This window comes from Coturnix japonica, chromosome 35 (assembly GCF_054131305.1).
Source record: "Coturnix japonica strain WE chromosome 35, WE-NBRP24, whole genome shotgun sequence".
NCBI lineage: Eukaryota > Metazoa > Chordata > Aves > Galliformes > Phasianidae > Coturnix > Coturnix japonica.
The window spans coordinates 3,559,609-3,631,425 of NC_140697.1; the positions used below are offsets into that span (position 1 = coordinate 3,559,609).

Genomic DNA, 71,817 nt, shown 5'->3' on the forward strand with positions numbered 1-71,817 from the left:
GGAATGGAATAGATGCAAGAGACTTTCCTCTTCTTCCAATTGTCCTCATCCTTTCTTCTCTTCCACCCCTGCTTTTCAGATTACCATTTACAAATCACCAGGAAGTTGGAGGACAAGACAGCTTTGGAACGTCATTCTGTCATCCTGTCCTGTGACTTCAGGCCTTCTCCCAAGGTTGTGAAATGGTTCAAGGGCCACACACCCATCGAGCCCTCTGAGAAGTACAAGATCAAGAGGGATAAGCATTCAGCAGAGCTCAAGATTCTGAAGCTGAAGCCCGATGATGCTGGTGTGTACAAGTGCAAGGCAGAAATTGCAGAGACTTAGGCCACGCTGACAGCTGAAGGTATGAGCATGGAGGGTGGCCTCTTCCATGTCCTATTTCACCTCAGATTTCTCTTCTTAAGGTTCTTATTTTTGTAACAGTTCACCTTGTTTCCCCACAGCTCGCAATGTAGAAGTGACGAAGCACCTGCATGATGTGGAAACTGAAGAAGAGAGCTCTGCTGTCTTCTCCTGCGAGCTGTCCCATGATGACGAGGACGTGGGATGGTTCCTGAATGGCAACCTCCTTTACACCAACAATTACAATGACATCAAGAACGTTGGCAGTTGCTGCACACTGACAATGAGTAAGGTTAAGCCTGAAGATGCTGGCCCAGTGACAGTGAAGTCAGACAAGGTGTCAGAAAGCGCGCGCCTGAAGGTGATAGGTGGGTCTGGTCACAACCCTCCTGGATGTAAGAGATGCTAAGGAGCTCCAGTTCATTCTATTGTGAAGCAATCCTGCTTCTAAAGCTCACCTCTCTGGGGTGACAAGTTATCAGGGGCTTTCTTCCAGTGGAAGGTTCCATTGCAGCAGATATCAAGGAAGGAGGATGGTTTTGGTGTCCTGCCAAAGCATTCCATTGCTTTTTATCATCATTTTACTTAACACAAGAAGAGTTACAGGAGCAATTTTTTTACTGCTTCAGTGCCATGCAGTGTCAATGCTGTTGTCTCCAAGGATTTATGACTGCAGGGAGAGATCAGCTTATCCTCTTAATCCTGTGGCCTGCTGTATGAGCTCTGCTCCATGTGAGGGCAATGCCAGCTCTCCAGCTTTAGAAGAGCTGCATCCCAATAACTTCATATGATATCAGTCCCACCCACAGCAATGCAGGCTGTCCCTCCTGTTCCCTGTATTCTCCTACTGATTAGTTCAGAATTCCTTAAAGCGCATTCTGTCAAGAGACATGAAACCGCTTTAGGTTCTATATTGGTGTTGTCAGTACTGGTAAAGATTTATTGATCTCTCCTTAAAAAGCTGAAAGCAACTGGAAATGTCTCAACTTCTGTATCACGTTGTTCTGTTTTGGCTGTTTAATTGCAGAGAAGCCTGCTGTCTTCATGAAGTCCTTGGATGATGTTTTTGGTGAGGAGCGGGGTGTGATTAAATTGGAATGTGAAGTCTCTAAAGAGAAGGTCAAACCAGTGAGGAAAAAGGACGGAGATGTGCTCACTTCTGGCAACAAGTATGAGCTGGTACAGTCTGGGAAGACCCTATGTCTCCTTCTCCATGACCTCGAGAAGCCAGATGCAGGTTTCTATACCTGTGATATTGGCACTGATGTTGCCAAGTCAAATGTCGGCGTTCAGGGTAAGTACTGTGGAAAGTGAAGGAGTGCTAAAAGCACATTCAGTGTGGTCACTATGTCTTACACCTATTCCCCCACGAGCCTTAATAGTTTCTACAATAGAACTGTATTTCTGCAATTTAGCGTAGTGATGTCTGGAAACTTCCCATTGCTTTTGAAGTAAATGTATCTCCTTTTGCCATGAAAATCACAAAAAACGTCAAGAATGTCCTGGAAATGTTTCCTTTCTAAACATCCCTAAAATGGAGAAATGGTTTGAACACCAGTAGGGGTAGGATGGTAACAAATTAGCTAATAGAAACATTTAATGTCTTGTCGTAGGCAAAACCCTTTTTCTCACGCAGCATCCTAGAGTTGTCCTCTCTGTTAGGTTTTTCCCTCTGTAGCTCATTGAATCTTCATTGTGCTCCATGGACTGAGCTGCTCTCCTTGTAGTTCTTCCAGAGCAAAGCCAAGAGATTCACGTCTCTTTTTTTTTTATAGCTTTCTGGTAATTCTGAGAGGAGAAAGTCTTAGAGAATACATCAGTGAGGAATGCAGCCATGATCTGCAAATCCTGAGTTCAAACACCAGTACTGCTACTCACATTGGTCACGAATGCCTTTTCTCCATCTAAACCTCATACTAACCTATCTCTTATCTTCCAGAGCTGAATATTGGCATTAGCAAACGGCTGAAAAACAATGAAATCCAGGAGGTAGAAGATTGCACTTTTGAATGCATTCTGTCCCATGAAAGCATTGATGAGTTCAAGTGGACACTGAATGGAAGCAGAGTGGAAAGTGGTGGGCGAATTAAAGCTTCTAACGTGGGTTGGTAAGAGACTCTCCTTATCAAAAGTGTGACTCCTACTGACTCTGGGGAAGTCGTTTTTATTGCCCGTGGTCTAACCTCCAAAGCCTCTCTGTCTGTGAAAGGTAATGAGATGGGAGAGATTCTGGGGTCTGATTCCTTCAACTGTCTTCTGATAAGATTGTCATGAGAGCTAACTCATAATATGGTTAAAGTGAATAGCAACCTTCTACTTGAACCTTGAAGCACTGAGAATTTCTCTTAAAAATAAGTAAAAGGAGGAACCATTTGACACAAATGTGAGAACTACCCAAAGCACTGGGGTAGTGTTGGAAATGGGCATCTCACTACAGCTTGTTCCATTAACAGTAAATCAGGAATGATCTGTTGAGGGAACTGTGGGAGCAATATCCTCTAAGTATAAGCTGAAGGGATGGCCTTCACATCATCTAGCTGTACAACAAATTCCTATCTAGAACATGTGCATCTGAGAGCATCATCTGAGGCTCCCAGTGTGATCAGTGGAGAGAAGGAAGAGGCAGTTTTCAGACATGGTTCATCATCCTCAATGGGGTAGATTTAAGAGAGAATTAATGGTGCCTGGAATTCTATTGTCTGTACTTTACAGATTACTGCTGGCTGTAGGATGGCCTCTGTTGCAAGTGCCTCTCTAACTTATCTCCAGCATGTAGATGCGTGTATTTTGAGAGAGGCATCCTACCCTAAGTGTATGTTACTCAAAAAGCATGTTTTCTTTCAGAAAAACCTACTGAGGTAACAAAACAGCTGGAGGATAAGACAGCAGCAGCAGGGCAGGACATCAGCCTGAGCCGTGAGCTGTCGAAACCAGATGTGAACATCAGGTGGTACAAGGATGGCAAAGCAATCAGAAAAAGCCAGAAGTACGACTTGCAGCAGGAGGGAACTGGGGCCATTCTGATCATCCATGACTCTACCGCCAAGGACAGCGGGGAGTACACCTGTGAGACAGAGGACTCTGAAACAAAAGCCAGGGTCACTGTGCAAGGTGAGTTGAAAAGCACACTGGGGATGGCATGTAGAGAAGTCGAGGTAAATATCTGCAGCCTGTGGGTGATGTTTTTCTCTTCTGTTTCCTTGAGCGGGATCAATTCTTAGTTTTCAGAAAATATGGTGGATTAAAATATTTTAGTTAAAATAATCTCTAAACTGAATGATAAATGGCATGAGAAAGCAAAGCTGAGAACTAAGCTCCAGAAGAGAAAACAAAGTCCAATAGGGCATATTTAGAGACAGGTGAAGAACCCTTGAGCGCACTGAGGAGTACTAGCATACTCTGGAATGTCTCTTGGGCTCCCTACAGCACACATACTTGCTCTGGGGCATGTCTGGATGTCTGTAGAGCTAATTGCAGGGCCCTGAGAAACCTCTGGGGCACATTAGGGGGCACTGGCTTCCATGTGAGTGTTCCCAGGTTCCCAGAAGTCAACAGGGAAGCCTTTGGAGACCCCTTGGGAAGACTCAGTGGGGCCCTAGAGTGATGTAGCAGCTTGTGTTGGTTGCATCTGCTTGGCAGGGAAGCGAGTTCCCTGGTGGGAGCTGACTGACTGGGAGGTGATTCCCTTGGTTTAATTAATTTAATTACCTGGATTATAATTAAATAACACTGTTCAGCATTCAATCAAGATTATATTTTTCCAAAGTACTGCAGTCATGCATCTGTAGCAGCTTTCCTAAAATATATCGAGTTTATTCAAAATTCCAGTGATGCTCCTAAAGCACTTGAAGTGCATTTGAGGTGGCGAGTGACAAAACAGCTCTGAGAGAATCACCATCAAATCAGAACATTGGAACGGTAACTAATAGCAGAGATTCTGATAAGAATATTTAAATTTTCAAATTACCTTTTTCTAAAGTTGTATTTCACCAAGTTTCATCAATATGCACACTGAAGAGCTGACTTGCTATGTTTCTTTTTATAAAAAATCATGTGTTACAATTGAGAAAAGAAGGTATAGCATGTAACATCCTCCAAGTAAAGTGCAAAAAACATTTTTTCACAGTTCCAATTAATGTCTTAGGTTTTGTTCAGACTCACTAAATGATGTATTTCAGGGTACATCACATGGGAATATAAGAAGACTATTCAGAACAGGAGCTGCAGAGCAAGATGAACAGCATGTGAAGGTAAGGCCGGGAACCAAGGACACAGCTTTTGTGTCACTCAGCCACCTGTGGCAGAGGTCAGGATTTCAGCAGGGATTTCTGCAGACGTTCCTTGAACACCCCCAGGGTGGGTGACTCCACCACCTCCCTGGGCAGTCCATTCCAGTGCCTGGCCACCCTTTCTGAGAAGTAATATTTCCTAATGTCCAGCCTGAACCTCTCCTGCCGCAGCTTGAAAACATTCCTTCTAGTTCTATCAGTAATGACACGAGAGAAGAGGCCGACCCCCAGCTCACTGCAACCTCCCTTCAGGAAGTTATAGAGAGCAATGAGGTTTCCCCTGAGCCACCTCTTCTCCAGGCTGGACATTCCCATCTCCTGCAGCCTCTCCTCATATGGCCCCATTGTGCTCCAGACCCCTCACCAGCTTTGTTGCCCTTCTTTGAACACGTTCCAATGCCTCAGTGTCTTTTTCTCAGTGAGGGGCCACAAACTGGACGCAGAATTAGAGTTGTGGCCTCACCAGTGCTGAGTACAGGGGGACAGTCACCTCTCTGCTCCTGCTGGCGTCACTGTTTCTGATGCAAAATGTATGTAAGTGTCACATGTGTGACATCCTTCTTGATGGAGTTCTGTGACTGGAGTTCAATGGATTTGAGAGCTGACTTGAAGCCTGTGGGCATCACCCAGGAGTTGGGGTGAGAGGATGAGGCGTAGGAACAGGAACCTCTTTGGTTGTTATTAACTCCCAACTTTTTGGTCAGGAATCTCTGTGTGTTTCTTTATCATGTAAAGAACAGAGTCATTGTGCAGCTTGTGAATGAATTGATTCACGCCTGCTGATTGGTGCTGTTCTCTACAGGGAGCTGCAATGGAAATGGACACCTGTGGTCCACTGTCCAGCCCCCTCCCGTGTTGGATTTTCTGGGCTTTGAGACACGTCTTCCAGATGCACTTTGTGTTATTTCTGATGTGTTGACCTGTTGAGCTCCAGCCCCAAAGGAGGATTCAAGTACTACCATTGGGAATGTAGTATTTCTTGCTAAACAGAATTCGTGTGCACCCTTGTCTTTCGTCTGCACAAAGGATCTTGTAATCATCTCTGTCTGTGTTTCTTTTAGACCCAGAGATGGAGCAGAGAGGAACACAGACTTGGGTGAATCTTCATTCAGGAGCAGGGACACGTCATGCTCATCTGAGGTGTCTGGCTGACAGCAAGAGCAGAGAGGTAAGTTTCATAGGGTCGCGTGCCCATTTTATTTTATTTTTCATTCATGATGCATAGAGGCGTTCCCCAGACAAAGTGAGCATTTCTCAACTGGACTTTCTAGAAATGAGCTAGGCAGTGAAAATGGGTTTGAAGCATTCCTAAGAGCCCCGCAAGAGAATGCTGAGAGTTAATCTGGCACCCTCCTTTGGAAACGTCCGTTGTCTGTCAGCTCTTCAGCTGTGCCCTAACACCTCCCATTGCGCTGCAACACCAGGATAGAATTCCAAGCCCACACTGAGTCCTGGAATGTTGTGGTGCCGTGTTGGAATCAGATGTGACCACGTGGTCTTGGCTCCCCGCCTTGTGGGGGGTCATGGTGGACCAGGCTGTTGGCCGTTGGTGATGTCATAAGCGGCTGGAATGAGGGGAGGAGCGGTGCGTTCTGTGTTCCTTTGTGGGTGAGCTAGTGGTCGGAGTGGTTGGTTGTCTTGTTGTTCTTGTGCCTTTTGTGCCGTTAGTTAGTTAGTTTTGTTAGTTAGTGTTGTTAGTTAGCGTTGTTAGTTAGTTACTGTTATTAGTTAGTTACTGTTGTTAGTTAGTGCCGTTAGTTAGTTAGTTCCGTTAGTTAGTTAGTGCCTTTAGTTAGTTAGTGCCGTTAGTTAGTTAGTGCCTTTAGTTAGTGGCTTTAGTTAGTATCTTTAGTGCTTTTTCTTCTCACCGTCGTGTGCAGCAGCTTGTAGGTAAGCTGAGCTGATGTGGGATGGATGGGTGGGCAGTGAGGTGTTGAGAACTGCTGGCTGTTTGAGCTCACAGCACCGTATTGCTTACTCTTGACCATCAGACGTAATTTTCCCCGGTACACACGTTCCAAAGGGGGTATCAGTAAAGTTGGCACCTGTCCCGTGCTTCTTCCATTGTCTTTGCTCAGTAGTGGAAGCATTGTAAAGTTGCTGGGCGGACAGGCATCACGTAGCCTGAGACTCAGCATGTCTTGCAGCAAGTGGGTGGGACAGTTGTGCTGTGTGTGTTATTCCATGACTGTCTTAGCCCTGCTCACTGACCTGCTCTTTCTCTCTCCTCTCCTCACCCTCCGCCCACTGCCTCGGTGCAGCTTTTGCTCTCATTTCATCCGAGCAAAGCGACAAGGAACTGCTGCAGATAGCTTGAGGTGATCTCACTGCCAGGTACGTGCCATGTTTTGTCCCCCCGCATGGTTTTGCCGCAGGGTATGCGCGGGTAGCTCTGAAGAAGTCTGTCCATACTGTGCTGTGTGAATAGAGAAAACAGAAGTGTGTTTCTGCTCTGTTCCAGCTGTTCACACTTGCTGTGATGGGTGCTGCGTGCAGTGGGATCAGCCGTGAGCCTGAGTTGGTGGCGACGGAGGTACAGTATGAAGCTCTGGCCGGTCTTTTTTCCCTGTGTTGAGCCATTAGAAGGAGCTGCAGGTGTACTCTCCTGCAGGAAAGAATGGGCCAAAAAGGGCCTGGCCACCTGTCTGTTCCAGTGCCATTGCTGATTAGTCTGGGTAGAGAGAGATGCATCTTTGTTTGCATGGCCTGGCAATGCACGCCAGAAAGGGAAATAACTGTGATGAGACGTGCAGCTCCTTCTGAAGTGCTCCTGATAAGGACGGAGCGCATTTGCTGCAGCTTTCTTTGCAGATGTGCTCCTCACCTTGAAATCCTCCTGGTTTGTCCTCATCTCCTGACCACGGCCTGTGCTCTGTTTTGCAGGCTGATAACATGCGGGAGCCGCAGCTGGTGCGTGCTATGTCATCTTTAAACGTACCAGCGATTGCGGCAGCCCATGTTATTAGGAGCCACGTCGCCCAGGGGCCGGATGAGCTCTCTCTGGAGGTAAGCAGTTCCAGGCGTTCCTTCTTGTTGTGCACAGAATTAGTATAGAGTGTGAACTCCTCGGGAATACTCTCATATTTTGTGTCGTAGAAGAAGGCTTTTGTTTTAGCTGTGCTGAAGCTGGGATTGATGTTTCAATGTTTTGCAGGTTGGAGACATCGTGTGCATTGTTGATATGCCACCAAAGGAGATGAGCCCCTTCTGGAGAGGCAAGCGTGGCTTTGAGGTAGGCACACATTTTTGACTAGAGAGCACAGCTTCAGTAGAGTCGGGAATCTCCGGTTGGAGCTGCTCTGCCTGCACAGGATGGCTTCTGGATGCAAACAGTTGCCCTGTGTCGGTGTCAGAGGACCTTCCCTTTGGCTCTGGGCTTGGGCTAATGCCCACCTGTCTTTTTGTTCTTATTACAGGTTGGTTTTTTCCCTGGTGAGTGCGTGGAACTCATCAGGGGAAAACTGCCCGAGTCCATCCTACATTCGTTGCCAAAGCCAGGTGCGTATTTTACATTTGACAATGCGGGTTAGTAAAATGGGGTCTGAACGTGGCTTTCAGGGGGTTCATTAATGCCCGAGTTGAGCAAGCTTAGAAAGAGAACTGCATTAAGCTCCTTGGGCACCTCCAGGGATGGGGAAAATCCGTTCTTGCGTGTCTTTGTTGGGAACATGCTTTCTGTTGTTACGTGTTCTGTTGAATGTGTTGCACTCGGTCTCGTCCAACCGAGCCAGGGCTGAAATGAACTTGTTTTTTTGTTTTGTTGCGCAGAGCCAAAGAAACAGGGCAAGTTCATCTCCTGCCTTCGTTCCCTGTTGAAGGCCTGCCCCAGGAGAGCGAAGCAGCCTGAGCCTCCAACATTCTCGGGATCCATGTCCCTGCTTGACATCGTTGAGAGGTATTTAGCCAACAGGACTTGAGGGCTGAGCTGTAGGAATAGAAGCATCCTCTGCTGTTTGAAACAGAGCGCTTTTCTAAGCTGTGTTTCAGCAGAAACCAGGCATTGCCCGGAACAGGCAACTATTGGCAAGGGTTCGGTGCAGCTCTTCCCTCACCCTGCACCACGACTGACAGCATGCTCTGTTTTCTCTGCAGAATGAGTTCTCCCAGTAAGAGGGCAGAGTCAGCAGCTTGCAGTTGGCGTTCCTGCTTCTGCCTGGGCAAACCATCCCCTGTGGCCAAACGCCAACTGCAGAGCAGTGCCAGGGAGCCCTCTGAAGCTGAAGTCTTGGTCCTGGCAGGTAAGCATGCAAATCCAGCTTTCAAATCACTGCTTGTCAGCAACACAGGTAGAATTCATGCTTTCAGTGGGCTTGTACATCCTTCTGGCATTCAAGCCTGTGCCTGACATCTTCAGTTGACCCCTGTCTTTCCCAAATGAGTCTCTTGTCAACACAAGAGCTGGACCTGCACGAGGATCACTTTCAAGACAGTGACACTGTTGCTAGAAGCCTATTTGCTTCTGCCCACCATCACTGCATAGCCAAATGTCAAGAACCTGTTTCATGATTCATCTTGTGAAACTTTGACACTAACTGCTGTGCGTCTACTCCTTCCTAGGTGACCCGAGCCCTTGTATATCTCCAAGACGCCAGGCATGTTACGATGCAGCATCCTGTGATTCCATCAATGAAGAACTGTTACTAAGCACAGGATGCTGCAGTTCAGATGAAAGCCTTCCGTATAACATCAGTTATAAAGAGAAGAATGCCATCATCGTTGAAGCTCTCGTTCATCCCATACCTGTTGAAGCTGCTGACCTGAGCCTGCCAGACTCCTCAGGCACCAGCCTGAACCGAGTGCCTTTCGAGGACAGCCCAGCCCAAGCACAGCACAAGTGCCCCGACAGCAGCACAACCATGCAGGCTCAGGTCAGCATTACAGAGGAGAAGCCAAACATCTTGGAGGGGGAGGTAGAATCAGGCCAAGAGTCCCAGGCTCCGGGCAACAGCACGACTTCTGAGACACTCTCGTCAGACAACAGAGAATGAGTCCCATCTTTCCTCCAGACCTCACACCCCCTCCTTTTTCCTATTGAATAAAGGCACGCTCGTGCTCAATCAACGCCTTGACTGAATTCTGAGTTTTCATTCGCAGAGATTGGGATGAGTACAAGAAACAGCAAGACAGCTCAGCTTGCAACGCTCTGGCTGTGGGGTGCGTGCAGGGACACTGTAACCATACAGGGAAAGGCTTCCACTGCTTCCTCAAGCTGTAGTCCAGCCCTGCTACTGCTCTGTGGCACAAAGCCCTGAGGGATGTTCCATATTGTTAACCTAAGTGAAGCCAGCTTCATGCACTGTGTTTTGTTGTTGCTGGGTGAGAGGGGGATGCACGTTGGTGAGAAGATGAGCATTGCTGGATCTGCCACGAGTGTCCCTTCTGCCTCTAAGAATATGTCCTAAGTAGGATGTGAACACTGCTGGCACTTCTTCATTGCACGTGCTTGGAGGATCTTCAGTTCTTGCACATTCAGGATGTCTGTCAGTGACTACGAGGAAATTCTCAAGTACTAGGAATTCCATGAAACAGTTGGAACGGGTAAGTGTCATCTTTGTACAGAAACAGCACGCCTAACAGTCTGTCTCACCACTCTAGAATTAATCTGAGAATAGATTAACAGCTCTTGTCAGTTCTCTAAGTCAGGTTTCATTTGTATAAATTTGAAATTCTTTTTTTAAACCAGTTGGAAATTGTAATGTTATATTAGAGAAGAATTCACACTCAACTTTAAGCATCTGTGTTTTGATTTGTAGGTGGTTTTGCCAAGGTAAAACTCGGGCGGCATCTTCTGTCTGGTGAAAAATTTGCACTAAAAATCATGGAGACAGTTACTGTAGGGGTAAGCCAAAAGGCATTTAAATATGAGAATATCTTCTGTTGGAGTTGCGGAGTTCTCAAGAACACGGGGGCAGGTGGGATGGTACATACGAATGCAGCCTACTGGTCCCATTGCCTTTTGAAAGATGCTGTAGAGCTGGAAAAAGTTTAACAGAGCACCACAAATCTTGTTGCTGGTTGTTCAGAGGGCAGAATTCTCTGGCTTTAAAATGGAGGAAGTTATTACATCATTACATTACATTACATTATTGTTACATTATTACAGCAACTTTACCAAAATGCCAATGAAAATGCTGAATGTTTTACTTTTCATTTTTCACAGCTCTGTTTCAGAATTTCTATGGGAGTGATGTCAGTCATTGCTGAGTTGATGTTGAATTGTGTACTGTCCCATATGTGCTTGTTCTGTTCCACAGCAGTCAGATGTGGTACCTGGTATGTCACAGTAGTTAGCGATTTCATCGCTTGCTTTTATGGTCTCTTAAGGATGACTTGCCTCATGCTAAAACAGAAATTGATGCCATGAAGAACTGAAGTCATCAACATGTTTGCCCATTGGATCACGTAAGAGAGACATCAAAGAAATATTTATAGTCATAGAGGTAAGAAATAGTTTCTGCTTTCTGTGCTGTCTTTCTTACTTATCTTTCTCTGATACTCTCTAAATGCATTTTCAGATAACCTTATCTTACAGGGAAGCTGTTTGATTGCATTGTTTCTAAGGACCGCCTTTTGGAAGAGGAAGCTCCAGTCTTTTTTTGACAGACTGTTTCAGCAATTGCTTCTGTTCACAGTCAGGGTTATGCCCAGAGACCTCAAACCAGTGAGCCTGAACTGCAGTCAGTCTTCCATAAATAATAATGAATGTGTTTTTATTTTTCTGTTGGCAGAGAGAGTTACAGTACTCCACTCCATTCCAGTGGATTGCAGGAGAGAACTGAAGGGGGGAGAAGTAACACAAAGTAGAACTCATGGGTTGAGATAGAATTATGTACTGAGATAGAGAAAAGGATAATAGTTATGATGAATGCAAAAGCAATTGCTCACCACCTACCAATCAGTGTCCAGTTAGCCTCCTAGTAGTGGAAGAGATTGACATGAAGTTCTACCCCCTTCAAAACTCCTTCCACAATATGTCATATAGTATGGAATATCCTTTGGCCAGTTTAAGTCAGCTGTCCTAGTTCTGTTCCTTCTCACTTCCTTGGGCTCTCAGCTGAGATTGACTGTGGCTCTGTACAACACTGCCTGGCAGCAACTGTAAGCATCACTGCGCTATCTCCATTGTTTCTCTAGAATGAAAACGTAGTATTATATCAGACACTGAAGAAGATAATTCAGTCCCAGCTGAAACTCAGACAATAACTTGTGCTTAGGATTCTTTCCCTACAGGAAATGTTAGATAATTATTGCTATGTGGTACTATGTTCTGTAGCTGAGTTGGATTTTGTTATCCTTGAAGAAGTATCTTCCTCTGGAAGGGGAGTAAGACATGATGCTCCTAATGAGCGGAGCAGAGACACAGATCTGATCTGAGTGTTGGTTTCACATTTTTGTGATGCTCTTTGCTGCAGTTTGTATCTCGAGAGAAGCCCTTGTGGTGTCAGTCTGTTGTGTAACCTGCTCTAGTTTTGTGCCTCAAGGAAGAGTGATCCTTTAAACAAATGGTGGCTGTACAGAGGGTATGGGGTGAGATGCATTCCTCTGGCCCCATCCAATGGATTTTCTGTCACAAAGATCATTCTCCCCAGCTTCTCTTCTCTGAGTGGGAGCTTCAGCCCCCTGCACAGGCTGGAGGTCATCCATAGAACTTGCTTCAGAGTTTGTTTCAGGTTGTTATCCTTCCTGGCCAAAAACCAGATACAGTACTGTAGATGTGGTCCAGTGAGTGTTGAAGCAGGAATGACTTGTCCTGGTCTGGTTGTGCTGCTTTTTAATGCAGCTGATGATCTTGTTGTACTTCTTTTCTGTCAGAGCACACTGCTGGCTTGCATTCAGCCTGTGGTCTCTCACCACTTGTCCTCCTAGTCCCCAGGTCCTTTCCAACAGATACAAGCTAGTATTTCCCACCTGGGATATTGGAAGATGGGAACTTGCCAGCAGTCACTGAAGATCTCTGAGACAGCGAGAGCGAGCGAGCTTTGAGTAGACTGGGAACCACTGTCCACAGCAGGAAATAAGAGAAGAGAAAAGATGTTTCCTTGGGCATTTGGGTGGAAATCATTCCTGACTGCTTTCTCATCCACCGGGAAAATCTGCTGATTGACAATTTGAAGCTGATAGACTTTGGACTCTGTGCAAAGCCAAAGGTAAGAGTATCTGTTAAATCAAATACAATGTGCCCCCAAGTAATGCATGTTTGACCACCGTATGCAACAGGGGCTTGTCCAAACAAACTCCTTAAAATCAAGCTGTTTCTGTGGCTGACATGTCATTGCATCTTGTTTGGATTGGCCTGAACTGTATGAGAGTGGTTAACAGATTGCTCAGAAGCACAGGTAGATAATTTTCTCTAGCTAGACTCCCTGTTTTTGTAGTCTAAGCTGTAGATAATCTTGTAGGTATATCACCTGTCTTATGCAAGGGTCTGTAATAGGAGCATGGGGTTGGTGTGCCTAAGGAACCCTCTAAGGAACTGCATGTAGGATGAGATTGTGGATAGAATAAAATGACTTTTGCAGGTGACGTACAAATCCTGTGATTGCATATGCTTGAACTGAATTGTTTCTTGATCTTCAAACTGATTTCCAGAATCCTTTATTAACATGTAAGATGGGTGCTGGTAAGAAAGAATGGGAAGACTGCCTTACTGATTCCAAGAGAATTACTTGTCCTCAAATGATTTTTCCTGGCCAAAGTTAGAGCCTCTCACAGGTAATCGAGACCAACAGGCTGTTGTTGCACAATCAACAGGCACAATCTAGATGATCAGCTGAGGAAAATAAAGCATCATGCCAAGGGTACTAGATAAGTGAGCAGCTTGAGATCTGCACATTTATGTGATACTCATGGTCTTAGACAATATTTGTTTAGTGAGGTCACATTGAATGAAAACAAAATCTAAGATTAATGAAAATATACAAAGGAGAAGAAGCCTCTGAGGCTTCTGAAGTGTTATGACCAGAAGACATAAACTCTGTTTTTGAAAGAGCAATTTGCTCTGTTAATTATCCATCATTTCTGTGCAGTCTGTTTTGTCAGACTTGTCTTTAGCTTCCAAGTTGTATGTGAAGACTTGTTTGCACTGTAATGCACAATGTATGAAAAATTGAGAGATGAAAATGTGAAGAGTTTTTCTATCTTTGATTTCATGTCTGGAATTTTGGAACCCACTACTTGCAGTTGTTAATCTGTCCAAACTGGTCTGGTTTGCAATGCCCTCATACTTCTTGAAAAGCTCTGCTGTTAAAGGCAGAACAATTCCTACAAGTGCCATGGCCCCACTGTTGTTCTAATTCTTGTTTCTTTGTTTTCCACACGCTGCTTTTCAAGCCTCCTTTTTCTTTACAGTCCAAGTGAGAATTGCACTGTGAGGTGTCTGAACCTTGTTGTGCCTCTACATAAAGAGAACAGCAGCAAAGCCTGACAGGTGACTGTGCTGACAGCTCTCGTAGCCAGTAACACGTAACTGTGCTAAATCCCTTGTGATCGCTTTGATTTAATTTTTGCCAGTGAAATCCTTGTAAAAGGAACTGCAGCAGTGTGATGAGCTAAGGTGAAGATGCTGGTTTTAGTAGTGCTCTAAGCTGAGTGGAAGGGCAATTGAATGAGGGTTATATGCTTTCTGTGGACAATAAGGTTGTGGTGCTGTTGGGGTGGGTCCAGAGGAGGGGCCACTGTGATGATCAGAGGGTTGGAGCAGCTCTCCTATGAGGAAAGGCTGGATTGTGGCTCTGGGCAGCCTGGTCTGGTGGTTGGCGACCCTGCACATAGCAGGGGGTTGGAACTGGATGATCTTTGAGATCCTTTTCAACCCAGGCCATTCTATGGCTGTACAGTTCCATACTGGAACAAATATAAAATGCTAACTATGTAAAACATGGAGTCAAACCTGTGTGATTTGTCCACACCAGGAGGTGATTAGAAAACAATTTTTTAAGCTACAAAGCTGCTTGCATGAAAGGAAAATAAAACTACAAGAAAAAGGGAAAACCTTTCTTCCTGAAAATAGGAAGAATAATGGACCTGACATGAAATTTGGGTGAAGCTGCCTGATTTTATGAAGCTATTCCCATTATTTTCTTGGTGCTGTGTTTCCCAAATGAGTGGTTTCTGGCTGTGCTGCAGCACCAGTCTGCATGTGAACATCAACTCTATTCACCATCTGGGAAGATTAGGACTTCCCTTCTCCCACCAGCACCACTGAATTACAGTTACTCAGTGGTTAAACAAAGGAATCCTTAAAGAAGGGTTTACAGCTGTCGTGTTATCTGAAGTGCTTGGGGCATTCTGATGCTATTAAGCTCTATGTATTAACAAGTTCAAAAAGAAAAGGTAGGCATCTGATTGTTGTGCCAGTTTCTAAGTGATTTGGAAAGCTGTACCACCCAACCACTCCTTCTGTTTGATGGAGGTGACAAAGCTCAGTTGAATTTCTGACTGCTGTTTAAATTCTGAAGCTCAAGCTGGTTCCTGGAGCAGAAAAAGCTCGGAAGCTGTCCCTCCTACAAGCAGGCACCTCTGAGCAAAATATGACATCTCCGTTTCTGATGGTAAGGTCAGGAGATCTGATTCCAGCGTCTAGCTTTCAGCTTCATGCTATGTTAGTGGGACCTTTGGCATCTAGCACTGACCAACAGCAACTGACAGGCTGGTAACAGTGCACCCCAAAACAGTTATGTGTCTATTTATGTTATGAGGGAAAATTGCATTGCATTGAGATTTCCTATTTTTACACTTTGCAGATCTAACTCGATGCTGGAAGAATCCTGTACGCCATGTTCACACCATTTTCCATGAGCTGGATGAGTCTGTTGTTGGCATTTTAATACCATTGACCAGGCAGGCAATATGTATGGAGTATTTGGCTCTCTCTACAGTCATGAATGTTTGAGTATCTTCAACATGTGGCTCATTGCTTCCATTTCAGGCTGCCCAGAAAAGCTGTGGATGCCTGTCCTTGGTGTTGAAGGCGAGGTTGGATGGGTGATGGGCAGCCTGAGCTGGTTAGTGGGCAGCCAGCCCATGGCAGGGTGTTTAGAACTGGATGATCTTGAAGGTTTCTTCCAACCCAAGCCCTCCCGTGATCCTATGATTCTGTGATTTCATTCAGGTTTATTAAGATGAGATGAGTTCTCCTAAATGCGCTGTTCTCCATATGATTATAATTGGAGTCTAGATGGATGACTTAAACCAGACTCCAAACTTTTTGATGGCCAAAATGAAATGAAATCAATCCTTTACTGTGTCAGTAGTCTGTAACTAGAGCCCATCAGGTAATTCCCAGCCTCCTGCCTGTATCAGTGGCTGCACACAGTGAAAAAGTCTGATGGGATTTTAACCTCTAAAATGTTCCAAAGAAACCAGAGGGTGAATATATTCACTATGCAAATACCTGCAGGAATAAGCTTGTCATGTATGTCCTCAGGTAGCACAGTAGTTAATGGTGGGACTCAGTAGGTCATGCTGAAAGTTGAGTCTGCTGGTCTTGATGGTCTTTTCCAGCCTACATGACCTTATGCTAATATTTCTGTATTTCTTTCTGTTCAGCTCCCAGAAAACCTCCCACCCAGCCCCCAGCTGACCCCGTGGTGAAAAATAAAACAGAAACCTCAGTGACGCTGGCATGGTCCCCTCCGAAGATGCAATGCCCCATTCCAATCGATGGCTACATTGTGGAAGGCAATAAACTAACTGGCTTCACGTGGGTGAGGTGCCACGAGTCTCATGTCCCCGTCCCAGAGTTCACGGTGAGCAATCTGTCTGAAGAGGCTGATGATCAGTTCCGAGTGTCTGCAGTCAATGCGCATGTACAGAGCCCGTCTCTGGAATTCCCAGGGAGCGTGCACCTTGGTAAGCACAAAAACCCCAATGGAAATGGGTCAGTGTGAGCTGAGCAGCTGTTTTGGTTCCCTAAAGATGTTTCATTTGACTTTAAGGATAGTAGTGCACTAACACACCAAAGGCTTTCCTTTATTACTAGTTCTCCTGTCAACCTCCAGCTACCACTAAAGTGATACAAGTTCTGTTTCTGTGACAGAGACATGAATATCCTTATCTTTTGATATCTCACATGTGCAAGAGGCAGAACTTTCTGTAACAGATCTTAAGCATAGAAGTGCTTCTTCCAGCACTCATGCAAAGGGAGAAGTAGAAATGTACCTATGATTTAATCTTCCATCTCTAAATGAGATACCAGACTTGCATCTAAAGAGCATTAAGACATCCATGTTGTTCTTCCTCAGAACCAGTCCTGGCTGTGAAATCCCCCCTAACAGCTGGTGAAGCTGTACCTGGAGGGGATGCCATGTTTACTACTGATCTTACAACAATGTGTTGCAGCACTTGGTACCTCAGTGGTAAAGTCTTACAGGAAAGCGAGACCTGCATCATCAAGAGAACCCAAACTACTCATAGCCTAATCATAAAGAACATCACCAAGAATGATGGTGGAGCAGAAGTGAAATTTGTTGCCGAAAATGTTGATGTCAGCAGCAAGATGAGAGTGAGAGGTATTTGCTTTGATCCTTCTCCTTTCCTCTTACAGTCAAGGCATAGTTGCTGTGATCTGATGATTAGAACTGGGGCTGCAGGCATTCACTGCCTGTACCAAATACCTGAAATTGCATCCCATGGACTGATGTGAGTCCTGGTAATGACCTAAACATGATAGCACTGAGTGTAGGGTAAGCCAGTCTACCCAGCTGCTTGGTATCTGAACCAGATTGCTTCATGCCAGCTGATGAATGTCTGCAGTTCACAGCTATTGGCCAGTGCATTCAGTCAGCAGGTTTACCACTGAATCACCATAGAGCAGTACTTTCAGCTCCAGGTTCAGACAGCCTTTCTGATTGCACTGGAATAGTTTAGAAGTAGGGGAGCAATCATTCCAATAATATCTCTATCAATCAGCTTTGCATGACAAAATAGAACAAATAAACATTCATGATGGGAGGACCTGTTTGTCATTGGGTGGAAACCTCTGCAGAAGCATGTTTAGAGCTTTCTTAATCAGTAGAAGGAGATGTTTGGTTGATTTTTACTTAGTAAATCCGGCAAGAAGACCAAATGAAATATCTTGAATTGCTCAGCACTGACACAATGATGAGTGCAGGAACAGAAGGTGATACTTTTTCAGAGATGTTGCAGCAAACATTGACCACGTTAGCCTGATATCAATTGAACTAACGAGGCCTTTGCTCCTGACAGGTGCTGCAGTGAGATTTACCAATAAGAGCAAAGATGTAGAAAAGATCTGCGCTCGGCTGCGTGAGGAAGCCAAACTGCAGGCTGAGCTTTCAGACACAGGCGCTACTGTGGAGTGGATGAAGGATGGGAAGGAGCTCAAGGCCAGTGAAAAATATGAACTGCACATTGTGGGGAAGAAACACACCCTGAAAATTCACAACGTCTCAATGGATGATGCTGTAAGTTGTCAGTGCATCTGTGAGGGGGATAAAATGCATGAGTTTGCATGATGAGGCTCTTCATCATCTTCTGCTGGCTTGTCACCCTTGTTGATCCATGGAGAAACAAGAAAGGCCTAGAGTAGTGTATGCACTTTGGCATTGGAGAGCTTACTTAATTGTTTCTTCTCAAAGAACAAACTCCAGAGAGTCATGGAGACATCTCCAAACAGAATTGAATAATGGGACTAAATTGATGGAGAGCAGAACTTCCTGCCACGGCTTGTCAGCTAGTCTTAATTTTGCTTTTCTTCTCTCTGTCATGTTAGCATAATATTTCATACTGGCAGGTCTGCCCAAAGAATTAAATGAATTAGCTGATGGACGTTTCCATGTGCTTTGCACTGTAATGTGACTATCAAATGAGTAATCAATGCTGTTATTTTAAAATCTGTGTTGGCAAGCTGTATGACAAACAGCTGCTGTTGGTATCTTGGTTACTGCAGAATCAGCTTTTGTGTATCTCATAGATAGGGAAGAGACCCTTAAGGGTCAGCTAGTTGGACTCCCTTGCAATGAACAGGGGCACCGCAGCTCCATCAGGTGCTCTGAGCCCTGTCCATCCTGACTTTGAACATCCTCAGGCTCACAAATCTTATACCTATGCCACACACTCGCAGTATTTCACCATTCAGCATCACCACTTGTATCTTCTCTTGCTGTAAATCAGAGCGAGCTGGTAAATCATCTGCTGTGCGGGTCAGCTGTGTCTCTCCCATGGGCATCACGTGGCTGCTGGGAGGCTCTGAAGAGCTGCAGCCAGAGGTGTGTCACGCGCTGGGCCTCGTGCCCAAAGGAGCCCACAGGAAAGTGTTGTTGCAGTTTGTCATGCATTGCACTGCCATGAGACTTGACGTGCCAGACATCCTCTGACACGTGAGCTCCTGCATCCAGGCAGGACATCTGAGACGTCTCCTTCAGCCTGACGTGGCTGCAGTTTCACACTGGTTTTACTAAGGAAGGAGAAGGCACGTGGATGAAACTCTTTTCCTGCTCTTCCTGGCATTAGCTCATAGTACAAGTAAAGCACTGTCAGGTCAAGCCTGGAGGAGTAATGCTTGTCACTGACCTGTTCCTGTTCAGGGTGGAGCTGGAGGGTAAAATAACACAAGAAATTGTCATTGAAATTCAATATCTGTGAAATTCAGCTGGCTGCATTCACAGAACCTGGCGTTAAGATCTGTTTTCTGGTTTATTTCTTGAGCCTATTTTCCATAACCCAGTCCTCATTTATGAACCGAAGCTCTACTGAAAACCTTTCGCTGTGTATGCTCATGCTGCAGTGCAGCTCTTGTGACCTTTAACAGCACATTCAAGTTCCTCTGATAACAGGATCCTTAAGGTTGATTAAGACACTCTAGTCCGACTGCTCACCCATCTCCACCAAGATGCTCACCATCAGCTAGCTAAAAACTCAGCAGAGATGATAGATCAAGCACAACACTGGATTTGGGATGGCTAGAGATTCCTAAGATATTGAAGGATTGCTTGCAGGTGGTGTTGGCTCAGGTATTCACCCTGCATCCCACCTCCCGTTCTGTTTGGTTGAGAATCATGCATTCTGCAATTTCACTTTGTAATTCAAAGCCCCTTTCTTTATCTGTTAAAAAACTGATCTAAAACAAGCCGAGAAGACTCCGTTGGAACTGGTTGATGCAGAACAAAGGCATCCCCAAAGGACAAGTTGCACTGTTTGATGAACATTATTGGATGAGAGCTAAGCTAAGATTTAAAAAGTTCTGGGGCTGTCTCTGAGCATCAAATCCAGAGGAAGCCTGCATGATTCCCTGAGAATGGATACCTCCTACTTTGGTGTAGGGTGAAGGGAACACTAGCAGTAACTCCTATCACAAAATGTCACATGGCTCAGACAAAAAAGCCATCAAGAGGGCTTAATTAGGAGCACCAAATGGTCACAAGATGGTCTTAGGGCAGGGAAGTAATCTATCTACGTGACATTGATTGATGCTATTAGTTCTAAACAGCTTGACTCTAGAGGGGCTGTTCTTCTTTGGTCACCTAGTTTTAAAAGAATAGATGACTCCTGTCTATTACAATTTTTAACTCATTATTTGTTCACTGATGCCATAAATGTGCCTGGCATAGCAATTGGCCTTGGTATATTCAGTGACTGAAAGCAACAGTTGTTGCTCTAAGAAATGCAATGCTAAGCTAGGTCTGCCTGTAGCTGACAGCCATCAGCTTGCTCCTCAGGCAGGTTCTGTCTGGATGGAATGAAGGGCATGAAATACTGATGTGCTCATCAAACGCTGCTTGTTAGCTTAGAGACAAAGTGTTGAATAGGTTTGTTCATGCATTGCAAACACGTTACTTATCTGCCTTCATTTTAGCTTCAGAAGAACATGTGCAGAATACAGAATTGATTAAAAGAAATAAGAACTGTCTGCATAGAACTTACTCTTTCCTTACACAGGAGAATCAAGCACACGTTTGTATGTGAGTACCTCCAGAGGTGAAACTCAATCACCCAAATGTAATGAGCAGAGACATTACAATCAGTTCTAACTGTATCTTCATGCTGTGCTGAATAAGCCTGAGTCAGGATGTAAATCACTTTCTCTTTTTTTCTTCAGATGAAGACATTAATGTTGTCAGCAAGCCCAAAATGACTCCAGAAATATCAGTCAGTCCTTTTGAAGACCTGGAGCTGGTGTGTGAGGTGTCAGCTGCAAGCGGAGCTGTCGTATGGAAGAAAGATCAAACAGAGGTGAAGCAGGACCAGAGGACAACCATCATCTCCAAGGGGACGCACCGCAAGCTCATGGTCAAAAATGTGACCCTGAAAGACCAAGGGAGCTACAGCTGTGAAACAAAAGATGACAAAGCAACATTCCAAGTGAAAGTCAGAGGTGAGAAAATGCTTGGAATCCCAGAGATAAAGGAACGCTTCATTTGGTGTGTCTTGCATTTGGAGGATCAACTGACAGCCTCTCTGGTGCAAAACATTTTGGCTATAGGACTTTCTTGGTCATCTAGTATCATAGCAACACTTTTCTACATGTGATTTACATCCAGGAATGAATTACTGCAACAAAGGGGAGTACAGCTGCGAGGCTGCTGGCTAGAAACTCACCTTCAAGATTCATGTAACTGGTAGGAAACACGTTTTGGTTGATATTCTTTGATTATTCCCTAGTCTGGCTGTGGAAATGTCTGTGTGAACGTGTCCTCTTTATTCTGCCATGAAACTGTTTTGAGAAGGATGAAAAGAAATGCTTACAAACGTGCAGCTAAAATGATTATTTGTTTTTAACAATATTTCATCCAGCTCTTCCCCTACAATTACTTCTATCATCAGCTGTCCATGGATGTCCAACTGTGATTTGTACAATGTGCAACACTGCTCTACCAGTTGATATTTCAACAGTACTATTTACACAGACGTCCTTTTCTGCTCGAAATCCACACCAGCCATGGGAGAGGGAGTAGGTGAGCATCTTCCTCCATTAGCTTGATCTAAATCTGACAGCTTCATCCAATCCAGGGCTTCTCCAAGACCTTTGAAAATTCTGTTACTGTTGAGGAGACAGCAGGCTTCTGGGCTTAGGTTAGAATATGGTGCCCTGTTGATGGGTCCTGAGAGTGTCCAAGCCTTACATGGAGAAAACTATCACTGCTGTTAAGATGTTTTGCAAGCAGGTGAAACTTGATTGAAGTGTGGCAGTGATGCTTTCTGAGATCTCTGGCCCCTAGTTTTTCTAGGCTTTTTGTTTGCCTCTTAAGATACAGTGAGCTGCTCTTAATTGTGGCTGTGTCCTTTGCCACGAGCATACCTCTGAGCACACAGTTATTTTGAGCTCCTCTTCTTCCAGTGGCTCGGATGAGCAATTCTGAGAGATATGCAGAATGGGGATGGCTGTGCTGCTGCTTCCTTTTCTGTCTTAGCTGTGGTTTTCCCTTGCAGGGCACAGTTCTCTGCCTGGGCCCAAGTCTGTGTGGGTCTCTCCATCCACAAAGCTGCTCACCGTGCAGGCGGCACAGGCTGAGAGGAGAGGCCAGAGCAGCTCTCCTGTTGCAACACGGAGCAGCAAGATACAAGTGGAGGAAGGGCCTGCAGCTGTACTGAGGAACTTCAACGCAATCATTGATTTTCCATCTGAAAGATAAAGAAAGAGGAATTCCCTTTCCAGCCCCTACCATCATTGTTCGGATGATTTTTATTGGTTTATTTTTTGTCCATTATATCTTTGAGGATTCAACTAACACACAGTTGCCCTATGGCCTCAGTGGAGCCACACAAGGTGCCTTTCCTTCCTGGTTGGGCAGGCAGTCACAAGATGCAGAAAGCCACGCTGGCGTCTATCCTGTTCTGTGCTGGCTGTACATGGAAATCTTGGGGTTTTCCAGATTTCAGGGCCATGTGCCTGAAACCAATTGTGCTTCTCCTGTAAGCAGAGCTGTTGGTCAGACTTGCTGGCACTAGAAATTAAAGGTGGCAGTGAGCTGAGGCCGAGGAGGTGTTAATGTAAGAGTCAGGGATGCTTTTGAGCTTCCCTTATAACTGTACGGTTCCTCAGAAAGCAGTTACGCCTGCCAGCTCCTTTCCTGTCCGGCTGTGGAGCCTTTGCTCACATGCTCCGAATCTTGCTTGAAATCATTGAGAGGAATGTAGCCAGCAGGACTTGAGGGCTGAGCTGTAGGAATGGAAGCATCCTCTGCTGTTTGAAACAGAGGGTGTTTCTAGGCTGTGTTTCAGCAGAAAGCAGGCAGTGGCGGGAACAGGCAACTATTGGCAAGGGCTCGGTGCAGCTCTTCCCTCATCCTGCACCACGACTGACAGCATGCTCTGTTTTCTCTCTCCAGACTGAGTTCTCCCAGTAAGAGGGCAGAGTCAGCAACTGGCAGTTGGCGTTCCTGCTTCTGCCTGGGCAAACCATCCCCTGTGGCCAAACACCAACTGCAGAGCAGTGCCAGGGAGCCCTCTGAAGCAGAAGTCGTGGTCCTGGCAGGTAAGGGTGCAAATCCAGCTTTCAAAACACTGCTTGTCAGCAACACAGGTAGAATTCATGCTTTCAGTGGGCTTGTACCTCCTTCTGGCATTCAAGCCCGTGCCTGACATCTTTGTTTGACTCCTGTCTTTCCCAGATGAGTCTCACAAGCTGCTTGAAACCTGCTTGACAGGCAGCACCAAGCCTTTGCCTCCTTGGACAGTGAAAGTTTGACGCTAAATGCTGTGTATCTACTCTTTCCAGGTGAATCGATCCCTTGCCAATACAGGAACCCACCAGCAAGTTGCAATGATGCACGTTGTGCTTCCATCAATGGAGTGCAGTTAGGATGCATGAGTCACTGCAGTTCCAAGGACAGCCTTCCACGTGACAGCAATGATGGAGAGAAGGATGTTTGACCTATTCAGTTTTGGGCCCCTCCCTGCAAGAAAACCTTGCGGTTCTGGAAAGTCTTCAGCTACGAAGGTAGTGAGGGGTCTGGAGCACAAACCTTACGAGGAGCTGCTGAGGGAACTAGGATTGTTCAGCTTGGAAAAGAGCAGGCTCAGGGGAGACCTTATAACTCTCTATAACGTCCTGAAGGGAGGTTGTAGTGAGCTGGGGTTTGGCCTCTTCTCTCGTGTGATCAGTTATAGATCTAGAGGGAATGGTTTTAAGCTGTGCCAGGAAAGATTCAGGCTGGACATTAGGAAATATTACTTCCCCTAAAGGGTATTCAGGCATTGGATAGCACTGCCCAGGGAGGTGGTGGAGTCACCGACCATGGGAGTGCTCAAGAAACGTTTGGATGTTGTGTTGAGAGGTATGATTTATCCGGGAAGTATTGGTAATGGTTGGACCAGATGATTTTGTAGGTCTTCTCCAACCTTGATAATTCTGTGATTCTGAGCTGAGAAACTTTTCTTGCTCAAGTCCTGCTTCCAAGCTTAACCACCTACAATGAAGTTGATGTCGTTTTTCTGGTAGCCCTCAAGACAGTGTCCGCATTTACCCAAAATCAGGAGGTAACCAGCTGCAGTGAAGTGAGCAATTTCAGTGCCTATTTCTGATGGTGGCAATGAGTTCAGAGGTCACACTTAATTGACGGTGCCTGTTTCCATTCTGACAAAGGCTGTAGTTGCAGCTGACTTCCCGAGGCTGCCATACGTGGTGGTGACGCAGCCTTGGGCTTGTGCGTTTGCATGACTCCCACCTTTCCTTTCTGTGTCTTGCAGGTCAGCTGGTGCTGGAAGCGGCCGGTATCTGAGTAGGAATGAAGGTGAGTGCAGGAGCAGCTGCTGAGGGGAGGAAGGAAGTCCATGCTAATGAGCTCTGAAGCATCTGCAGGTCCAGTACGAAAGGAGGCAGCAGTGATGCAGGGGGCTCCCCAGCAGGAAGCTGTCTGATCCAAATGCTTGCTGAGAGTTTGGAAGCCCAAGCCCTTATGGTCTCTGTAAGGGTGGCTAGTAAAAAGATGTTAACCAAGATGGTGGTAAATAGTCAAAGATTATTAGCAAAGGAAAACTCACCAATGTTGGTGCCTTGACCAGAAAGCTGAGGCAGTCTCAACTGGGGAGCAGTCTCCAAGAGATTCTGCCTTAGTGGTGGTCAGCCTTTAAATGAGGTGAGGTCTCAGAAGAGGTGCAGTCGAGGTCCACCCCTTCTGGGAGCACAGCTAGATTACTCTCACCTGTGCTCCCGCAGCTGGCCCAACACTTGCCTCAGCTGATTAATCAGAGGTTCAAGCTGTGATTTCCCATACAGTCTCTAAGCTGAAGGCAGCATCTCCTTGATCTGATGGTGGTGTGCCTGAGTGAGGGAGTGATCCAAGCTGGATGCAAAAGAGTCATCTTAATTTCTCTCCTATTTTACTTCAGATGACACCTATTGGGTGTTGGTTTCTTAAAATTTGGATCTAGGAGGTGGCCTCTCCCTTTGCTTCTGGTGAAAGCACAGATGTGCAGCAGGAGTAGAAGACAAAGAGGTTTTCTTGGTGGCAGCAACACCAATTATTTGATTCAAATGTGTAACTGTGATGAAGATGGTGAAGAACAGATCCGCCTCAAAGACATGCTTGATCACATAAGGAATGAGCATTTGATCCAAGACAGTCAGCGTGGCTTTAGCAGGGGAAGGCCATGCCTAACCAATCTGGTGCTCTTCTATGATGGAGTGACGGCATTTGTGGACAAAAGGAAGGAAACTGATGTCATTGACCTGGACTTGAGCAAGATCTTTGACATGGCCCTCCACCACATCCTTATCTCTAAACTGGAGGGATGTGGATTTGACAGGTGGACCACCTGGTGGATAAGGGATTGGTTGAAAGGCCACAGACAGAGGGTGGTGATTCATGGTTCTGTGTCCAGGTGGAGGCCAATAACAAGTGGTGTCATCCAGGAGTCTGTCTTGGGACCAGTGTTTTTTTACATGGTTATCAGTGACACCAGTGATGCAATGGAGTGCACCCTCTGCTGTTTGCTGAGTGGTGGGGCTGATGCAGTGGAAGGAAGGGATGCCATTCAGAGGGAGCTCAACCGAGAGGTTGGCCTAGGTGAATCTAATGAGGTTGAACACAGCAAAGTGCAAGGTTTTGCACTTGGGCTGGAGGAATCCCAGGCATTTCTACAGACTGGGAGGAGCAGTCCTTAAGAGAAGCCCCGCAGAGAAGGACCTGGGGGTCCTGGTGGATGAAAAACAGAACGTGAGCCATCAGCGTGCTCTTGCAGCTCAGAGAGCAAATGGTCCCCTGGGCTCCATCAGAAGAGGGGATGGCCAGCAGGGACAGGGAGGTGATTGATCTTCATGATCCTTGAGGTCCCTTCCAGCCCGGGCCATTCTATGATTCTGTGATTACACTCGCTGTCAGAAATAACGGCAGCTGTACAGAAGCTTGTTTTTTCTTTCTTTTTCTGGCTTTGAAGGAGAAGGGGTGGAGCAAGGGGAGACCCACTGGTCATTTGTCACCTCATGAACAGGATGGATTCTGCATTGACTGTGAAAAACCTGGGCTAGTAGCATGGGCATGTTTCAGGCTGGACTCTTCTTTGGCTGCTTGGTTTCCTTTTGGCTACAGGGAGACAGCTGTCTAAAGGTGTGTTTTCAAACCCACTCTCCAAAACCGTGTTTCATTGTTGCAGGTGGTTCAGTGTGCTCTTGCAGTGCAGATGCTGTAGTTTGCTGTAGAATCTGAATGGTTTCTGTTCCTAGGGGAGGACTGGGAGGAGGTAGTGAGAAGAGAATTCAATGCCTAAGGGGAGGGGAGATCGGGGATTGGTGGGAGAGGGAGCCAATAGGAGGGAGAGAGGAGTTGGGCGCAGGGTGATGGTAACACCCCTTTGTGATGCCATAATGCCCCTTTGTGACGTCATAATGCTTCTTTGTGATGTCACAATGCCCTTTGTGATGTCATAATGCTCCTTTCTGACATCACGATGCCCCTTTCTGACGTCACGATGCCCCTTTGTGATGTCATAATGCCTCTTTGTGACGTCATAACAATCCTTTGTGACGTCATGATGCCCATTTGTGATGTCATAATGCCCTTTGTGACGTCATAATGCTTATTTGTGATGTCATAATGCCCCTTTTTGACATTATAGTGCCCCTTTGTGACATCATAATGCTTATTTGTGACGTCATAATGCCCATTTGTGACATCATATCACCCCTTTGTGATGTCATACTGCCCCATATGAAGTCCAGGCAGAGTCAAAACTTATGGACCTGCACGAGGATCACTTTCAAGACAGTGGCTCTGTTGCTTCAAGCTTATTTGCTTCGTCCTGCCACCACTCTATTACCAAGTATCAACAACCTCTTGCATGATTCAACTTGCAAACGTTTGACACTAACCCTTGTGTTTCTGTGCCTTCCTAGATAATTCGAGCCCTTGTCAACCCCAAAGATCCAAACCAAGTAGTGATGTGCAGTGTGTTTCCATCAATGGAGAGTTCTTATTAAGCACAAATCGCTGCAATTCGGATGACAGCCTTCCACATGGTAACAGTGATGGACACAAGGGGCTCATCCACGTTCATGCTCTCATATCTCCTGGCTCTGCTGAAGCTCCTGACCTGAGCCTGCCAGACACAGCAGTCACCTGCCTGGATTGTGACCCAGCGCCTTTGCAGTGCTGCCCATCCCAAGCACAGCCCGAGTGTCCCAGCAGCAGCACCACCATGCAGGAGCAGGTCAGCATCAGTGAGGTGAAGCTGAGCATCTTAGATGGGGACTTAGAGTCAGGCTGCCAGTCCCAGGCACCAGGCAGCAGCACCAGCTCTGAGCCACTCTCATCTTGACAAGAGGAGTCCCATCTTCACCCTTGACCTCTCAAGCCCTCCTGTCTTTTATTGAATAAAGTCACTCTCATGCTCAATCATCGCCTTGGCTGCATTCCGAGTCTTCATTCACAGGGATTGGGATGAATGCAACAAACAGCAAGGCAGCTCAGCTTGCAATGCTATGGCTGTGGGGTTCGTGCAGGCAGAGCTCTGGGTTCCCATTTTGCCTGGCTTTGGGATGTCAGCAGCAAGATCTCTACCATTTTGTATGGCAGCAAATAATCTCTAGCATCCAGGTTGCTGCTCATGATAATCCCAGTCTTCCTGGCTGTCGCTTTGTGGTACCTTTTAAAGCCTTTTGATACTCTTTGATGCCTTGGCTGCTCCCTAACACCTCTGTCCTCCTGCCATGTTGACGCATGTCTCCCACTTTGAAGCTGGCTTTGCAGATCATCTCCAGCCCTGTCATCATCACGCTGCAGCAGGAGGTGCTCACCTGGCCCAGTGTCTGGCAGTACTGCTTGTTCTGCAGATGAGCAGCTGCCTCCTCATCTCTTCAGCTACAGTAGTTTTTCTCAGGGCAGTTAGATGCAGTCGTGCTCCTCTGGATTTGGTGTGTTAAATCCATGCTGCATGGCAGCAGTCAGTGCAATACAAAGGTGTTCTGTGTGCCACAGCATTTCTCCAGGGGCTGCCAAAGGTAGAAGCACAACACAGCACCATCCTTCTGACAGTAATGTCTGTGAGTGTTAGACATGTGAGCACTGCATCATCCCCAGCGTGTCAGTGCTTTTCCACGCCAACCTGACTCTCACACTCTGCACTGAATGTAACTCTGCTCTTGTGGAGACAAATGCTTTCTGTCACATCCTCCATCCCTGCAACCATTTGCCGGTAGGCAGCTCTTGCAGAAGAATCAAGCAGCAGAACCTTTTGCTCACCCTACAGCATGCAAATGCTATGAAAGCAGAAATAACCTGGCGTGCTCTGGGTCTGCAAGGCTGCACAGATGGGAGAGGTAGATTGTGTTTTTGCAGTGGAAGTTTCCAGTATTTTCAGTACATAGTGTAGGCCCTAACTGAATGTATAACCCTATTGTAAAACAGCTGTATAAATAGTTTTTCCACCAAGAAAGTTGCTGAACAGAGTTAAGTTCAGACTGGGGGCATTCTGACATGGGTAGAATTGAGACAAGCACAAGATAAATACGCAGGGTGGGTAGAGCCCAGCACAGGACAGAATGAATGTACTGACTGTTGGAAACATCGCCCTTCTCTCTCCACAGAAAAGTACAAGGCAAACCTAAAAACAAGAGGTTGGTAACTGACCTATATATTAGGTCAATTCAATTTCAATATATGGAAAGGAATCCTAGCAACAATCTGGAGGACTATGGCACAAGGCCATATTATATCAGGCTCTAGCAAATTTACAGGCAGTCACTGCACGAAGAGGTAGATTTGAGTTGCACATTATATGATTCCCACAAAGATTAAGGAAATCTGAAGCTTTCAATATATTTTTTTAATTCTTTTTTCATTTCATTTTTAAACACCTGACCCAGACCCCAACCCTCACAGGAGCTGTAAAGACAACAGCATTAACCCGCAATGTAACTCTAATCCTAACCCTTACCCTGATTCTAAAATCGTCTCTAACTCCAAATGTAACAACAAAAATGATGCTGGAAGTTTGTAGCAAAAGGAACCTTAACCCTGATCATAATACAAAAAAAAAAAAATCATTAAGGTAACAATAATCTTTACCTTAAGAGTAATATTAATCAGAGCCCAGATGATGCCTGCATCCAATCAGAAGCATGCTTTGTATTATTTAAGAGTTGTATTTTTTCCAATGAACTCTCTCTGTTATCATGTTTATAAAGTAACAGAGTCTGTTCTTTTTCTCCTGACACTGTGCCTTACTCCTGACATCCCTTGAAGATGACCCAGATAGGGCACCATCAAAGTAATGCTAATAGTAATGTCAATCCTAAGGGTATCTCTAGCCTCAGTGTTAATGGGATGCTAACAACAATCCCAACAGCCTTAAACATTCTGGTGGTGTGGAAGAGGTGCTGCCTTGCACATGCTGGGCAGTCCCATTGCCTGTTAAATGCAGGTGGCAGCGTAGAAACATGATGCCCGTGGTCAGAATGCCCTGTGGCAGATCCTGGCACCGGAGAACTGACCGGAGAACCATGAGAGAACTGACAACAAATCACTCGACATCAGAACCGACCCAGTGGTTATTTACAAGCCTTGGGTGACCCAGACAGGATCTCAGAGTGGTGAATGTAGGTACAGAAGTTGTTACTACTCTGTTTTCTTCTAAAAGCTGCTCAGCTGCTTTGCGTTTCAGACCATCCCTGGCTTCACTGTGTGCATCTGTCCAATTGATACCAGGTGTTTTTTCATCTCGGAAGTTGGGGGGGGCGGGGGAGAGGGGAAACAGACATCAATTCAATTACTCATTTATTTATTGACAGACATTCACGTTTGCTACGTTTGGAGAAGATTTAGTTGTTTGCTGTGGTTTGATTTTTTCTTTTTTTCTTTTCCCACTCCTCCTCCCCCCCCCCCCCCCCCCCCTTTTTTTTTTAATCCATCTTTGTGTTCTTCCCCTATAATCAAAAGAGAACGGATCCCCAGGGTCTGTCCCGCAGACGTTCTTTCCGTGGTCTCTGCTGCCACCTGCTGGCCAATACACGGAACTGCCACTGTTGGGCGTGTGGTGCCGCAGGAAGCACAACGCAGATCTGAGTTCTGACCGGTCTACGCAGCAAATCTGCCAATCTTTATTGTGATAAGCCCTCCACATGGCATTCCGCATGCACTCGAACACGCAACAGGCATAGATTTCTCTTAACTCCTTGAGGAGCAGGCAAGCAGAACAACTGAGCGCATCACTGCTTGTGATTGGGCCACCCCCATCATAGAGATGTGTGTTAGATCTTTTACCCACCCCTGGACTGGCCTAGTTGTTTTAAAGATAACCTCTGAAATCTGAGTTACTGGATCTACCACCTGTAGTGTAGAATAGGTAGCCAATAAATGCTTTTCAGCTGTGATGTATCTTTATTCTGCTCCATGCCAAACCTGTGACCAAAACCTCATAGGGGTTCACAAAGAACTCTGGCTCTGCCAGAGACCCCATCCAGACCCTTCTTGAGTTACATTCACATCTAGTTTGGCTGAAAAGGTTGGACTGAAAATACTCAGTGCTTGGGCCTGTTTAACAGATATTTTTTCCTGATTATGCTGTCCATCGATCTTTTTAAACTGAACACCTGCTCTAATCTGGTCTTTAAACATTTGCTGTCTCAAGACCCTAATAAGTCCAGACTGGATTACCTTAGGGGCTGGACGCCTAAGTCATGGCAGCAGATGGTTCTCTGACCTTTCCACCACCATTCAGAGCCTGCATCTGGCCGCAGGCACTCTTGTCTCCCCATCAATTGGGCAGCCTGTTGTATTACAGCACCTGAGGGCCACTGGGGGGTTCAGTATGGATAACATAGACTCATACTGATGTAAAGGTGATGGCTGTAGGATGAGATCCCTCGTTCCTGATGAAAAATTTATTGACTGGGCTCTCAAAATCATCTTCATAGATTGCCTCTTTCATGCCTAATTCTCTAATATAATTTTGTTAGTCCTCCATAGAGGACCACAGGCTCATATTTAATGGTATGTCATTCTTATTTGGCCATGTTATATGACACACATCTATACTCATTATGTTGGACAGAGCATACAGTCTTTGCCTGAGGGCAGGGTGAGTAGTAATGGATGTCAGTTTTGAAATTTCCAGTCCATACACCACAGCGCTTTCTGCTTCCATGTCCCATAACCAGAGCAGCTATGCTGGCATGCTCTCTTGGTTTCTGTCTAAACCACTGTACTATATCCATCAGTTCAGCTGCTGTATTATGGGCAGCAGGGTTTGGGGGGTTGGACACTGGTCAGGGCACTCCCACCAGCCTATCCTGCATTTTTTTTTTCATTTTTGGGTTACAATCAGTCAGATCTCAAATAGATCTAGTCCAAAGGGAACCTCAAAATCTGACCTTTTAGTGCCTTCATTTACAGAGTCCATTTTATACAGATTCCCTTGTACAGGGTCCCCATGGTCTTCCAGAGAGATGTCCCTGATCTTCCATAGGAGAATGATTGAATTAGGTTTTTTCCCCATCAAAACTGCCACCTGTCTTTCCAGTTTTTCAACACTGTCATTCAATAGCTGATTTGCATCAGCCTGAGCCTCTTCAGTTATGTTCAGACAGTTCAAGGCCATCAGCAGTGGCCATGCCACCATGAACGCAGCTAACTGTCATTCTCAAGTTGTACGTATGTCTTTGCTAAGACCATGGAAATACTCAGTCAGGTGGGCCAGGGACTCATGGACCCTCCCTCCGTCCCACACAGGGCCCCATTTTTCAGTGACAGAAGCAGTGCTGCATTTTGAGGATCCTAGGAATCCCAGGACATGCCCTGACAAAAGGTCATTCAAAGGGGTAGTCTTTCCCCATCCAAACAACTCCATGATATTCACAGAATCACAGAATTGTAGGGGTTGGAAGGGACCTCCAGAGACCACTGAGTCCAGTCCCCCTGCCAAAGCAGGTTCCCTACACCATGTCGCACAGCTCGGCATCCAGGCAGGTCTTGAATATCTCCAGAGAAGGAGATTCCACAACCACCCTGGGCAGCCTGTTCCAGTGCTCTGTCACTCTCACCATAAAGAAGTTATTGCACACATTAGTGCAGAACTTCCTATGGTCCAGTTTCTGTCTGTTTCCCCTTGTCCCGTCTCCACACAATGCTGAAAAGAGTCTGGCCTCACCACTTTGCCCCCCACACCTCAAATATTTATAGACCTGGATCAAGTCCCCTCTCAGCCTTCTTTTCTCAAGGCTAAACAGACCCAGTTCCCTAAGTCTCTCCTCATAGGGGAGATGCTCCAGGCCCTTCACCATCTTTGTGGCCCTCCGCTGGACTCTTTCCAAGAGATCCCTGTCTTTTTTGTACTGGGGAGCCCAGAACTGGACACAATATTCCAGATGAGGCCTCACCAGGGCAGAGTAGAGGGGGAGGATCACCTCCTTCGACCTGCTGGACACGCTCGTTTTAATGCACCCCAGTATGCCATTGGCTTTTTTGGCTACAAGGGCACACTGCTGGCTCATGGCCAATGCGTCGTCCACCAGGACGCCCAGGTCCCTCTCGACCCACTTCACTGTCCGCTCATCTATCCCATACTTCCTCAACTTTGGTATAAGTATGTCATGGGAGACTGTATCAGTTATAGAGGTTATAGAGTTCAATTCCTGCAGTCAATTTGGCGGCCCAGGTGGGACCAGCTCTGTTCGCTGCAGGACCAGCTGAGAGGGAGACACTTTTGGCGCACCCTGAGATTTCTCTGAAGGACTCCCTTCCTCACCTGATCACTGCAGGGACAGACAAGGACCACCCATAGGTGGACCAGGTATGTGTATGGTAAGTGGAGCCCATATGTCTTGAGGAGACATCCTACACAGTTTACAGCCATACGTGCTGCTCCCAGGGAGGTGAGCTCATGGCTTTGGTTGCCAGCTGGGGTAGGAAGACTCCTTGGGTGAGTTCCTATGAAAGGGAACTGTATGTCATATGAATGGAAACAAGAACAAATACTCTCTCCCAGGTGGTTGGCAATAGGTGGGACCTAGGTTGGTCTCTCCTACGGGTATGGGATATAGTGGATAGCCTGTCAAATGGTAGCCTGGGTTCTCCAAGGTGTAATCATGGGGCTTATAGGTTGTATGTTCAATATTATCATCTGCTTTAAGTGTTTGGTACCGTGTGTCAAGCTGACTCTGGGAAAAACCTTAATGTTTGCAACTGGTTGACCAGGGTATGAGTGTTATTAAGATTCCAGCTAGAAAACGTTGTCAGCATTGTGTAGTATGAATAAACCATGGTTTTTGATCTAAATGTCAGAGTGAGTGTGGTGTGAGTGAGACACAGAACAGCTGCAGGGTGAGTGCCGAGTCCCGATCCATGTTTCCTTCCTCCTGTGAGGGAAATGGCCGGACACGGACAAAGTGAAAGACTGTGTTGTCTGTCCACTCATATGTACTTTCTGCTTGTATGTAAGAAGACGGGAGTTTGTACTCTGTAGATTAGTAAGATTGTCCTGAGGAGAGGTGTACATTCCACCACCAATGAGTGTCAACCCATTTATGTAATACTATGTACTGCTTGTGAGGAAGTGTGTGAAGGAGGTGGTTCAGTCAGTGCTGGTTCTGTGGCACAGTGCTTATAACTGAAGAATACAGACTGTATTAAGGGAGTTTATGTGAACTGAAGAACAGTACTGTTTGATGGACTGTTTTGATGGTATAAGAAAGTGTAATTGTTAATGATATATGGAAGTGTACTTGAGGGAATGTGGAAGTGTATGTGAGCATAGAAATAGAGGGAGCATTTACAGAGGAAAAAGGGTTAAAGTGAGTTTACCTGCACTGACATGAGAGCAACGCCCTGAACCTCTGCCCTGTGAGCTGAGCAGAGAAGAGTGGAGACACAGTCCCCGTGTATCAGGTAGTGTTATTCTGCTTACCAAATGAATGAGTTCACTACAGAAGAGGCAAATCTTCCCCTCTGCTCCATCTGTGGCATACTCTGGAGTTCAAGGCATTGCAAAGCTATGGCACATCTACTTTCTTTCAATGATGACATCTTAGTGTGCTCTGGGCTCTCATTTCAATTGCATCTAAAGAAGTCTAGGGTCATGCCAGCTGACAGGAAGCTGGCAAATGTTGTCTCATTGTAAGGAAGAGCAAGAAAGATGACATGGGCAATTATGGACCTGTCAGTCCAGAGCCTGGTAAAATTATGGAGAAAATGATGGTGGGAGTTATGGAAAAACAGCTGAAGGACAATTCTGTCATTGGTCGCAGCCAACACAAGTTTGTGAGGCGAAGGTCCTGTTTAATTTAAGCTCATTTTGTGACACAGTTGTCCGTTTAGTTGACCAAGGGAAGCCAGTTGATGTAATCCTTGAGGATTTCAGTGGAGATTTTGATACTGTTTCTCACAACAACCTTCTGGACAGAATGTTCTGCATATGGCTAGACAGAAACACAATGTGGTGGGTGAGCAGTTGGCCAGTAGGTTAGTCCCAAAGGATTATAGTCAGTGGGTTCCATCAGGCTGGTAGATGGTCACTGTCGGGGTCCCCAGGGTTCCATTTGGGGGCCACTTTCCTTTCATGTTTATGCAGATGACTTGCATGCAGGACTAGAAGACGTTCTGAGCAAGTTTGCTGATAAGACCAGATGAGGAGGTGCTGTTGCCTCCACTGAGGGTGGAGAGGACTTGCAGAGAGATGTGGACAAGTCAGAGAAGTGGGTACCAGTTGGTACTAAGCACCAAGTGCATAACGTATAACAAGAACAAGTGCCTGATTGTGCACCTGGGTAGGGGCAACGCTGGACATACACACTGACTGGATATGGGACACTGGAGAGTGGTCTCACTGAAAAGGATTTGGGGTCCTGGTCTGCATCAAATTGAATGTGAGTCAGCAGTGTGCCAAGGCAGCCAGGAAAGACAACAGTCCCCTGGAGTGCATGAAGCAACTTATTGCCAGCTGGGTGAGGGAAAGGATCATCCCTCTCTGCTCTGCATTTCTACTGCCTCACTATGTTCTGGGCACCACAGAACATAAAGGACATCAAACTCTGGGAGAATGTGCAAAGGAGGGCACTGGAACTGAGAGATGTGAAGTTCAGAGTTTCACAGGGATTGACTGCTTGTTCAGACTGGGCCCTTCTCACATCCCTGCTCACATCCTGCAATGAAACATAGGTCTCATATGGGACATGAACCTCACAGCGTCCTTGCACCACATGTAGAGCCTGGGATCTTCTGTCCCCATGTCTTTCATTTAACATTATATAGACCTCCAACCCATTGCCCCAGGAAATGCCCTGAGCCAACATGAGATACAGGATCTCTCTACCACTGGTCTTGCAATCAGGGCTTGACCTGTCTGCTTCGTAAGGCAAAGGAGAGGTTTCTTAGCATGCCAGTGCCTTTGCCTGCCTGTAGTCATGGCTTCCAATTATCTTCTCTAACAAGTCCCTTGGGAAGCTTGCTTGGTAATGGCCCTCACTGGGCCCATTAATACTCCAAGAAACTTCACTGTTACTTCTGACTTTGTCTTGTTGAGCACTTTGTGCAAACTTCTCTCTGCACTGGAGGCTGACGAACTCAGCATCAAATGCACCCTGGGACCATTATAACCTAAAGAATCTCCTGTGCCTTATGCCATCTTGTTATCTTCTTCAGGTTATCAGAACTTGTTCAGCAAAAAGGAGGGATATCTGGAGAGAGCTTAAAGAGAAAGAATCCATTATAAATTTATTGTCTCTTTATTTATAGCTGGGTTTAAAGCAGCACTGTGCAACTGATACCAATCCAGGATGTCCCAATGAGTTCTGTACTGTTACTGTGTTGACAAAGGTCCTTCTCAACCTCCCCACCCAATTTCTGCTCACAATGGACCTATGGGACTTGCATCACTTTTCTTCACATCACTCTTCTCCTCTGCATTCATCCGCTCAGTGTTAAAACTGCTTTGCACCAACTCCCACTGGCTTTCCTCAGAGAACCAGCTACACATGGAAAAGGAAAGATTTCTCTTTTTTATCTGGCCAGCAAATGGAAAGAAAGGTGATGCAATTGAATGAACAGTAAAACACAGTGATCAACTGCATGCCATGTTCAAGCGGCATCTATTGAAGTTTGTCTCTCATATGGAATATTTTTAAAATAAATGATTTAGACTGAGATAGGATAGGATAGATTGAATCACAGTGAAGTAGTTGACAACAGATGCCATCAGACTCTGGGAGATGGAGCAAATTCCAGTAATCTTCCTGGGATAGATCAGCCAGGTAGTTGAGAGGTATCAACTTAAAACTGATCAGGACTTGTGAGTATTTCACACATTGAGATGGGTTAACACATTCTCATTGATTTCTATCTTTGTCTCCAACTCTGTTTTTCACTTTTACTGACATTAATGAACATCTTTCAGACTTTGTGCCTTAATAAAAAAGAGACAGTGATTGAGAAAAAGAAAAAGTATAAGAAGAACAAGAAAATAATAGATAGGAAGGGATAGATCAAATCACAGAGAAGGAGTTGACAACACATTCCATCAGACTTTGGGGAGATGGAACAAATTCCAGTAATCCCCCTGAAAGTCAGAAATCAGACAGATAATTGGGAGGTATCTGACTGAACAAAGAGCAAGGGATGGAGAAATCTGGAGGGCAGTGGGAGTAGTGTGTGCCCAAATGGCCTGCTGAAAACATGCCCTTAACCATGGCCATTTCTTTAGGAGAGCTGAAAAAACTTGGAGGATGAGACACATCAAATAGGCAGCAGGGAAGAGTAGTGCTGGGCACCGGGCTATAGTCACAGGGCATTGGCACTGGCACCGCTGTCTGTGTCTCTGAATCTGAAGGCATTTGTGTCCAGCGAACACAGTTCTGGAAAACATTGTAGTTTCAGTAAAAGAAAAAAAAGAAAAAAAAAAAAAAAAAGACATCAAATCACCTCAAAGATTCATATTTACAACTTAAAATGGAACAAGACTCATGAGAATTTCTCATGTTGGAAAGGATTAACACATTTTCATTGATTTCTATCTTTGTCTTCAATTCTTTGTTTCAGTTTTATTGACATATATGTTCATCTTTTAAGCTTACATCCTCAAAACAAACAAACAAACAAATAAATAAAATTAGATCCATTTGTCTTTTGTACGTGGCCTGATGCCCCTTTCACCTTCATAATTCCCACCAGACCTTCATTGATGGAGAATATGAGATCCAGCAGAGCACCTCTCCTCTTTGGTTCCTCCATGGCTTGGTCAAGAAGCTGCCATCTGTGCTCTCCAGGGATCTGCTGGATGCCACATGCCCTGCTGTGCTGTCCCTGCTGCAGATAATGGAGTGAAAAAGGCTCCAAAAGGGGACAATGGCCTGACAACATGAGACTCCCATATGTCTGCAGAAGGCACCTTCCACTTGCTCTCCATGATCAAGAAACCAGGAACAGACACTGTGGGAATCCTCTGTTGGCCATTTCCATTAGCTCTGACCTGGCTACTCTTCTATCCCCAGGCAGAGGTCAGTGCACTCTCACAGAGGGCAGTCGCCCTTCCTTGTCCCCTCACCCATCCATCCTAAAGACTCAGTATCCCCCTTACGCTACAATGAAGTTGTTGAAGCCATTCAACTGTGCCACTGTGGTCCAAACAAGAGCTCAGGCATGTAACTCTACAAAGATTTCTATCTCCTCAAGTCTTGTTCTCATTAGTGCAAAAATATAGAAGTAAACATCCTCATTGGAAAGCATCACTGGACAGAGCCTGACTGGATAGCTCATCTATTGTATTACTGTGAAGAAGGTGGCACACAGACATTAGATCCATTGTGGATCTTGGAGTTGACACAGCAGCACAGACACACCATGGGCATGGCTTTCCTGAAGGCCCTGTGATGCATTTGCAGCTGCATGTGAGTGTGTGGGAGAGCCCAGAGACACTAGGCTGCTTCTGAAGCCATTCACTTGAGAAACCACAGAAAACTGAGGTTATGTCTGTTGAAGAATAAAGACGTATGTTATCTTTGTATTGCCTTGAGCTCCAGAATATGCCGCAGATAAAGAACAGAGAAAGATCTGGCTCTTCTTTTGTGAGCTCATCCATTTAGTCAGCTGTGTAACTCTGCATTCTCAGTGGAGGTGGAGACAAAGGCACCATGAAGTTCTATAAACGCTGGGGTCTGTTGTCATTTAGGATGGTCGATAATACCTCTGTTCCCTCTCTGCCCCGCAGCTGATGTTCAGGAAAGAGGTGTCTATCTCAGGGACTTCCCACACAGTTTACAAGCACTGGAACACATCCAGGAGCAGCCCAGGCACCTTGGTCATCACCCAGTGTCTGTGTGTGAGCAGCTGCCTCCCTGCTGAAGGACCGAGAACTCAGAGAAGGAGTTCACATGCAGGCAACTCCTTGTGCACTTCTGAACTGAACCAGAGGAATCCTAATGATACTGTGTGTCCATGGGGAGCTGAATCCCATTTCAGCCCCAGGGTTTCCCATTAGGGATGAGACTCCTGCACTGCCTCAGTGAGATCACTGCCCTGCACAGGGGAAGTCCACCTCTCTCTGTCCTTGCCTGTATGCCCATTTTGTTTCATCACAGGATCTCAGGTATCAGGTCTGGAATCAGTCACTGACCACTGTACATTTGGTATTTAATTCATCAGATTTCAAAGTACAATCATGATGTGGCTGTTTTCCAGGATCTGATGGCAAAGAGGACACAGGGACATCTCAGGGGAGACGAGTGGGAAGGATAAAGTATGACATCCTCTGCTGCTGAGCTGGGCCGGGCTCCTGGGACACATGGAGCTCATACAAGTGGGCAGTGCTGCAGACAGACAGTTGTGCCCAGGAGCAGCTCTGGTGCACAGCACAGCCTGCAGCTGACAGAAGGAGAGGAGAGAAAGGGGAGAGAGCTTACAGGATGTGTACGGTGTGAGCAGACTGTGGGCACACAGCAGGAACATTGCTCACAGACCATGAAAAGGTAACTCTCACTGCTGACCATGCAGCTGCTTTTCATAGAGGGTTAACCAAACCAGGGACATCCCATAGAAGATCTGGCTGCAGGCACTGCATGTTTCTTTACTGTGGAAAAAGCCTTCTGCTCCACCCGAGGGCTTCCATGCTGCAGTGTCAGAGCACAGCCCTGAGTGTCAGCACTCAGCCTGCCCGGGGAGCTGCCCAGGGTGCTGCGGGGAGACGTGTGGGGGGAAGGAGCCCCCCGGCAGGGCTTGTGCTGCCACAGCTGCTGCCTGGGGCAGGGGATCACAGCTCCACTGCACAGCTGAATGTTTGTGAAGGCCCTTTGCAAGAGGAGAGCCAAGGAAGGGATTTTCCATATCTTAATCTGAGGGAAGGCAGAAAGGACTGGAGGTGGAAATCTAATAGAGGCTGTAAAATTTAAAACACAGCTATGTTACTCCCAAATATTTCTTCAATCAATTGCTTGTTTTGTGAACAACCACACAGGTTGTGCTTTCAGCCTCTCGTTTCTAAAAGGAAAGAATCAGTTCATGTTTTTCTTGTTTTCTGCAGACTTCAATAGTGCACTTATCCTGCAAACAGGCATATTTGACTAAAACATATTGAAGTGCAAAGAGGCTGGGGTTGGGGGCACTAAGAACAGTTGGAGTGAAGATATGAGAAATGTAAACAGTTACCAAGAGGAAAATATTCAGGAGTCTGGAATATGATTATGAAATGAGAAAAAGTAAGAGCTCCTTAATCTTCTATTTCTTCAGGGATGGTGAAGCACATGAATATAAATTCAAGTTATGGAGTTAAATGAAAATTACCCAAAGGTAAATGAAAACATTTCACAGTACAGCAGGAGGAGTGTGTCTGAGAATGGTCTGGACTTGTCATTATCTTCTGCACTCTGAGCAGGACTCAAAGCACAGGAACAAAAGCAGATGTCCAACAGCAGCTCCATCAGCGAGTTCCTCCTGCTGCCGCTGGCAGACACGCGGCAGCTGCAGCTTCTGCACTTCTGGCTCTTCCTGGGCATCTACCTGGCTGCCCTCCTGGGCAACGGCCTCATCAGCACAGCCGTAGCCTGCGACCGCCGCCTGCACACCCCCATGTACTTCTTCCTCCTCAACCTGGCCCTCCTCGACCTGGGCTGCATCTCCACCACTCTCCCCAAAGCCATGGCCAACGCCCTCTGGGACACCAGGGCCATCTCCTACACAGGATGTGCTGCACAGCTCTTTTTCTTTCTCTTCTTCATCTCAGCAGAGTATTCCCTTCTCACCATCATGTCCTATGACCGCTACGTTGCCATCTGCAAGCCCCTGCACTACGGGACCTTGATGGACAGCAGAGCTTGTGCCACCATGGCAGCAGCTGCCTGGGGCACTGTGCTTCTCTATTCCCTGCTGCACACTGCCAGTACGTTTTCACTGCCTCTCTGCCAAGGGAATTTTGTCAACCAGTTTTTCTGTGAAATCCCACAGATCCTCAAGCTCTCCTGCTCAGAATCAAATCTCATGGAAGTTGTGTTTCTCATTTTTAGGTGTCAGTTTAGTATTTGGGTGCTTTGTTTTCATAGTGGTGTCCTATGTGCAGATCTTCCTTGCTGTGCTGAGGATGCCCTCTGAGCAGGGACGGCACAAAGCCTTCTCCACGTGCCTCCCTCACCTGGCTGTGGTCTCCTTATTTGTCAGCACTGGCATTTTTTCCTACCTGAAGCCCCCCTCCATCTCCTCCCCATCCATGGACCTGGTGGTGGCACTTTTGTACTCAGTAGTGCCTTCAACACTGAACCCTATTATCTACAGCATGAGGAACAGAGAGATCAAGCAGGCTCTCTGGAAGGTGTTGCAATAAGCACTATTCCAGCTTCAATAATGTGCACATCTTCCTCACATAGTTCCCAGTGATGGTTTTTTATGTTTTATTGATACATCATTGTTTGATTGTGAATGGTACAGCAATCTGTAGGAAAAAAATTTGCAAATTATTTCACTTCTTTCCTACCCACTTTCTTTTTTCTCACTCCAAGAGCTCATGTAAACAGATCTCCTGAATAGGTTAAAAGATACCTAAAAAGCTTTCAAAATTTGCTATTCCTTAGCCCTTCTCCCTTGCTACCTTGTTTGGGTCTTAGGGAGGTACAGCCGCAGACAGCAGAACATAGTGCTCTTTTAAATCCTGCTCTATTTACACTACCACAATGCTCTGAAGTCCTCTCATTTGTGCAGGCCTGAAGGTCCTATGTATCTCAAAACAGTCCAGTTGTCTGTACAGCAGCACTCCGGGGCTGCAGTCAGTAGCCAGCAATACGAACGGCTGTGTCAGAGCTGGTCTCCTTCCTGGTACTGCCATAACAACAGGGCCCCTTCAGAGAAGGACCAGAGAACTGGAGGCCTCTTCCAATTCTGGTGTAAGGAATATATTTCAGGAGCTGCTCCCTGAGAATGCTTCGAGATGTTTTGGTGCTCTTTACTGCGTGACTAGGTCAGATTGAAGAGTCCCAAGGAGATCTGTAAGGGACTCAGGGCAGTGCTGTGGTTTAAAGTTTATGGGTTGAGATAAAGAGGAAAAGAAAATGATAATAATTATGACAAATGTATTTATATATACATAATATATTTAGAATATTTTCTCATATATACAACATATGAATTACCAAACATATATGCACAGATAATAATACGTATGCAAAGCTGTTTGCAAGTCCAGGACTTGTTGCAGGGGTTTTAACAGCCACAGGGTTCACTGTAGGAGCTGAAGCGGCTGTCGGGGTATTGCAGGAACTGGAACAAGTGCAGAGCTCATTGCCAAAGCTGCAATCACCACAGGACCTGTGACTGAATTGGAGCAGCCATTGGGCTCTTTGGAGGGGTTGGAGTGACCACAGGGCTGAACCTCCTGGCACAGTTCACCTCCCTTTGGAGGAATTTGTTTCATTTCCTTATCACAATACCTGGAACAGGTACAGGACCTGTAGCAGGAGTGACTGCAGAGCTCATTATGAGGGGTGGAGTGACAGCGGGAGCTGTCCAGAGCATGGAGCAACTGCAGAACATGTAGCAAAAACATGCATCTACTGCCTATGAATATGTAGATGAGTTCCTGTAGTTTTGTTGAATATGTATGAGCTTGGTTTTGAAATATGTAATGATTCTGCATGCTTGTGTGCAAGACAGGAGGAGTGATTCCCCTTTGTACCCTGCTCTGAATAAACACATCCCTGCTTTATAACCTAACTCTGGGTTTCAGAGTTTGATTCCACAAGTCAGTTTGGTGACCCAGATGGGACCTGCTCTGTTTGGCTGCTGGACCAGCTGAGAGGGGGAACACTTTCGGCTCACCCCAAGATTTCTCTGCCCAACTGGAACGAAAGCAGTGTGCAAACTGCAGTGGGACACTGGTGGAGAAATCCTACCAAGCTAAGTGAGAGGGAACCTTCTCTGATTTCAAAGTTTACCCTAGCAGATTCACTGGTGAAATTGTAGCTAGGGAAGCAGGATAAGGTGGTTTATTTCCTGGTGGATATGGGTGCTTCTTACTATGTATAAATGGCTTTTTAACAGCAGCAGAAACTATTGCCCCAAAGTGAAAAGTCTTGCTTTCTTAAGACTTTACAATTTATTCTAGGTAAACAGGTAGGAATACACAAAGGTTTGTAGATGCCACATTCACCAAAGCCTTTTCTAGGGCAAGAATTAGTAGAAAAAATGGAAGTTGAAATAAAGTCTAAAGGAAAACTGGAGTCTGAAGTAAAAGAAGAACAGTTAATAGAACTGCTTAGTTTTGCACTGATCACTACCCCTGCAGGGACTGGGATTTCAGATGAAGTAAGTGATCACGTTCACCCTGGGGTGTTTGTTGTGCAAACTCAAGGAAGGGCTAAGGCTGCAGCACCAATGGCATTCAGAATAAAGCAGGGAGCTCAGCCAGTTTGGATTAAACAGTTCTTCCTCATATTCAAAGACAGGAAAGAAATCCAGCCAATAATTGATCATTTTCAGAAACTCTGGATGTTGGTGGAGTGAGTCAAAAATACAACTCACCCATCCTCATGATTAGAAAAATGTACAGGAACTACCAGATACTACAAGATTCAAGGGTTATCAACAGAATTGTGGAGGATTTATATCCATTGGTAGCATATCCCTATACACCGCTTACAAAATCATCAGGGGGATTGGCATGGTCCCTCTTGTACCATCCCATGGCACCCAGACTGTGTTGCTGCAAGGGTTGGACTGAGGCACCGGCTCTGTCAGCCTCATCTCAAGTTTGTTGTATGACAGCAGCGTCTCCCGGTGGTGGGTGATGAGGTCGTAGAGGCTGTCAAATTCTCAGCTGTCAGTCAGAAAGAAACTGTGGATGCTGGTGTCCTGCCGCCTGTGGATGTGACAATGCTGCACTTTCCTATTACGCCAGATGGACAGAATGCATTCCCCAATGAGTTTTTAGTTCTTCCTGACAAGAAAGGAGACATCAGGTGCCCCCATCTCAGTGCAGTACTCTGTCAGCAGCCACTCAGCAATGTGCCGCCCACCACACCCTGCTCCCAGCCTGCCATGGAACCATTCCCATGGGAGATGCAGCTCTGTGTTCAAGCTCACCTCCTTTTGCACAGCTCATCTCCCCCAGACATCTCCCCCTGTTGTCCTGACCAGTACAATATAGAGTGGGTTCCGTGCACAAGTGATGGGGTCTTACACCATTTGGCAATCCACCTTCTGCTCATCTGCCACCATTTGGCACTCTGCCGTCTGCTCCTCTGGATTTGCCATCTGCTCCTTTGTCAGACATGAACCCATGGCTCCTTACTGCTCACTTCAAGCCACCTCAGCTTTGGTGGCGCTTGCCTATGGTCTTTACAGCATCTGCTAACACCCATGCTAGGTGTCTGGTTATTATTTTGAGAGGGTCTGTCTGGCATGGATAGTTACAGTCTTTCAGTTTTCTCCCTCCATATCTGTTGAAATTAATTTATGGGGGTGGGGTGGGGAAGAGATAGGTGGTTCGGAGAGCATACAGAAATGGAGGACATGGAAATGCAGGCTTTGTTTCCAGACAGTAAAAATTTAAAATGAGATTAAAAAACAAGATACCAAAAATTGATAGAGGTCTTAGGAGGGCAGGTAGGAGAAGGAGGGTGGGTAAGGGTTCAAAACAAAATAATAGTCCCTATTATGCGCAATATTCATGGCTGAGCACAGGAAAACATACAGGGGAACAGAGGCTCTTTATAAATAGCTGAGCCATCAGATTATGGCTTGGAAGTTATACACCACCACTGAATAGGTAGCACAGCAATGTGAGGTTTGTTTGCAGAATAATCCTAGAACCAGCCCCAAGGTTTCTGTAGTACAAATAGGAAAGGGAATTTACGCTGGGCAACAATAGCAAATGGATTTCTCTGAACTCCCAAGGAAAAGGATGGTTTCATTATATGCTAGCTCTGACCAATACATTTCAGCATAGCCGTATGGGATTCATTCCCTGACCATACTCAGAATGTCCAGGATAGGGAAAAGAGAGTGGATAATCTTCCTAAAACCCTGCAGTTGTAATAGTTGCAGAAATAAAGGATCTCAGTCAAATGTTTGAAGCTGAGACAGAGTATGGGGATATGAATGCCTGGGTAGAACTGATTAAATATACCATCCAGAATACCAACCATAGCGATTGCTATGCTTCATCATTCATCAGGATGACCTGTAGCTCAGGTAGTACCCCTTCCACTAGGGTGGACTCAGGAACCCCAAGGGATGTGGTGCATGATTGCCCTGTATCAGGAGAAAGCCGCTTAGGGCAACAGAGCCTGTAAATTGCTATCTTTACTGCTCTCTCCAATGCCTGAGGTGGATGCCAAAACCCCTCCTGCATTCCCCATGGCCACGGGTAACCATACAGTTTGCCTCTCAAGACAGGGTGTAAGAGCTACCAGGACTACAGGGAATATCTCCCTATGCAGTGAGACCTTGAATGTCATGGAAGATTCAGCAGGAAACTATTTGAGATTGGGAATCTGTAGAGCAGATCTCTGGTGCTGTTGCGGCCTGTGGGAAGATCTTACAGTCCACTCTCCCATCTTACTGGGGAGGTACCTGTGTACTTGCTCAACGAGCTCTACCATTCACCCTGGCATTCACAAAGGGGATGTCACACACCCCCAGAAGGAACAAAAGGAGCTTAGGGTTCTCATTTGATGATGCTGTATATAGATATAGATTCGATGGGAATGCTCAGAGGTTTCTCTGATAAATTTAAGGCAAGAAATCCAATTGCTGCAGGGTTTGAATCACTGTTCTGGTGGGTGACAATTAACAATAATGTGGACTGGATTAACTACATCTCTTAAAACAACAAAAGAGAGAATCTGGTCTACAGGCAATATGGGAACATACTAAAGTACTTCATCAAGTATCGATAGATGATACTTTATTTGGATTTACCAAATTGTGGGAAAAACCTACTGCTTGGCTACCACAGTTTGCATGGCTGAAGCAGCTCTTTGTTGCTTTGTATTACTGCAGACATCTTGCTTGTTTTAATGTACGTTGAAATGAGGTGTGCATTACGGCAGTGTAAAACCAGTGGGAATAGCTGTGAAGAATAGAAAAAGCACAAGCTAAGACAGAAAGTGGAGAGCGGAAGTTATTTGAAATCTTCCCTTTCCCAGAATGTAGTAATCTAGCAAAAGTATTTGCAAAGTCAAAGAAAAAGGGGATTGAGTTCGAACAAGGGGACAATCTAAGGCTCAACTATTGCAGAGGGGCTTGGGTAAGCAGGATGTCAGATCAGATAAGAAAAGAATATTTTGAAACTCCATTGTCAGCGTTATGGGGAACACTGGGCAAGGGACCAGCTGGAAACTGTTGCAGGCTGAAGTCAACACACAATTTGATGAATAGCTGTGCGCTTCCTGCTGGATTGTGGGCTTCTGAGAACATCCGACCCCAACAGCTCCAGAAATGTCTCACAAGAAGGAGGACAGACAGAGTAACTGCACGTCCTTTATTCTTTTAAGGTTCACAGAGAGCCTGGTTCATTATGCACAGTGTATCTGGGTTACAATACAAAGGTAAACGCTGAATAAGAATTGGTTTTAATAATGAAGTTTTAGTGAAAAACATTACAGTATTTAAAAAATAATAATAAGCAGAATAAATTACACATACTAAGTGGCATGAAACAAACAAACAATGAGAGAGAGAGCGATTCTGTAAAAAGCTGCATTACAAGTCATAAATTCCAAAAGACAGGCAATTCACTGCATTTGAAAAACATCTAGTAATCACTTTCCTCACAGCATCCTTGACCTCCCTGTTCCTCATGCTGTAGATGAGGGGGTTTACTGCTGGTGGCACAGCTGAGTACAGAACTGCCACCATCAGGTCCATGGATGGAGAGGAGACAGAGGATGGCTTCAGGTAGGCATAAAACCCAGTGATGGTAAGTAGGGAGACCACAGCCAGGTGAGGGAGGCACGTGGAGAAGGCTTTGTGCCGTCCCTGCTCAGAGGGCATCCTCAGCACAGCCATGAAGATTTGCACATAGGACAGCACTATGAAAACAAAGCATCCAAAAACTAAACTGGCACTAAAATTGAGGAACACAACTTCCCTGAGATTTGATTCTGAGCAGGAGAGCTTGAGGATCTGGGGGATTTCACAGAAAAACTGGTTGACAACATTGCCTTGGCAGAGAGGCAGTGAAAACGTACTGGCAGTGTGCAGCAGGGAATAGAGAACCCCAGTGCCCCAGGCAGCTGCTGCCATGGTGGCACAAGCTCTGCTGTCCATCAAGGTCCCGTAGTGCAGGGGCTTGCAGATGGCAACGTAGCGGTCATAGGACATGATGGTGAGAAGGGAATACTCTGCTGAGAGGAAGAAGGAGAAGAAAAAGAGCTGTGCAGCACATCCTGTGTAGGAGATGGCCCTGTTGTCCCAGAGGGCGTTGGCCATGGCTTTGGGGAGAGTGGTGGAGATGCAGCCCAGGTCGAGGAGGGCCAGGTTGAGGAGGAAGAAGTACATGGGGGTGTGCAGGTGGCGGTCACAGGCTACGGCTGTGCTGATGAGGCCGTTGCCCAGGAGGGCAGCCAGGTAGATGCCCAGGAAGAGCCAGAAGTGCAGGAGCTGCAGCTGCCGCGTGTCTGCCAACGGCAGCAGGAGGAACTCACTGATGGAGCTGCTGTTGGACATCTGCTGTTGTTGGGCTTGGAGTCCTGCTCAGAGTGCAGAAAGTAATGACAAGTCCAAACCATTCTCAGAGACACTCCTCCTGCTATAATATGAAATGTTTTAATTCTCCTACAACAGTGTACATTTAGCACCATTACTTGCATTTAATTTCATGTATTTCAGCATTCCTTAAGCAGAAGCAGCATATGGAGCTCTGACCTTCCTCTTCTTTTCTTATGCCTTCTCCCTGAATATTTTCATCTGTTTCATGTCTCATATCTTTACCCCAAGTGCTCTTAGAGCCCCCTACCAAAGCTTCTGTGGCATTCAGTTTCAGTTAGAATGTGCTGCCTTTTTGTAGGATAAGTGAATTATTCATGCCTACAGAAAATGATGATAATTCCATCCTTTGAGAAAGGGGAGACTGAAAGCACATCATGTGTGACTGTTCACAAAACAAGCAATTGATTGACGAAAAATTCTCAGAACTCTTATTGTCCCTTTTAGATTTCTGACTCCAAACCTCTTTGCCTCAGAACAGGAAATGGAAACCCCCTGCCTTGGCTCTCCTCTTGCAAAGTGCCCTCAGAAACATTCAGTTGTGCAGTGGAGCTGTGATCCCCTGCCCCAGGCAGCAGCTGTGGCAGCACAAGTCCTGCCGGGGGGCTCCTTCCCCCCACCCGTCTCCCCGCAGCACCCTGGGCAGCTCCCCGGGCAGGCTGAGTGCTGAGCCTGGCAGGCGGCAGAGTCCCATACCCGGCACACAGCCCCTGGGGAACAGCAGGGACCCTGCTCTGCAGGACAGCCCTGGGCACCCGCCTGCAGCCCCGGCTGCACAGCCTGCAGCCGTGCTGGGACATGCAGCCCTCAGGGCTGTGCTCTGACACTGCAGCAGGGAAGCCCTCAGCTGGAGCAGAAGGCTTTTTCCACAGTAAAGAAACATGCAGTGCCTGCATCCAGATCTGCTATGGGATATCCCAAATTAAGTTGACCCTCTATGAAAAGCAGCTCATGGTCTGCAGTGAGACTTACCCTGTCATGGTCTGTGAGCAATGCTCCTGCAGAGAGCATGCAGCCTGCTCACACCATACACATCCTGCAAGCTCTCTCCAGTTTCTCTCCTCTCCTTCTGTCACCTGCAGGCTGTGCTGTGCACAAGAGCTGCTCCTGGGCACAGCTGTCTCTCTGCAGATCTGCCCACTTTTATGAGCTCCCTGTGTCCCAGGAGCCTGGACAAGCAAGCAGCAGATGATGTCATTTTTATCCTTCCCACTCGTCTCCCCTGACATGTCCCTGGGTCCTCATGGCCAACAGCTCCTGAAAGACAACAGCATCATGACTGTGCTTTGAAATCCACTCAATTAACCACCACATGTCCAGTGGTCAGTGACTGAGAGGAGACATATGGGGAGTGCTCCCAGAGTTCGTTTGACAATGCACAAAGGGCACCCAGACAAGGAAGGCGAGGTTTGGACTTTCCCTGTGCAGGGCAGTGATCCAGTTGAGGCAGTGCAGGAGTCTCATCCCTTGACAGAAATCCTGGAGCTGAAATGGGATTCAGCTCCCTACACACCCACAGGAGCTGGGATTCCTCTGGTTCAGTTCAGAAGTGCACAAGGAGTTGCCTGCATGTGAGCTCCTGCTCTGAGTCCTTGGTCCTTCAGCAGGGAGGCAGCTGCTCACACACAGACACTGGGTGATGCCCAAGGTGCCTGGGCTGCTCCTGATGTGTGCCAGTGCTTGTAAACCGTGTGGGAAATCCCTGAGATAGACAGCTCCTTCCTGGGCATGAGCTGAGGGCCGGAGAGGGGATAGCACCGGCTGTCTGGTGAATTCACATGCAGCTGCAAGAGCAGCACAGGACCTTCAGGAAAGCCATGCCCATGGTGTGTCCGTGTTTCTTTGTCAACTCCAAGACCCATGATCCGTCTAACGTCTTTGTGCCACCTTCTGCACACTGATACCATAGATGAGCTATCCAGTCAGGCTATGTCCAGTGATGCTTTTCAATTAGGATGTTTACTTCTGTGCTTTTGCACTAATGCAAACACCAACACACAAGAAGCTAGAAATCTTGGTAGAGCTGCAGGCCTGAGCTCCTGTTTGGACCACAGGGACACAGTTGAATGGCTTCCACAACTGCACTGTAGCACAAGGGGGATACCGAGTCTTTAGGATGGATGGGCGAGGAGATAAAGAAGGGTGAATGCCCTCTGTGAGAGTGCACTGAGCTCTGCCTGGTGATGGAAGAGCAGACAGGTCAGAGCTAATGGAAATGGCCAACAGAGGAGACCATCAGTGTCTTTTCCTGTCTTCCTGATCAGTAAATGGAAGGTGCCCTCTGCAAACAGATGGGAATCTGATGTTGTCTGTCCCTTGTCCCATTTGGTGGCCTTTGTCACTCCATTATCTGCAGCAGGGACAGCACAGCAGGGCATGTGGCATCCAGCAGATCCCTGGAGAGCACAGATGGCAGCTTCTTGACCAAGCCATGGAGGAACCAAAGAGGAGAGGTGCTCTGCTGGATCTCATACTTTCTGTCATGGAAGGACTTGTGGGAACTGTGAAGGTCAAAGGGGCATCAGGCCATGTGCAAGATGCAAATATATCTCTTTTTATTTATTTATTTATTTTGAGGCTGTAAGCTTAATAGTTGATCATAAATGTCAATAAAACTGAAACAAATAATTGAAGACAAAGATGGAAATCAATGAAAATTTGTTAACCCTTCTCAACATGAGAAATTCTCATGAGTCTTGTTCCATTTTAAGTTGTAAATATGAATCTTTGAGGTGATTTGATGTCTTTTTTTTTCTTTTACTGAAACTACAATGTTTTCCAGAACTGTGTTCGCTGGACACAAATGCCTTCAGGTTCAGAGACACAGACAGCGGTGCCAGTGCCAATGCCCTGTGACTATAGCCCGGTGCCCAGCACTACACTTCCCTGCTGCCTATTTGATGTGTCTCATCCTCCAGGTGTTTTCAACTCTCCTAAATAAATGGCCATGGTTAAGGGCATGTTTTCAGCAGGCCATTTGGGCACACACTACTCCCACTGCCCTCCAGATTTCTCCATCCCTTGCTCTTTGTTCAGTCAGATACCTCCCAATTATCTGTCTGATTTCTGACTTTTAGGGGGATTACTGGAATTTGTTCCATCTCCCCAAAGTCTGAGAATCAGTGAGAATGTGTTAACCCGTCTCAATGTGTGAAATACTCACAAGTCCTGATCAATTTTAAGTTGATACCTCTCAACTACCTGGCTGATCTATCCCAGGGAGATTACTGGAATTTGCTCCATCTCCCAGAGTCTGATGGCCTCTGTTGTCAACTCCTTCACTGTGATTCAATCTATCCTATCCTACCTCAGTATAAATCATTTCTTTTAAAAGTATTCCATATGGAAGACAAACTTCAATAGATGCCGCTTGAACATGGCATGCAGTTGATCACTGTGTTTTACTGTTCATTCAATTGCATCACCTTTCCTTCCGTTTGCTGGCCAGATAAAAAAGAAAAATCTTTCCTTTTCACTTGCAGCTGGTTCTCTGAGGAAAGCCAGTGGGAGTTGGTGCAAAGCAGTTTTAACACTGAGCGGGTGAATGCAGAGAAGAGTGATGTGAAGAAAAGTGATGCAAGTCCCATAGGTCCGTTGTGAGCAGAAATTGGGTAGGGAGGTTGAGAAGGACCTTTGTCAACACAGTAACAGTACAGAACTCATTGGGACAACCTGGATTGGTATCAGTTGCACAGTGCTGCTTTAATGTCTTCTTTAAACCCAACTATAAATAAATAGACAATAAATTTATACTGGATTCTTTAATCTCTCTCCAGATATCCCTCCTTTTTGCTGAACAAGTTCTGATAACCTGAAGAAGATAACGAGATGGCATAAGGCACAGGAGATTCTTTAGGTTATAATGGTCCCAGGGTGCATTTGATGCTGAGTTCATCAGCCTCCAGTGCAGAGAGAAGTTTGCACAAAGTGCTCAACAAGACAAAGTCAGAAGTAACAGTGAAGTTTCTTGGAGTATTAATGGGCCCACTGAGGAACATTAACAAGCAAGCTTCCCAAGGGACTTGTTAGAGAAGATAACTGGAAGCCATGACTACAGGCAGGCAAAGGCACTGGCATGCTAAGAAACCTCTCCTTTGCCTTACGAAGCAGACAGGTCAAGCCCTGATTGCAAGACCAGTGGAAGAGAGGTCCTGTATCTCATGTTGGCTCCTGGCATTTCCTGGGGCAATGGGTTGGAGGTCCGTATGATGTTAAATGAAAGACAGAAGATCCCAGGCTCTACATGTGGTGCAAGGACGCTGTGAGGTTCATGTCCCATATGAGACCTATGTTTCATTGCAGGATCTGAGAAGGGATGTGAGAAGGGCCCAGTGTGAACAAGCAGTCAATCCCTGTGAAACTCTGAACTTCACATCTCTCAGTTCCAGTGCCCTCCTTTGCACATTCTCCCAGAGTTTGAAGTCCTTTATGTTCTGCGGTGCCCAGAAGTGCACCTAGTGCTGCTAGTGAGGCAGTAGCAATGCAGAGCAGAGAGGGATGATCCTTTCCCTCACCCAGCTGGCAATAAGTTGCTTCATGCACTCCAGGGGACCGTTGGCTTTCCTGGCTGCCTGGTCACACTGCTGACTCACATTCAGTGTGATGCTGACCAGCACCCCAATCCTTTCCAGTCAGACTCCTCTCCAGTGTCCCATATCCAGTCAGTGTGTATGTCCAGCGTTGCCCCTACCCAGGTGCACAATCAGGCACTTGTTCTTGTTATACTTTATGCACTTGGTGCTTAGTACCAACTGGTACCCAGTTCTCTGACTTGTCCACATCTCTCTGCAAGTCCTCTCCACCCTCAGTGGAGGCAACAGCACCTCCTCATCTGGTCTCAACAGCAAACTTGCTCAGAACGTCTTCTAGTCCTGCATTCAAGTCATCTGCATAAACATGAAAGGAAAGTCGCCCCAAAATGGAACCCTGGGGACCCCGACAGTGACCATCTACCAGCCTGATGGAACCCACGGACTATAATCCTTTGGGACTGACCTAGTGGCCAACTGCTCACCCACCACATTGTGTTTCTGTCTAGCCATATGCAGAACATTCTGTCCAGAAGGTTGTTGTGAGAAACAGTGTCAAAATCTCCACTGAAATCCTCAAGGATTACATCAACTGGCTTCCCTTGGTCAACTAAACGGATAACTGTGTCACAAAATGAGCTTAAATTAAACAGGACCTTTGCCTCACAAACTTGTGTTGGCTGCGACCAATGACAGAATTGTCCTTCAGCTGTTTTTCCATAACTCCCACCATCATTTTCTCCATAATTTTACCAGGCTCTGGACTGACAGGTCCATAATTGCCCGTGTCATCTTTCTTGCTCTTCCTTACAACGAGACAACATTTGCCAGCTTCCTGTCAGCTGGCATGACCCTAGACTTCTATAGATGCAATTGAAATGAGAGCCCAGAGCACACTAAGGTGTCATCATTGAAAGAAAGTAGATGTGCCATAGCTTTGCAATGCCTTGAACTCCAGAGTATGCCACAGATGGAGCAGAGGTGAAGATTTTCCTCTTCTGTAGTGAACTCATTCATTTGGTAAGCAGAATAACACTACCTGATAAACAGGGACTGTGTCTCTGCTCTGCTCTGCTCAGCTCACAGGGCAGTGGTCCGGCAGGGTGTTGCTCTCATGTCAGTGCAGGTAAACTCACTTTAACCCTTTTTCCTCTGTAAATGCTTCCTCTATTTGTATGCTCAGATACACTTCCACATTCCCTCAAGTACACTTCCATATATCATTAACAATTACACTTTCTTATACCATCAAAACAGTTTGTCAAACAATACAGTTCTTCAGTTCACATAAACTCCCTTAATACAGTCTGTATTCTTCAGTTATAAACACTGTGCCACAGAACCAGCACTGATTGAACCACCTCCCTCACACACTTCCTCGCAAGCAGTACATAGTATTACATAAATGGGTTGACACTCATTGGTCGGGTTGAACGTACACCTCTCCTCAGGACAATCTTACTAATCTACAGAGTACAAACTCCTGTCTTCTTACATACAAGCAGAAAGTACTTATGAGTGGACAGACAGCACAGTCTTTCACTTTGTCCGTGTCTGGCCATTTCCCTCACAGGAGGAAGGAAACATGGATCGGGACTCGGCACTCACCCTGCAGCTGTTCTGTGTCTCACTCACACCACACTCACTCTGACATTTAGATCAAAAACCATGGTTTATTCATACTACACAACGCTGACAACGTTTTCTAGCTGGAATCTTAATAACACTCATACTCTGGTCGACCAGTTGCAAATGTTAATGTTTTTCCCAGAGTCTGCTTGACACACGGTACCAAACACTTAAAGCAGATGATAATATTGAACATACAACCTATAAGCCCCATGATTACACCTTGGAGAACCCAGGCTACCATTTGGCAGGCTATCCACTATATCCCATACCCGTAGGAGAGACCAACCTAGGTCCCTCCTATTGCCAACCACCTGGGAGAGAGTATTTGTTCTTGTTTCCATTCATATGACATACAGTTCCCTTTCATAGGAACTCACCCAAGGAGTCTTCCTACCCCAGCTGGCAACCAAAGCCATGAGCTCACCTCCCTGGGAGCAGCACGTATGGCTGTAAACTGTGTAGGATGTCTCCTCAAGACATATGGGCTCCACTTACCATACACATACCTGGTCCACCTATGGGTGGTCCTTGTCTGTCCCTGCAGTGATCAGGTGAGGAAGGGAGTCCTTCAGAGAAATCTCAGGGTGCGCCAAAAGTGTCTCCCTCTCAGCTGGTCCTGCAGCGAACAGAGCTGGTCCCACCTGGGCCGCCAAATTGACTACGGGAATTGAACTCTATAACCTCTATAACTGATACAGTCTCCCATGACATACTTATACCAAAGCTGAGGAAGTATGGGATAGGTGAGTGGACAGTGAAGTGGGTCGAGAACTGGCTGACTGGCAGAGTGCAGAGGGTTGTCGTTGGCGGTGCAGTGTCTGGCTGCAGGTCTGTAACTAGCGGCGTCCCCCAGGGATCTGTGCTTGGTCCGGTCTTGTTCAACATCTTCATCAATGACCACCCTCAGCAAGTTTGCTGATGACACAAAGTTGGGAGGATTGGCTGACACGCCTGAAGGCTGTGATGCCATTGAGCGAGACCTGGACAGGCTGGACAGCTGGGCAGTAAGAAACCAGATGAGGTTTAACAAAAGCAAGTGTAGAGTCTTGCACCTGGGTAGAAATAATTGCATGCACCAGTACAGGCTGGGGGAAGAGCTGCTGGAGAGGAGCTCTGCTGAGAGGGACCTGGCCGTCCTGGTGGATGACACATTGGCCATGAGCCAGCAGTGTGCCCTTGTAGCCAAAAAGGCCAATGGCATACTGGGGTGCATTAAAAAGAGCTTTTCCAGCAGGCCGAAGGAGGTGATCCTCCCCCTCTACTCTGCCCTGGTGAGGCCTCATCTGGAATATTGTGTCCAGTTCTGGGCTCCCCAGTACAAAAAAGACAGGGATCTCTTAGAAAGAGTCCAGTGGAGGGCCGCAAAGATGGTGAAGGGCCTGGAGCATCTCCCCTATAAGGAGAGACTTAGGGAACTGGGTCTGTTTAGCCTTGAGAAAAGAAGGCTGAGAGGGGACCTGATCCAGGTCTATAAATATTTGAGGTGTGGGGGGCAAAGTGTTGAGGCCAGACTCTTTTCAGCAATGTGTGGAGAGGGGACAAGGGGAAACAGACAGAAACTGGACCATAGGAAGTTCTGCACTAATGTGTGCAATAACTTCTATATGGTGAGAGTGACAGAGCACTGGAACAGGCTGCCCAGGGTGGTTGTGGAATCTCCTTCTCTGGAGATATTCAAGACCTGCCTGGATGCCGAGCTGTGCGACGTGGTGTAGGGAACCTGCTTTGGCAGGGGGGTTGGACTCAATGGTCTCTGGAGGTCCCTTCCAACCCCTACAATTCTGTGATTCTGTGAATATCATGGGATGGTTTGGATGGGGAAAGACTACCCCTTTGAATGACCTTTTGTCAGGGCACGTCCTGGGATTCCTAGGATCCTCAAAATGCAGCATTGCTTCTGTCACTGAAAAATGGGGCCCTGTGTGGGACGGAGGGAGGGTCCATGAGTCCCTGGCCCACCTGACTGAGTATTTCCATGGTCTTAGCAAAGACATACTTACAACTTGAGAATGACAGTTAGCTGCGTTCATGGTGGCATGGCCACTGCTGATGGCCTTGAACTGTCTGAACATAACTGAAGAGGCTCAGGCTGATGCAAATCAGCTATTGAATGACAGTGTTGAAAAACTGGAAAGACAGGTAGCAGTTTTGATGGGAAAAAAACCTAATTCAATCATTCTCCTATGGAAGATCAGGAACATCTCTCTGGAAGACCATGGGGACCCTGTGCAAGGAAATCTGTATAAAATGGACTCTGTAAATGAAGGCACTAAAAGGTCAGATTTTGAGGTTCCATTTGGACTAGATCTATTTGAGATCTGACTGATTGTAACCCAAAAATGAAAAAAAAAATGCAGGATAGGCTGGTGGGAGTGCCCTGACCAGTGTCCAACCCCCCAAACCCTGCTGCCCATAATACAGCAGCTGAACTGATGGATGTAGTACAGTGGTTTAGACAGAAACCAAGAGAGCATGCCAGCATAGCTGCTCTGGTTATGGGACATGGAGGCAGAAAGCGCTGTGGTGTATGGACTGGAAATTTCAAAACTGACATCCATTACTACTCACCCTGCCCTCAGGCAAAGACTGTATGCTCTGTCCAACATAATGAGGATAGCCATTTGATCAGTGAATGATTTATGGCTGTGTGTCATATAACATTGCCAAATAAGAATGACATACCATTAAATATCAGCCTGTGGTCCTCTATGGAGGACTAACAAAATTATATTAGAGAATTAGGCATGAAAGAGGCAATCTATGAAGATGATTTTGAGAGCCCAGTCAATAAATTTTTCATCAGGAACGAGGGATCTCATCCTACAGCCATCACCTTTACATCAGTATGGGTCTATGTTATCCATGCTGAACCCCCCAGTGGCCCTCAGGTGCTGTAATACAACAGGCTGCCCAATTGATGGGGAGACAAGAGTGCCTATGGCCAGATGCAGGCTCTGAATGGTGGTGGAAAGGTCAGAGAACCATCTGCTGCCATGACTTAGGCGTCCAGCCCCTAAGGTAATCCAGTCTGGACCCATTAGGGTCTTGAGACAACAAATGTTTAAAGACCAGATTAGAGCAGGAGTTCAGTTTAAAAAGATCGATGGACAGCATAATCAGGAAAAAATATCTGTTAAACAGGCCCAAGCACTGAGTTTTTATAGTCCAACCTTTTCAGCCAAACTAGATGTGAATGTAACTCAAGAAGGGTCTGGATGGGGTCTCTGGCAGAGCCAGAGTTCTTTGTGAACCCCTATGAGGTTTTGGTCACAGGTTTGGCATGGAGCAGAATAAAGATACATCACAGTTGAAAAGCATTTATTGGCTACCTATTCTACACTACAGGTGGTAGAACCAGTAGCTCAGATTTCAGAGGTTATCGTTAAACAACAAGGCCAGTCCAGGGGTGGGTAAAAGATCTAACACACATCTCTATGATGGGGGTGGCCCAATCACAAGCAGTGGTGCGCTCAGTTGTTCTGCTTGCCTGCTCCTCAAGGAGTTAAGAGAAATCTATGCCTGTTGCGTGTTCGAGTGCATGCGCAATGCCATGTGGAGGGCTTATCACAATAAAGATTGGCGGATTTGCTGCGTAGACCGGTCAGAACTCAGATCTGCGTTGTGCTTCCTGTGGCACCAAACGCCCAACAGTGGCAGTTCCGTGTATTGGCCAGCAGGTGGCAGCAGAGACCACGGAAAGAACGTCTGCGGGACAGACCCTGGGGATCCGTTCTCTTTTGATTATAGGGGAAGAACACAAAGATGGAAGAGGAGGGAAGGGGGAAAAAAAAAAGAAAAAAAAAAAATCAAACCACAGCAAACAAATAAAAACTTCTCCAAACGTAGCAAACGTGAATGTCTGTCAATAAATTAATGAGTAATTAAATTGATATCCCTTTCCCGCCCCCCCTCTTCCCCCCCCCAACTTCTGAGATGAAAAAAAAACACTTCTTTTAGAAGAAAACAGAGTAGTAACAACTTCTGTACCTACATTCACCACTCTGAGATCCTGTCTGGGTCTCCCAAGGCTTGTAAATAACCACTGGGTCGGTTCTGATGTCGAGTGATTTGTTGTCAGTTCTCTCATGGTTCTCCGGTCAGTTCTCCGGTGCCAGGATCTGCCACAGGGCATTCTGACCACGGGCATCATGTTTCTACGCTGCCGCCTGCATTTAACAGGCAATGGGACTGCCCAGCATGTGCAAGGCAGCACCTCTTTCACACCACCAGAATGTTTAAGGCTGTTGGGATTGTTGTTAGCGTCCCATTAACACTGAGGCTAGAGATACCCTTAGGATTGACATTACTATTAGCATTACTTTGATGGTGCCCTATCTGGGTCATTTCCAGGGGATGTCAGGAGTAAGGCACAGTGTCAGGAGAAAAAGAACAGACTCTGTTACTTTATAAACGTGATAATAGAGAGAGTTCATTGGAAAAAATACAACTCTTAAATAATGCAAAGCATGCTTCTGATTGGATGCAGGCATCATCTGGGCTCTGATTAATATTACTCTTAAGGTAAAGATTATTGTTACCATAATGATTTTTTTTTTGGATTATGATCAGGGTTAAGGTTCCTTTTGCTACAAACTTCTAGCATCATTTTTGTTGTTGCATTTGGAGTTAGGGACGATTTTAGAATCAGGGTAAGGGTTAGGATTAGAGTTACATTGCAGGTTAATGCTGTTATCTTTACAGCTCCTGTGAGGGTTGGGGTCTGGGTCAGGTGTTTAAAAATGAAATGAAAAAAGAATTAAAAAAATATATTGAAAGCTTCAGATTTCCTTAATCTTTGTGGGAATCATATAATGTGCAACTCAGATCTACCTCTTCGTGCAGTGACTGCCTGTAAATTTGCTAGAGCCTGATATAATATGGCCTTGTGCTTTCCACTAACTCACCTTCATTTCATTTTCATTACATTTGCTTGGTAGTCAGATTTTGGTGTGTGGATATTTTAAAACAATCTAACTGACATTAGCAAAAAATTAAAAATAAAATTAAAAAAAATGCACAACAGCATCGTATCAATTTTTATAGATAAGATAAAGAAGAGCAGTTTCCCTTAGTTTTCTGTGCCTCTTTACTTTCTTACCCTCTCCCCTTGTGTGAGAAACTCTCAAAGTCAAAGATTTCTAGTTAGGCAAAGATGGCAGCGATAGCAGCAGTGCTTATTCATTACTGCAATACTGCGCGCACATCCCCTGTTGGCAAGGGAGAAACTGCACACCAGTCAGTGAAATCAATTCTGTTCTGTGCCCTAAACCCAATGCAGGTGATGCTCTCATGGCTCTCATTGGTTGAGCATCTCAGGCTCACAGACTCCTCCAGACTGTTGCTAGGATTCATTTCCATATAAGGTCAATTACCAACCTCTTGTTTTTAGGTCTGCCTTGTACTTTTCTGCGGACAGAGAAGGGCAATGTTTCCAACAGTCAGTACATTCATTCTGTCCTGTGCTGGGCTCTACCCACCCTGTATTTATCTTGTACTTGTCTCAATTCTCCCCATGTCAGAATGCCCCCAGTCTGAACTTAATTCTGTTCAGCAACTTTCTTGGTGGAAAAACTACTTATACAGCTGTTTTACAAGAGGGTTATACATTCAGTTAGGGCCTACACTATGTACTGAAAATACTGGAAACTTCCACTGCAAAAACACGATCTACCTCTCCCATCTGTGCAGCCTTGCAGACCCAGAGCACGCCAGGTTATTTCTGCTTTCATAGCATTTGCATGCTGTAGGGTGAGCAAAAGGTTCTGCTGCTTGATTCTTCGGCAAGAGCTGCCTACCGGCAAATGGTTGCAGGGATGGAGGATGTGACAGAAAGCATTTGTCTCCACAAGAGCAGAGTTACATTCAGTGCAGAGTGTGAGAGTCAGGTTGGTGTGGAAAAGCACTGACACGCTGGGGATGATGCAGTGCTCACATGTCTAACACTCACAGACATTACTGTCAGAAGGATGGTGCTGTGTTGTGCTTCTACCTTTGGCAGCCCCTGGAGAAATGCTGTGGCACACAGAACACCTTTGTATTGCACTGACTGCTGCCATGCAGCATGGATTTAACACACCAAATCCAGAGGAGCATGACTGCATCTAACTGCCCTGAGAAAAACTACTGTAGCTGAAGAGATGAGGAGGCAGCTGCTCATCTGCAGAACAAGCAGTACTGCCAGACATTGGGCCAGGTGAGCACCTCCTGCTGCAGCGTGATGATGACAGGGCTGGAGATGATCTGCAAAGCCAGCTTCAAAGTGGGAGACGTGAGTCAACATGGCAGGAGGACAGAGGTGTTAGGGAGCAGCCAAGGCATCAAAGAGTATCAAAAGGCTTTGAAAAGTATCACAAAGTGACAGCCAGGAAGACTGGGATATATCATGAGCAGCAACCTGGATGCTAGAGATTATTTGCTCCCATACAAAATGGTAGAGATCTTGCTGCAGACATCCCAAAGCCAGGCAAAATGGGAACCCAGAGCTCTGCCTGCACGAACCCCACAGCCATAGCATTGCAAGCTGAGCTGCCTTGCTGTTTGTTGCATTCATCCCAATCCCTGTGATTGAAGACTCGGAATGCAGTCGAGGCGATGACTGAGCATGAGAGTGACTTTATTCAATAAAAGACAGGAGGGCTTGAGAGGTCAAGGGTGAAGATGGGACTCCTCTTGTCAAGATGAGAGTGGCTCAGAGCTGGTGCTGCTGCCTGGTGCCTGGGACTGGCAGCCTGACTCTAAGTCCCCATCTAAGATGCTCAGCTTCACCTCACTGATGCTGACCTGCTCCTGCATGGTGGTGCTGCTGCTGGGACACTCGGGCTGTGCTTGGGATGGGCAGCACTGCAAAGGCGCTGGGTCACAATCCAGGCAGGTGACTGTGGTGTCTGGCAGGCTCAGGTCAGGAGCTTCAGCAGAGCCAGGAGATATGAGAGCATGAACGTGGATGAGCCCCTTGTGTCCATCACTGTTACCATGTGGAAGGCTGTCATCCGAATTGCAGCGATTCGTGCTTAATAAGAACTCTCCATTGATGGAAAGACACTGCTTGGTTTGGATCTTTGGGGTTGACAAGGGCTCGAATCACCTAGGAAGGCATAGAAACACAAGGGTTAGTTTCAAACATTTGCAAGTTGAATCATGAAAGGTTGTTGATACTTGGTAATAGAGTGGCGGCAGGAAGAAGCAAGTAGGCTTGAAGCAGCATAGCCACTGTCTTGAAAGTGATCCTCATTCAGGTCCAGCTCGTGTGTTGTTTCACTGTAATCTGCTTCTTTGGGTCTACCTAGTGGGCAGCAACACTCGAGCTGTTACTGATATCATTGAAAAGAACTGGAGACAATTGTTCTATTCCTAAGAGCTTCAAGGTGCCTAGAAGCACAAATAGAAACCAGCAGTATTTCATCACTTCACCAAAAGGAAGGTCAAACACCTGAGCTGTGAAGAGCAGTTACAGAACCTATGCATAAGATCACACCAGACATACTTTGTTCTAACAACAGTTATGGCACATAGTCCATTTCCTTCAATATTCCCAAAATGAAATGATGTGGAGCATTACAGGGAAAGAAACACTGCACACAGACACTATGACCCTGATTAGACTCAAGCAGCAGACTTAAAACAAGTCAGAGTTTTTGATTCCAGGATATTTCAGGACCTATCGTGTGAAATTCAGTTACACAACAGTGCCTAGGTGCCTGTGTTTCAAGCAACTTTCAGATCACAGCCATGTAAAATAAAAACAAATTCAGTGCAGAAATAGCAAGCCTGTACCTTAATATTCATGAGATTATCCATTTTTTACTGCATTCTGACTAAGTTCTAAAACTTGCTCATCCCAGTTCACTTCAACAAGTTCCACCAGTTCAAGCAATGCAGTTCTGAGATCCGGTGTATGTTAGGCAGATAGAATTGAACAGTGCAGAAATAATCTCTGACAGCTTTAAGAGCTCTGTTCTGCTTACAAACTCTCAGTCCAAAACTATTCACAGTTTTAAGGAAATGAACACCTGAAGCAGTTGGATCATCTGCCATTTGCCACATTCTGCTTCTTGGCATCATGATTAGCACGAAGGGTTTTCTGCTGTCCTGCAGAGATGGACAAAGTCCTGCTTACAAATGGACCAGGTTTCAGTGTACAGCAGAGTTTGTACCAGACTAACAAGCCACGTCATTCAATTCATGTGCTCAGGTTGTTATGCACTCCGAAAGGAAACAGAACTAACTGTTGGATTCTGAAGGCAATCTATGGGGTCCTACATTACCTCCTGATTCTGGAAGAGGAAATTCTAATAGCAAATGCAGAACTTTGATCTTTGTAGACATGAGAAGAGCTGGCATTTAGGAACATTCATTTCAGGGAAATCAAATGATGTGTCTGTATTTTTACTACAGATAGTATAGGGAGCAGCCAGTTGAAGAACCAGATACAAAAAAATCCAGCCCATTGGCAGGAAAATACTTCTCCTTAAATTCTGTATGCTATCATGGTACAGAATTAGGCTACAGTGCCACATAGGCCAACCAAGCGTAGAACCAAATCCACAAAATACTGGTAGACAAAGCAGCAAAAACAGGGACAATATTCAGCAGACTGTGCTGTGGCCTTTCTACCCACAGCTCAGCATGTTCTGCCATCCGAAAAGCAAGGCCTCTTGTCAAGCTCAGCTATTTCCCTTCTCAGTGTATTCTAGCACCACTGATACCCACTGGTATCCTCCTGTAGAGTGCCATCATATTGTCATCATCCAAAGGAAAAACCCACACAGCAGAGCATACAGCAGTACACCCATGCTCCAAATATCCGCCTGAAAAACAAAAAGACAAGCTTACAAACCTGAAGCACCTCAAATGGCTTCCTGACAGACTGGATTGTCTGCCCTTGCCAAAGCCCACATATAGCCCATGAAAAGCTGGCTCTTTCCCTCAGGAAATAAAACCTATCGTCCCAGAGAAAGCATATAACCCTCATTCAATTGCCCTTCCACTCAGCTTAGAGCACTACTAAAACCAGCATCTTCACCTTAGCTCATCACACTGCTGCAGTTCCTTTTACAAGGATTTCACTGGCAAAAATGAAATCAAAGCCGTCACAAGGGATTTAGCACAGTTACGTGTTACTGGCTACGAGAGCTGTCAGCACAGTCACCTGTCTGGCTTTGCTGCTGTTCTATTTATGTACAGGCACAACAAGGTTCAGACACCTCACAGTGCAATTCTCACTTTGACTGTAAAGAAAAAGGAGGCTTGAAAAGCAGCGTGTGGAAAACAAAGAAACAAGAATTAGAACAACAGTGGGGCCATGGCACTTGTAGGAATTGCTCCGCCTTTAACAGCGATTCAAGAAGTACGAGGGCATCCCAAACCAGACCAGTTTGGACAGATTAACAACTGCAAGTAGTGGGTTCCAAAATTCCAGACATGAAATCAAAGCTGGAAAAACTCTTCACATTTTCATCTCTCAATTTTTAGTTCATTGTGCATTACAACAGAAACAATTCTTCACCTACAACTTGGAAGCTAAAGACAAGTCTGACAAAACAGACTGCACAGAAATGATGGATAATTAACAGAGCAAATTGCTCTTTCAAACACTTAGTAATAGAAAGAGATCTCTGAAGTTGCTGTTCTGTAGAGCCCCAAAGCAGTCGCTTGAGGCAGTTCAGGATTAGCCTGAGACAAACCAGCCAGCTGTGTGAACTGAGACCAATTGCACTTTTCTAGTCTATGGCCACTGACAGCTTCTGAGAGCTACCAAGCAATGCAACCTAGCAGAATTCAGAAGGGAAACCAAGAGAGCCTACCTGAGCTCCACTGCCTTTAAATGCTCTGTGGAGAGGGAAGGGAAAGAGGGGAAAACAAACACCGCTCTACATCCTTCTGAGCCAATAGACACTTTGCCCTGGATTAGCTCTGGTGCTGCATAAGCTGGGCTTCCACAGCATGTGTTCAGGCGGTAATCAAGGCCTGCCTGGAATAACACAAAAAATAGAGAGAAACGTTTGCTTTAACAGAGTTTATGTCTTCTGGTCATAACACTTGAGAAGCCTCAGAGGCTTCTTCTCCTGTGCATATTTTCATTCATCTTAGAGTTTGCTTTCATTCAGTGTGACCTCTCTAGGCAAATATTGTCTAAGACCATGAGCATCACATAAATGTGCAGATCTCAAGCTGCTCACTTATCTAGTACCCTTCGCATGATGCTTTATTTTCCTCAGCTGATCATCTAGATTGTGTCTGTTGATTGTGCAACAACAGCCTGTTGATCTCGATTACCTGTGAGAGGCTCTAACTTTGGCCAGGAAAAATCATTTGAGGATAAGTAATTATCTGGGACTCAGTAAGTCTTCCCATGCTTTCATAACAGCAGAGATACACACACACACAAACTCGTGGAACCCCACTGCTTTGCACAATCCTGTGCACACTCACGTGTGTCATGCACTGATTTCCCAGCCAGTCCTCATAGGGTCTCTTACTTAGGACGGGAGTGTAGGGGAGCAGCCAGAAGCTGTTTGCATTCCCTGCTGTCTGCTGGGCAGCTTTGCTGGAGATGCTTGGGTTGCTTTGTTTTTCCTTGGGAGGTGGGAAGGAGCTTTGGGTTGGAGGCACATCCCGTGCCAGAGCATCCCAATGGCACGTGTGGGGCACTGATCTGCAGCAGATGAAGGGGAGGAGGTCCCAGCACAGCTCTGCACCATGCTCTGCCACACTGGGCAGCTTGTTCCTGGCTCAGCAGCGTCATCAGACAAGAAGCAGGGAAGGAAATCAAGGATGGGGGGTACCATCAAACGCAGGTAGTGCATGCCTGTGCAAGACAAACAGACCCAGAGCTTGCAGGTTGTTCCTGCTTTTGTAGCATTTGTGTGCTGTAGCTGAGCAAAAGGTTCTGCTGCTTGAATCTTCTTCTGCAAGAGATGCCTACCGGTAAATGTCTGCGGGGATGTACTCGGTGTGCACGTCTGAAGCCATTTGAGAACCTAGTCGTTCTTGCTGCAGGACCCCTGTCTTCTGTTAAAAGCTGAACGGTCCCCAGAGCACCTGTTTCCATCAGCTACCACCATCCAAAGCAGCCAGCCTTCTTACAGTCACCTGGCCCAAACATCCCTTTTGCTCTACACTTGATTCCTGCAAGAGATGGGAGCTCGGCACGCACACCATCCTTCCAACACCCCATCCCTGCAGCAAGGGATCACAGCGCTGGCACAGCTGAAACAAAAAGGGTGTGCGAGTTTCCTGTTAGCACTCAGTGTGAACCAATCTACCACTGAGCAACACCGTGAGTCCCCACTCACCTCAGCACAGGTCAACCTGTAACCCCAGCCTTCCCCTATCCATGTGCACAGGCACACCCATTCACCACCTTGCCTGCTTTGCACACCCCCATGCACACTCTGCATAGTGTGCCCTCCTTTGCATTCACAGACGTGTGCCAACCACCCCTGGGAACACGTACGTGCCTACACCTTCCACAAACACCCCTTTGTGTACACCTGTGTGCAACCCAACTCCTCAGCACACGCACGCGTTTGTGCCACCCTGTCCATGCACTCACCACGTGCCCTCCAGCAACCAAGGATTGCAGAGATGCTCCAGACTGTGCCAGAGATGGAATCTCAGAGTGCTGGGACATTATTGATCACTAAGGAAAACACTTGGAAGCATATTCAATCTGCAGAAGCTGTAATTACTGGGCACAGTTAGCTTTCCTATGGCTCAGCTGGAGGAGGCGGGTGCTCTCATACATCTGAGACACTCGCACAATGTTGGGATCATTCTGATGGAAACTATGTCTTCAGATACCATGGTTAAATCCATCCAAAATGATCAAGCAGAGCCTTAGCTCTTGAGCAGCACTTCTTCCCCACCCTTCACTACTCCAAGCAGCTCCAACAAACTTCTCAGAAGAAATCCAGGCCAGCACAGACCTGGAAGACCAGAACCAAGTGCAGCTTGTGGGACGGCAGTGCCCACTCCTTGCTTCCACCCTGCTCCAGCAGGTTAAGGAGTCTGAGCCTCACTGGCCTTTGACAGCTCAAGACTTTCAGCACCTCATGCCAACATTTCTCACTAAGATACACCTAAGGCATTGAATTCTCTTCTCACTACCTCCTCCCAGTCCTCCCGTAACAACAGAAACCATTCAGATTCTACAGCAAACTACAGCATCTACCCTGCAAGAGCACACTGAACCACCTGCAACAATGAAACAGGGTTTTGGAGAGTGGGTCTGAAAACACACCTTTAGACAGCTGTCTCCCTGTAGCCAAAAGGAAACCAAGAAGGAAAAGAAAAGTCCAGCCTGAAACATGCCCATGCTACTAGCCCAGGTTTTTCACAGTCAATGCAGAATCCATCCTGTTCTTGAGGTAACAAATGACCAGTGGGTCTCCCGTTGCTCCACCCCTTCTCCTTCAAAGCCCGAAAAAGAAAGAATAAACAAGCAGAAGAAACCCAGACGTACCTTTCCACACACAGAGCAGAAAGTGGAACAGCAGTTGTCTCCTTCCTGAGACATGGTGGGGAGCATCCCAGAGGAAGCCCAAGTTCTTTGCTTCTCTCCACAGGGACTTCAAGCACTCTTGGCAAGAGCTGCTTTGGTTCTTTCTTCAATTGCTTCCATCACCAGAATCTCCTTTGGAAAAGGAACCCGAATGAAAGAATCAGCAAATGAAAAAGAATGAGCAATAGCCACTTTACCAGCTTTCTTCTGACAGTCAATTTAGACTCTTGACTCAGGCAAGGTCTTAAAATCAGCTGGTTACAAGAACTATCCCAAAATATATCCAGCTTCTGTACAGCTGCCGTTATTTCTGACAGCGAGTGTAATCACAGAATCATAGAATGGCCCGGGTTGGAAGGGACCTCAAGGATCATGAAGATCAATCACCTCCCTGTCCCTGCTGGCCATCCCCTCTTCTGATGGAGCCCAGGGGACCATTTGCTCTCTGAGCTGCAAGAGCACGCTGATGGCTCACGTTCTGTTTTTCATCCACCAGGACCCCCAGGTCCTTCTCTGCGGGGCTTCTCTTAAGGACTGCTCCTCCCAGGCTGTACAGATGCCTGGGATTCCTCCAGCCCAAGTGCAAAACCTTGCACTTTGCTGTGTTGAACCTCATTAGATTCACCTAGGCCAACCTCTCAGTTGAGCTCCCTCTGAATGGCATCCCTTCCTTCCACTGCGTCAGCCGCACCACTCAGCAAACAGCAGAGGGTGCACTCCATTGCATCATTGGTGTCTCTGATAACCATGTAAAAAAGCACTGGTCCCAAGACAGACTCCTGGATGATACCACTTGTTATCGGCCTCCACCTGGACATCAAACCATGAATCACCACCCTCTGTCCTCTACAAAACCTCTTTGTCTTCTACTCCTGCTGCAGCTGCAATGGCTGCACCAGCATGACTCACGTGTTTGACAATCCTCCAGCTCTGGCCTAGCCATGCACAGCAGCAGTCCGTCTCCCTCCCAGCTCACTCACCAGTGTGCTGCTGTGCCCCAAATTCAGTGCAGCAGCATTGAGAGCAGGCAGCACCCATCACCCTCCTCTAACTCTCTCTGCCAGCTGTGATGAGGACTGACACAGCACGCCCACCCCAGCCCAGCTTTTCTGCTGAGACACCTCCCAGCAACCACCCAGCACCAATCCCAGTTGCTGCAAGCTGTCTGAGAGCCTGCTGGAGTGCACTGACAATAACTTTGTGGGCCAAGCATTAAACACACCAAGCAGAAGGGAAGCATTACTGGACATGGTGCACAGCAGGGGTTAAGACTGGAGGTGGTCAGGGCTGTAGTGACCATGCCCTCCTAGAGTTCCTCATCTCAAGGAATGCAGGCCTGGCAAAAAGCAAAGTCAGGACCCTGAGCTTCAGGAGAGTCAGCTGCAGGCTGTTCAAAGAATTCTTGCATGAGAGACACTGGAAAACTGTTTTTAGGGGTAAAGGAATGGAAAAGAGATGGTAACTTTCTCAGAAAACCTTTCTCAGAGCTGGAGCTCTGAGCTCCATCCCGACCACACGAAACACAGTAGAGGAGGCAGGAAAGCAGCATGGCTGAACCTGCTGGTTACAGGGAGCAACAAGAAGGAAATGGAGAAACAGCAGAAACGGAGACATGCAGCCTGGTCGCTTTGGTGGCCTTCTACAGTGGAGTGACAGCATCAGTAGGGAAAGGAAAAGCAACTGACATCACTCAGCCAGACTTTTGCAAGGCCTTCGATGTTGAGCAAGTTTCCTGTTAGAACTCAGTGTGAACAAATCTACCACTGAGCAACACCCTGAGCCCCCACTCACCTCAGCAGAGGTCAGCCTGCACCCCAGCCTTCCGCCTATTCTGCTCCATTGATGGAAGCACACCGGGCATCATTGCTACTCACCCGACCAATGATGATAGGGGCAGAAAAGGGAATTCCTCTTTACCTTTCAGATGAAAAATTGATGACTGTGTGGAATCTTCCCAGTACCGCTGCGGGGCCTTCCTTTACTTGTATCCTGCTGCTCCGTGTCACAGTGGGAGAGCTGCTCTGGCCTCTCCTCTCAGCCTGTGCCTCCTGCAGTGTGAGCAGCTTTGTGGATAGAGGAGACACCCACACAGACTTGGGCCTGGATAGAGAACTGTGCCCTACAACATAGGTACATTTACATCATGCTCTTTTCCTTGTGTGTGAGCAATCCTTGCTCTTTTCAGATGGTACTATGAGCGTGTGACACCCCAAACACATAGTTAGCATCTGTCCATATCATTAAGGCTCTCGTCAAGGCAGTTATTTCAGCCTTCTGAGGGGTAGTCCCCACGGCTGATGGTTGTGCTTCCATTCCCTGCTCAGTAGCAGTTACTGCATGTCCTGCCTTAAAGCCTCCTTGTCTCACAAAACTGCAGCTGCTGGTAAACCAGGCGTCTTCTGCATCTTCTAAGGGTTCGTCCTTCAGCTCCGACCGACTGGATGTAATGTGCAGCATCAGTTGTTTCAAAGCAGTGATGTCATCCTGGTTCTCCACCAGGGGAGTTCCGCTACGGAAAGATACTGGGTTGGCAATAGTAGTTACAATTATTTCTATATCACCCTGCTCTACCAGGATGGCCTGGTATTTCGGGAATCTTTGGGGTGAAAGCCAATGTCCCCCTTTTGCCTCCAATACAGTAAACACTGCATGAGATATTAAAACTGGTATCCTTTGGCCCAGTGTAGATTGATGGGCTTCTTGAATATTGAGCACCAGTGCACCCTGGATATCCCTTACTCACTTCAAGCTGTTTCAAGTTTACCATCAGTCCGTAGCTGTGTATCCATGGTCGGCACCCTCCTGTCATTCCTGGCAACGTATGGAGTTCCTTGGCAGTTTGCAGCTCAGGGGTTGAGCAGATGGCTTCTTTCTTGGCAGTCCTTAAGGTTCAAAGTCCAGCTGTCATCTCCTATCCCAAATACGTCACTTGCTGCTGAGTTAGTTGTGCTTTCTGTCAACCAAGAAACTCAGCAAACTCTCAGTCTATTGTACACAGTCCTTTTGTTGCTGTGGCACCCACGTGCTCCAGTAAAGTTCCACCCTAGGATGGAGGATCCCAGGTCTCAGGCTCACGAGTTGACCAGTTCTCAACAATCATTTAGCTGTTCTCACAACCCTGGGTAACACTGTCCAGGTTCACTGAGTCTCTTCTCCCTCTATTAGGGAGAACAGATACACGCAAGTACTCGTATGCTATCATGAGGAATCCAGTAGGTTACATTTAATTTAGAAGCATGATGCAATCAAAAGCTCGCTTAAATAAAAGCATACCCTTTTCTTTCACTCAAAATAATAGCCCAGAAAAAAATAAAAACAAAACAAAACCCTCATCATAATTGTTAAAGAAATTATCTACTAGATCTCAATGGAGAGTGGAGACACATGCTAGTTTTAGGAACACAGCGCTTATCTCATTATCTGAATGCATCTCAAGGCATGCTCCTTGTGAAACTGTGAGAACTTCTATCATTAACAGACGTGTACCATGCCCTGATATATGGTTAAACCGCTTGCAGTACACTGTCAGATGTACAGGATGGCAGCTGTATGTGCTGTGACCAAATAAACCCCACACTGAAACCTTTCAGAATTTTAGGACCTACAAGTATTGCATTCATATTTAAAGTAAAAAATTCCTAAGCTACACATGTTCTAGGTTTCCATTTGTTAGATACAACATACCTTTGGAAGTAGGCGCCTGAAAGGATATGCCTTCTACTTGCTTCTCTGTCTGGCTCTTCGAAAAGAAGGCCTTTGGAGCAGGAAATGCAAAGGGCAGCTCATTTCTTAACGCTGACTCTGCATCAACATTCTCTGTGTTTGCACGCTTCTTAGATGCCACTTTTCTTGTCACTGGAGTTGACAGTGTGAATTCCATATCACCCAGTTGAGTATCATGCCTCGAATGGTGCCAGAGATGGAACAAAAGGTTTTCTGATCACAGCCGGAGAAGTTACTGTCAAAGAAATTCTAACAGCTGAGAAGGTCAGACACAATGCTTATAAAAATATCATACATTATTTGGCTATTGAACAAAACAGTTGAAAACTCTGATTCTCTCTTAGAATAAGTTCGTTTCTTATAGACTGTCAAACGCCATTTTTTGATTTGTTCATCTCAATTCTCCATTGAGGATTAACCCTCACCAGCTTATCTAAACATAAATATGAATTATCACTTGGTTTAGTTAAAAATTTGAATAATATCACAGTGGATTTTGTTGTCCAACACAGTAAGATTGAATTTCTTTCGGTACCTTTCAACCTCTGCCTACCTCCAGCCTAACTCCAGAATCTTATTAACTGTGCCTTATCGCTTCCCATTGTGTTTTAAAATCCTCACTGACTCCTTTACTTGTTCCCTTGCTTGCTGTTTCTGTGCAAACCAAACACTGGAGTTAGGGATCACGTCAAACCAACCATGGCCTACAGGTAGAAGGCAACAAAATTTATGCTTAACATACTTCTTTGCTCTATCTTTATCTTCCTTTGGTCAAGGTCCACTAGATACTTAAATATGGAGTAAGCACCAGATACAATGAGAAGCAGATTTCTAGATTAAGAGCTGTATTTTTTCTGTAAGAAACTAGCTGTACATCTTCACACACCTGCTTTGTTTTCTGAGTATTTAGATCTAGTGGAGATTCTTCAAACACTGAAGCTACATCAGAAAATTCCATGGATCCAAACGCATCTGGCACATGGCTGCAGTCTGGCACATCTTCATATGCCAGAGCCTTTTCAGACAGAAATGTTCCATCGAGATTCTTTTGCAGAATTAGAAGGAAGATTTCATCAGAAGATTTCACCACTAAAGTCTAAATAAGATTGCTTTGCAAGTTCCAAACTATGGCTAACAGCTAATGGAAGTCCACAGGCCAGCAGCAACAACTTTTATATTATGTTCTTAATATTCTAATTGTTGATATGACGTTCATATCAAGAGCAGAAGGGAAATTACTCTTAGAGCTCAAGTCATCTTTCACAGCCTGTGTCAACAAGAGCAGCACCTCACAGCCTTTGGTTTGAAGACCCGGACCACAAGCTAGCTAATGATTTTACACAGAATTCCAGAGTTCAAGTCATTGTTTATGTTAGGGCTGCAATTCTACTGAAAGCCTTCCAGTTCATCACACTTCATTATCAATGGCACCACAGATACCTCACAAAGAAGCATTATGACATCACAAAGGGGCATTATGATGTCAGAAAGGGCATTATGACATCACAAAGGGCATTAGGAATCACAAAGGAGCATTATGACGTCACAAAGGGCATTATGGCGTCACAAAGGAGCCTTATGACGTCTCAAATGGCATTATGACATCACAGAGGGCATTATGACGTCACAAAGGGGCATTAAGACATCACAATGGGTCATTATGACGTCAGAAAGGGGCATTATGACATCAGAAAGGTGCATTATGATGTCACAAAGGGGTGTTACGATGTCACAAAGGGGCATTATGACATCACAAAAGGGCACTGGGAAAAGATCTCTGTGTGGAGATTGCTTCTACTAGAGGTAGTTCTATAACACTGTTATATAGAGCTGTGCAGGGGCTGTAAATCTGTCTGCAGAGGGTGATGATCAGTTCCAAGTGTCTGCAGTCAATGCTCATGGACAGAGCCCATCCAACCTGGCCTTGAATGCCTGCAGGCCTTGAATGGGGCATCCACAGCCTCCTTGGGCAACCTGTTCCAGTGCGTCACCACCCTCTGAGCAAAAAACATCTACTTAAGATCCAACCTATATCTCCCCAGTCTCAGTTTTAAACCATTCCCCCTTGTCTTATCATTATCCACCCTCATAAACAGCCATTCCCCCTCCTGTTTATACGCTCCCTTCAAGTACTCAAAGGCCACAACGAGGTCTCCCCACAGCCTTCCATTCTCCAGGCTAAACAAGCCCAGATCCCTCCACCTTTCCTCATAGGAGAGCTGCTCCAGCCC

The 71,817-nt window shown here is 46.2% G+C and overlaps 1 protein-coding gene and 1 long non-coding RNA gene across 3 annotated transcripts; both read left to right on the top strand.

Moving 5' to 3' along the window:
• The first annotated feature begins 8,034 nt into the window (after nt 1-8,034).
• LOC146755211 (uncharacterized) lies at nt 8,035-8,866 on the top strand. The gene is made up of 3 exons (XR_014938379.1): nt 8,035-8,132; nt 8,403-8,529; nt 8,727-8,866. It is a non-coding gene; the product is annotated as an uncharacterized LOC146755211 (long non-coding RNA).
• Nucleotides 8,867-17,860: 8,994 nt separating this feature from the next.
• On the top strand, nt 17,861-21,537 carry LOC146755212 (obscurin-like protein 1). 2 transcript variants are annotated; one of them, XM_085526219.1, is made up of 4 exons: nt 17,861-18,058; nt 20,692-20,967; nt 21,134-21,211; nt 21,387-21,537. In XM_085526219.1, exons 2-3 carry the CDS (start codon nt 20,724-20,726, stop codon nt 21,181-21,183), a joined length of 294 nt encoding a protein of 97 aa, XP_085382345.1. In that variant the 5' UTR covers nt 17,861-18,058; nt 20,692-20,723; the 3' UTR covers nt 21,184-21,211; nt 21,387-21,537. The 2 variants fall into 2 exon arrangements, with proteins under 2 accessions (XP_085382345.1, XP_085382344.1); XM_085526218.1 differs by having other exon boundaries at nt 17,862-18,058; nt 21,417-21,537.
• Nucleotides 21,538-71,817: the final 50,280 nt, after the last annotated feature.

Excerpts from the sequence above, each read along its gene's own strand:
- LOC146755212 (XM_085526219.1), top strand. The coding sequence starts at position 20,724 with ATGACTCCAGAAATATCAGTCAGTCCTTTTGAAGACCTGGAGCTGGTG. Across the intron at positions 20,968-21,133 it reads ATTCCAAGTGAAAGTCAGAG|GAATGAATTACTGCAACAAA; the intron begins GTGAGAAAATGC and ends ATTTACATCCAG.